General features: G+C 42.7%; 1 protein-coding gene and 1 pseudogene across 2 annotated transcripts; one reads left to right on the forward strand and one right to left on the reverse strand.

The window, feature by feature from the left end:
• Positions 1–23,280: 23,280 nt before the first annotated feature.
• LOC144229670 (large ribosomal subunit protein uL11-like) lies at positions 23,281–60,148 on the reverse strand (annotated as a pseudogene). The gene is made up of 6 exons (XR_013334551.1): positions 60,097–60,148; positions 59,308–59,388; positions 58,120–58,249; positions 43,518–43,590; positions 38,825–38,959; positions 23,281–23,887 (listed from the first exon to the last, which is right to left on the reverse strand). The product of XR_013334551.1 is annotated as a large ribosomal subunit protein uL11-like (transcript).
• BECN2 (beclin 2) lies at positions 28,227–29,552 on the forward strand. The gene has a single exon (XM_077761756.1). The coding sequence runs from the start codon at positions 28,227–28,229 to the stop codon at positions 29,550–29,552; it is 1,326 nt and encodes a 441-aa protein (XP_077617882.1).
• Positions 60,149–61,911: the final 1,763 nt, after the last annotated feature.

Consider the following 61,911-nt stretch of genomic DNA (forward strand, 5'->3'; position numbering starts at 1 on the left):
ACAACAGATGTTGACAAGAATGCAGAGAAAGAGGAACCCTTATGTACTGCTGGTGGGAATGCAAACTTGTGCAGCTACTCTGGAAAACAGTGTGGAGGTTCCTCAAAAAATTAAAAATAGAACTATCCTATGACCCAGGGATTGAACTACTAGCTATTTATCCAAAGAATACAAGAATGCTATTTCGAAGGGGCACATGCACCCCAATGTTTATAGCAGCACTATTGACAGTAGCCAAAGTATGGAAAAAGCCCAAATGTCCACTGACAGATGAATGGATAAAGAAGATGTGGAATATATACAATGGAATATTACTTGGTGATCAAAAAGAATGAAATCTTGCCATTTGCAACTATTTGAATGGAAATAGAATGTGTTATGTTAAGCAAAATAAGTCAGTCAGACAAAGACAAATATCATATGACTTCACTTATATGTGGAATTTAAGAACCAAAAAAAGATGAACATAAAGAAAGGGAAGCAAAAATCATATAAAAACAGAAAGGGAGACAAACCATAAGAGACTCTTTAATACAGAGAACAAATTAAGGTTTGTTAGCGGGATATTAGGTTGGGGGATGGGTAGATGGGCATTAAGGAGGACATTTGTTGGGATGAGCACTGGTTGTTATACGTAAGTGATGAATCATTAAATTCTATTCCTGAAATCATTATTACACTGTGTTAACTTGGATTTAAATTAAAAGAATATTAAAATTAAAATTAAAAAAATTAAAACTTCAAAACATTAGAGAATTGGGGGTGCCTAGGTGGCTCCGTCAGTTAAGCATCCAACTTTGGCTCAGGTCATGATCTTGCAGTCTGCGGGTTTGAGTCACGCGTTGGGCTTTGTGCTGAGAGCACAGAGCCTGGAGCCTGCTTGAGATTCTTTGTCTCCCTCTCTCTGCCTCACCCCCACTCACACTCTCTCTCTTTCTCTCTCTCTCTCTCCAGAAATAAATAAACATTTAAAAAATTAGAGAATTGGTTGAATAAATTATGTGTTAACCCTATGGTGGAATACATTACAGCTACTCCAAAATATGTTGGAGAAGACTATTGCATAACATGGTAAAATGATTTTGATACATTATACAACAAACCATAAATTACAAACGGTATGTAATTTTTAAAATTCAGGGAAGAATTTATGGATAAGTGGTATTATTGAACATTTTTAAATTCTTTCTTTTATTTTTTAGAGAGAGAAATTTGGGGAGAGAGAGAGAGAATCTCAAGCAGGCTCCTTACTCGGCACAGAGCCCAACATGGGGCTTGATCTCATGACCTGGAATCATAACCTGAGCCAAAATCAAGAATCAGACACTCAACCACTGAGCCACCCAGGTGCTCCTTCAACATTTTGTATTCAAAAAACAAAATAAAAACAAAAGCAGCATTGTTTTCCTAAGGTGCCATGGGCAAGTGGGGGAGGGGCAAATAGAGAGGGAGGCAGAGAATCCCAGGCAGATTTCAAGGCTGTCAGCACAGACCCCAACTCGGGGCTCAAACTCAGGAGCAGTCAGATCATGACCTGAGCTAAAGTCAGATGCTTAACAAACTGAGCCACCCAGGAACCCTTCATCATTGCCTTTTAAACAACACCTCACTTTTCTAAATTTCCATCTGAGATCATTGTCATCCTGGGAAATGACTTATCCAGCACAAGCAGAGGCACCATCTCTCACTGTTTTGCTATCAGTCCGTAGCCAACATCTGCTGTTTCCCTCCGTCTAATACAAGATAGATGGGCTGTGGACATAGCCTGCAGGTTTGAATGTAAGTATGATTAGTCACCTGGCTAAATCCTGGTTACTAAGTATTTGGATTCACTAAAGTTCTAAAGGCATGAAACTGGAATATAAAAGGAAGCCATAACAAGGTTCAGCTTTTCATAACCTTGGGTGGGGTCAGCTATGTAAGTGACATGGAGAAGAGTGTGATGAAAAGAGTAGATCACTTTTCTACTTGGAGAATAAAATAGTTTTACTAAGAAACTAAAGTAAAACTGTGTGCCAAAGGATCCCAAGATATTAAAAAGAAGAAGAAGAAGAAGACGACGACGACGACGAAGACGAAGAAGGATATGGAGGAGGAGGAGAAGGAGGAAGAAAGAAGGAGGAGGAGGAGGAGGAGAATGAGGTAAGAAGGAGGGGTAGGAGGAGGAGACGGGGACAGGGAGGGAGGAGGGGGAGAAGAAAAGACAAATCCTGGAAGAGAATGTATCAAAACGTCCCCTGCCATCAGAACTCATCCATTGCTGGCTGGAATGTTATTTGGTACAAACTCCATTGAAAACAATTTGGCAATACCTATCAAAATTACAAATTCACATATCTTTTGATGCAGCAATTCCACTCATAAAGATAATTTAGGATACGCTCACACATTCGCCAGACAATATATGTGCGCCCTTACCTAATGCAGCATAGTGTGGAAAAGCTTGAAAATAAAACCCCCGTCAGAGGGAACTTGTTAAATAATTATGATGTGTGACTGAAGTTTATGCAACTGTAAGGTAGAAAAATAGAAACACTTTATGAACTCGTATGGAATAATCTCCATTTTAAGTGAAAAAACTTGGATACATATGTAAGATGGTTTGGATGTTCTATGCTATTTGCTTTAAAGAAAAGAGGGCAGAAGTAATAGGCATACTTTTCTATGTGGTGTATATATAAAATTTGGTTGCCTTTGGGGAGAGAAAATGTGTGGAGACAGGGAATTTTTCTAAAGACTTAATTTTTCAGGGCAGGTTAAGGTTTACAAAATGATTGAGAGGAAGGTACCAAGATTACTTGTATAGTTCTTGCCCCCACATGCATGACCCCCTCCATTAACAACATCAATCACCCAAATGGTACATTTTTTCTAAGGAGGAACCAACATTGATACATCACAATCCCTAAACATTCACAGTTTACCTTAGGGTTCACTCTTGGTACTGTAACATTGTATGGATTTGGAAAAACGTATAATGACATATCCATCATCACCATATCATACAAAATATTTTCATTACACTAAAAAGGAATGTTTACTTTGTGAACTCTTTTGTAGCTCTTGAATTTGAGCCATGTAAATGAATTGCCTAATTAAAAAAATATTTAATCATTTAAAATAGATTTAAAAATAATTTAAAATATTATTACCAGCCTGCTGGAGTGTAAGCTTCATGGAAGGGGAAGGCTATGTCTACTTTGTATTTGGTATTATGTCAGCACAGTGCCCAGCATATAGAGTAGCTACTTAATAGTAGCCAATGAATAAATGAATGATTAATATTTAGTAATGGGATTGCTAAATATTTAGTAACATTAGTTTAGTAATGGGATTCTAAAAAGGTTTATTTTTGTAATTTGTAAATATTCTATAGCATAGAGGTATTGATTTCTTAATAATCAGAAATAGAATTTTTAAGTGGAAAGGAAAACTCAGGTACATTATAACTTTTAGACCCAGGCAAATGGGGCCCCTGCTCTGGGTCAACCTTGTGCCTCAGGTAGCCCTGTGCATTGGAGCATCTTCCTCAAAATTTTCTGAGACCTTGTAGGGGGTCTAGCTGGAGCCTGTAGTGCCATTGCAGCAGGATGCTACAGGTGCAAGGTGTTCCCCAATCCTTGCCCACTGTCCCCCTCCCAGGATGACCAGATGCCCCAAGCAACTTCAGGATTTGTGTATATGAGTTATCCCTCCCTGGCCCCGTGGCTGGGTCCTGGTTCCATGAGGGTGACCAGAGAACAGACAGCTTTCATTGGCTGGAGTGGAATTTCTTCTGTGGAATTACGTGGCATGGGCCACCAGTTTGTGCTTATACCGTAATTTTGAGCGACTGTCACTCAAGTCAGCCACAGTGTAGTGGGTAAGTTCAGGTCTTGACCACTGAGGATTTACCACTAAGTCTTGGGCTTGCATCCTCATAAATCCCAAGCACTGGTCAGTTCTCACCTACCATGTTCAGACATGTTGTCGCCAAACTGTTTACATAAGACAGGACACCAAAAAATATTTGCTGGGACTCACAGACCCCAAGGGTGACCCTGTTCTAATACAAGCATTTGTATTATTTGAAAGATTTCAGTGAGAGCAAATGAGAGCAAATTAACATTCTCACAAATCGAAGCAAACATTGTCTTCTAGAATAGAATATAAGAAGTAAAATGGTGAGGGAAGAGACCTAAGCCACTGGGGTCAGAGTCCCTAGCCACCAAATCCAGAATCAGAGGAGCCCGGTGAGTTAGACAGTGGACTCTTTCACAACTAAAGTCAATAGTTTTACGGTGATTTAAAAAATTATATGTATGAATACATAAACTCCGACCCCTTTGCCCATTCTTGGCAAGTTCAGAAGAGGTCAAGCCCTACCACTCCAGCACAGCAGCTCTGGACCCCCTGCCACACGAGGCTATGGTCCACCTCATCTTACATGAACATCTCCCTGCATAGTCAACACACTCTTGCAAAGAAACTGAGCTTTAGAGAGAGCCGAGGGTCAGAGAGAGACCAGCTGGAGAAGAAGCCACCTTAGGGAGACAAAGTCAACTTCTTTCTCCTAAAATTAGAGACTGAAACCCTCTTACTTTTCTGTTCCTCAGCTGTAACGTGCATCGCTGAGTTGAGTCAGGCAACTCTGCACAACCCAAAGAAAGTGCCGTGTCTCTGACTAAAAACCCCTCGGTCCTTCCCTGCTCTAGACAAGTCCTTTCTGCCCCTTCCAGAAAGTTCCAGACTTTCCAAGTCTGAAGCTGTGGAGAGACCCTCGCTGAGGCCCTCCAGCTCCTTCCCTGGTGTCCTGGGAGGGCCACAGAGGCAGCGAAGCTGTGACTCATGACTTCCGTCAGGCCGACACGCTGTTGCACTCAGAAATTCAGCAGGGTCTCTTTCATTTTCATGGATGTGCCTGCTTGTTGCATGTGAGGAGATGTGCATGCGGGTACAGGCAGAGAGGGAAGGGGTGACATGGCTGGAGCACTTGTCACTGAAGGCTGGATCCAGCTGGGTACCATGGACACAAACACCACTTCAGGGCTGTGCGCCATGGGCCTGAGGATGTCTGGCTCCTGTGTCTCCGGCATTGCTCACCATGCCATCAACATCTGGATCCTGCTTAATCCACAGAATCTGAGAACCTTGTTCAGTTCCTCGTCCCTCACCCTCTGCGCCAAACTGAGTGAGAGCCCACCCAACCAGACAGAGTGGCCTGTATTTACTTTGGAAAAGAGTCACAAGTACCCTGGGCCAGGATGTGAAAATCTAGTAGTTTTTGAGTGGAGGTGAGGGAAGTAGATATGTTCAAGCAGCCAGGTCTTGACTGTCTGCTGATACTTGGGACTGAACATCCAGGTGTCAGCAGTGGACAAAGCCACACGGAAGGCAGGCCAGTAAACGTGGAGGAAGTGCCCAAAAAGCACTGTTAGTGGATCACTTATTACTGATGCCCATTCATGCATTTATTTAAAAATACATTTTAAGCACCTACTATGGGTCATTGCAGCAGAGGACTCAGCTCAACTATCTGTGCCTGGTCTTGCATCTGGGTGAGGACAGCATACATAAACAGATAACTGCGATGGAGTATTGCTGATCTGATGATGGGGAGGTTCTGACATGGAGCTGTGGGGGCCCAAAGGGCAGAGCAGCCCCTTGCACTTGGGCCTTGCAGGTAGGGTGGAGGAGCAGATGTGTTTTCTTGCACAGCATGGAGCTTGAGCTGAATCTTCAAAGGTGAGGAGGTAATTGTATTATCCCTAGATAACCTTTTGCAAATATTCCCATTTATGGAAGCAAGTTCATTACTATAAATCAAAACAAGACAGTAGATGTAGCCATGGAGAAACCTCTGCCTTGGGCTTTTAAAAAGTCATAGCAGAGAACCTGGGTGGCTCAGGTGATTAAGCATCTGACTCTTGGTTTCAGCTCAGGTCATGATCTCATGGTTCGTGAGTTCCGTTCTTGGCTTTGACTCCGGTTATAATCTCACAGTTTGTGGGTTCGAGCCTCACATCAGATTACAACATGGAGCCTGCTTGGGATTCTCTCTCTCCCTCTCTCTGCCTTTCCCCTGCTGGCACTCTCTCTCTCTCTCTTTCTCTCTCTCTCTCAAAACAAATAAATAACCATTTAAAAAATAAAAGTAAAAATAAAACTAAAAATCACAGGAAAAGCAACCAAGGGGATGGGCTGCTGAGCACCAATGCTTGCAGAATAGGCCAAGTGGAAGGGCCTCCGGGAGGGAAGTGAGTGGTCTTGGTCAGCCAGTTGGCCAAAGGCCCTAGAGGAGCTGGAAGTGAGAACAGAAAACTGCACAGTTGGGGAGGAGAGTGTTAGGAAGGTAGAGGTCAAGGGAATGTGCTCAGAAGAATTTGGCAAATAGGAGATCATGGGCTATTTTGTCCAAGAATGTTCACTGGAGTGCTGGGGTGGGAGCCCAAAAACAGCAGCAGGCAGAAGAGGGAGGTTGAAGGAGGAAGGGGAGCCAGTGAGAGTGCAGGCTGATCTTCAGGATCCCGGCTCTCGCTGGATGGAAGGAGGTAGCTCCCCAGTAAGTGAAGCATGAGGGACCTGAGTGCTATTGAAGCTGAGAGAAGGGGTGAGTAGGGGAGGGAGAAGGTTAAGTAACCGTAGAGGTGGGGGAGGCCAAGCCAGGGGTTCTGACCTGGCAGCATCAGGGAGAGATCTCTCTCTGGAAAGGCAGGGATCATTCCAGAGCAGGAGGAAAGACATGTCTTCTTCCAGAACCGCTGGGAAGGTAGAGGAAGGCCCCTGTTTAGAGCACGAAGCAGGAGGCAAGGTGACTTAGTATCATTCTCACCATTGTCCTGCAAGTTTAAAATTATTTCCAAATAAAAAACTTGAAATTGTGAGGCATTTATAAGTTATATTTATATATTTTTTAATGTTTATTTTTGAGGGAGAGAGAGAGAGACAGAGCATGAGTAGGGGAGGGGCAGAGAGAGGAGGTGACACAGAATCCAAAGCAGGCTCCAGGCTCTGAGCTGTCAGCACAAGCCTGACGTGGGGCTCGAACCCACGAGCCGTGAGATCATGACCTGAGCCAAAGTCGGACGCTTAACCGACTGAGCCACCCAAGCACCCCAAATTTATAATTTATATTTTGAAACAAAAATAGAATCATAACAACTATTTTTAAAATCTTGCTTTTTTAAATGTATCTTGTTGATAATAAGACATAGCGTAGACCTCATTCTGCTCTGTGGGTGGACACTATTGCTTTGTCTGGATGCAGCATAATTTATCCCATCTACCTCTTGGTAATGAACTTGGACCTGTCTACAGTTTTTGCCTTTGCAAATGGCATGTGACCATATGTTTGAGCAAACACTGAACAAGATTTGCTTCTCACAAATACCATGAGCTTAAGCATATATCTCTGTTCTCAGCCACAGTTCTATCATTTGTGAAATGAACATTTAAATTTGTACATTGATTTAGTGGTTGCAAGAATTTAATAATAAAGTACTCTACATAGAACCTGAGACACAGAAGGCCAGACTTTTATAACAACAGCACCTATTATGAACGCCTTCTCTGGACATCTCTCTGCACGCGCGTGCACGCGTGCATGCATGCGTGTGTGCATGTGTATGTGTTGGCCTCCCTCCTGGCTCAAGTGTATGGATATTTCAAACTGTGGTAATTATCACTGACTTTCTCGCTACAAAATTGTCCCAGTTAAGGCTTCCATCAAAAGTGACTGCCCCCCACCTCATCATTACACTGGAAATAGAAATCTTTAAAAATATTTACCAGTCTATGAGGCGGAAAATTGCCCAGAGCTGTCCTGTTTTGTGCCTCTTTTTCAACACCTGTCAAGTGTTTATGGCAATTGGCACTTTCTCTTTATCAAATTCTGCCTATTTGGGGGTAGGAGTGAGCTCATCAATTTTCTACTGTTTTGTAAGCCTCTTTGCATATAATTCATCTGCCACGTGTGCTGCAAAAGGGTGCCTTCTCATTTTCTTTATGGTCGGCTTTTCTTAAAGAACTTCTAAATTCTTTATGAGATCCAGTCTTTCAGTCTTTTCCTTTGTAGCGCCTGGGCTTCTTGTCATGCTTAGGATAAGTGTTCCACTTGGCGATTATGAAACATGACACAAATGCTTTGTGTTTTTTCTAATACTGTTAAGATTGTGTTTAGTTTACACGTAAACCCTCATCCACCGGGGATTTATATTAGTGTAATAAATAAGGGAAGGAAGGATTCAACTTCCCTACTTCCCAGATGCTTAACCACTGTTCCAGCCCATCTATTGAAGAATTTGTCTTCTGGATCTGACACTGGGTTGGCTCTGCTGTGATTGCTGTGCAACCTTGCTGAGCTCTGCGAGGGCCAGGGCCACGGGGTTTTCTCCTCTCTGACCCCCCAGGACACCTAGCAGAGCGCTGAGCACAGAAGGGCACCTCCCATGCTGAGAAGACAACCTGGGGAGCCCATCTGGAGTCTCAGCGAGGGACCACAGCTGTGCTAGAATGAGGTGTGGCCCCTCTTTGCCCCTGGCGGTGCTCCCACAACCTACCCACAGATGGAGCCGGCTTTTCTTCATGTCCTCACCCAGCTCGGTGGCTCCTTCATAAGCCTCTCAGCGGGAAGGGCAGGTAACAAACAAGTAACTGTTACCTGAAACTGGGCTTGCCTCTTGGTGTGTGTTGAGCCCAGACACAACCAAGTCAAGGAATAGAAGAAGGAAGGGTTTTACTTGCAAGAAGTAAAGGAGAACATCATCGAGTGTCTTTTCGAAAGTGCTGTCTCCCTGGCCAATTTTGAAGCGAAGGGTATGTTCATCTTCATGGAGGGCTTGCACAATGAGGGATTCAGCATAAAACTGCGATAGAAGTGGGACGCCTGGGTGGCTCAGTTGGCTAAGCAGCTGAGATCATGATCTTGCAGTTTATGAGTTTGAGCCCCGCATCGGGCTCTCTGCTGTCAGCACAGAGCCTGCTTCAGATCCTCTATCTCCCTCTCTCTCTCTACCCCTCCTTGCTCATGCTCTCTCTCTCTCTCTCTCAAAAATAAACATTAAAAAAAATTTTTTTTTTTAAATTGGGGTAGGAGTGATCTTACGGGGGGCAAAGTCCAGGTCTTGGTAGATGGAAGTCACAGGGCCTGCAAGGATTGGCACCATGGGTATCTGGCTCCAGTCAGCCAGATACCGAGTGCTCGGAGGGGCTCAGATCCTATAAAGATAACTCGAATATGTTCCAGGTCAGTCTCTACTTTTGAATCAGCACTGGGAGTTTCACCACTGATTTATCATCCCTGAAATAATTAGGCTACCTCCTGGCCTGACAGCTCTTATTTTCTTTTGTTCCCTTAAAATTATTAAAAACTGAGGTCTGTTTTTCTGCAATTTCAACATATCCCAGGAAGTCCTACAAGAAATGTGTTTTGGGCAAGTAGTGCTGGTCAGACAGAGATCGTTAAGACGGCCAGGGGCCTACAATGACTTTTCTTATGTCGAGGTGCTAGGTCTCATCTTTCTTCTTCCAGGGAGCCCTAACTCTCTCTGCTTACACAACCATTAACAAAGGGGGAAGAGGTCCTCTGTTGTTGTTAGTTGTTCACCAGAATATTACAGAGCTGCAACAAAGTGATGGGCGTCACATGTACATGCTTACCTGGGACTGTGTTTATGATGTATTGCGTGGAAATAAAATTATATAAGGGAATATTGATAATCCTGCTTTTGTAATAAACAAATAGTGAGAGGTATGTGTGTCTTTTCATGTAAACATTGGAAAGATCTGGAGACACACAGCCAGGTGTTCTGCGTGGATGTAGCAAGGGGTCCGAGAGCTGAGTGGTGGTCCAGAAAAGGAAGAGATGCGACAGGCCCCTGGGCCTCCAACGGCCTTCTCCAGACTGGAACTGGGAGGTGCCAATCACATACTTTTCAAGAACCTTCTGGTTATGAAACGGTTTCCAATGCAAATAGGCCTTTAGGGAGAGAACATCAGGTTCACATTGATGACTTAATCACCCTTAATCAGTACATTGTATTGTGTTGTGGTTTTTCCCTTTACCCGTATGAGCTCGGAAAACACAAGTCTACCACCTAGTGCTGGATCTGGGTGCCCCTGTTGACTCTTAGTTCATAGGATGCCGGCCAAGGAGGGCCCAGGAGCAGCTCCACTTCCCACCCCTCCCAAGCTTCCTCCTGAGGCCCTTTCAAGGCAACACCCACCCCCTTAGGCTAAAGTCAAGTTTAGATAAACTGTCCCACGTGAGCCAGGGTCCTGGGAACACGGTGCTAATTCTGTCTATCCCTCCTCTCCTGTTCATCAAAGGTTTCTGCCCTTTTGGAGGTGATTTGTTTGCTGGTTGTCCTGTTTCCCCTCCCCTGGGATTAGCTGATCTTTTCGAATTCCATTTTAAATTTGCATAATCGGCTCTTAGCCATACCTCCTTGGTGTTATTATTATTATTTTGTGTCTCCTAAGTGATTGAAATATACATTGTTAGCTTTCCACAGAGAATAAACAATGTGCCACTTCACATAAAATAGAAGAGCCCTGCGCCCATGCAACGCCATTGCCCACTCCTCCTTTATTCTGTGATTGTCATGTGCGCCTGCGCGTGTCCTTCCCTGCACAATGCAAAGCTATAAATCTTTGCTTTCGAGGCTCATATGCATTTTAAAGGAATTAAGAGAACAAAGCAGTCTTTCATCCTTAGCCACATCCTTACCGTTTCCAGTGCTTCTGCAAGGCAGTTATGCACACTGAGGACGAAGACAGAGGTATGGTGTGAGCAAGAAGAGTTAGGGGTTCCCGTAGTTTTCAAGAAACTAGAGAAGTCATTTTAGGCCCTCAGCTATGTTCCATGATCTCTGCCCTGCTTGCCTAAGCCCACTACTTGCAGGACTTCCTAGGAGGTGTCAGAAATTCAAAGAAATGGGAAAACCTCAGCAGTTAAGGATTTTAAGGAACAAAGAAAATGCAAGACTAATAGCCTCTATCAGCAAGGAAACAGCCCAACCTTATCAGAGACAACGAATCACTGGTAAACCCCCTAAGTGCTGACCCAAAAGTAAGTAAAGCCCTGCATTCCTTACTCCAGACAAGGAGCCCCGGTCCCCATACAGTTTATAGGGACTCTCAGAGCAGAAGAGTCCCTTCTCCTTCCGCAAGTTACCTCTGCTTCATTATAATATTAATGTCATTAACATAAGATACACATACAAGCTTGTTTTCTAAGTACACCTGCACAGCCTTATGCCTACCTTTACGTGAGATGACAAAGCTCCCCTTTCTCCCTAAACCCTGAATAGAAAGAACCTTCTCATCCCTGCTTCAGGAGTCATGGCCTTGGAAATTATTCCCCATGATCTCCTTACTTGCTGCAAATAAAGTTTCCTTTGAGTGACAAGTCCCCATGGTGTAGTCTCCATTTGTGTCTCATCAAGGAGCAAACTCACATTAGTTTGGTTACAGTGGAAGCCAGAGAATAATCCAAGACAACATACAAGTATTGTAGAATTTATAGGTCACAGGGAGAGTCCCAAAGAGTTGATGGAATTGCCTAAGTGATTCAGGTACTGACTTTTGTCAGGGTGGAAGAATATTCTCTGCCTTTCAAAGTCCTTCTAGCTGGACTTAGAATCAGGTTGACACGAGAGATCAGCAGAAGAAAATCGAATTTAACAGCGTACGTATAGGGAATCCACACAATCATGGACATTGCAAAGACAGATAACATGATACGTATTATGAGCCAGAAGACGGACAGGCTCTGAGGACACAAAGGGCAGAAAGACCATTAGCAGGAAGGTCAAAGGACTCGATATTTGAAAAGCAAAGTCTGCCCTGTTATATAGAAGAGTTTCTTAGATAAAGAGGAATCTCTCTTAATAGCTGTCTTCCTGGTAAAACAGGCAGTTGAGGGGGAGGTAAAGAGCTTTTCCTGAATCTGCTGGGTTTTGAATGCTTTTAACTCAAAATAATGCTCATGCCAAAGTAGCCCATCTTGGGGTGACCTTTCTCTACTCCCTATACCTTCACTTTTCAGGGATTGGGTTTTATTTCTCTGATCAAATATCCCCAAAGACATGTGGTATTTTCTTTTTCCTTTGCTGCTTTGAGGGGCTCAGAGCTAATAAAATCACTTGTACTCTCTGTCCTCAAACATTTGACAGCTTGGCTCTGCTTTATGATTACATATTGGAGGAAGAGGAGGGTCTTTGTTCCATCAGTGGAAACATTGCAATCGCTTCTCTTAAGCCTTCCTGGAGAGTCTGTGTGGCTCAGATAAATGCATCCCTTTGCTCTTTTAGGGGGACCATTTGCAGGAGGGACCCAGCAGGCTGGCCCTCCTAGCCCCCAACCCCTTCGGCCTTCCCTGCTGATCCCTGCAGGCCCTGGAGCACATGGCCTTTGTTCTGAAGACCGTCAGGAATCAGGAGTTTGGATCAGGAGGAAGGAACAGTGTGGGGAGAAGTAGGTGGAGAGGCAGGCAGGGGAGAGGTTGGGCAGCACCTTTGTGATGTCAGGAATTTATTCTAAATGCAGTGAGAAAGTATTACAGTTACAAGCTTGGCAGTGAACATGGGATATATGAATAAAGACATTTCATTTCATGGGAACTGGCCCTAGTACAAAACAGTTGCAAACTCATTTGAACCCCCCAAATTAAATCTCCTGCTTTACCAAGTGTATCTCTAACCTCATAAATAAAAATGTAAGGTTAAAGGAAAATTACCTCTCAACAACCACATTGATTGTGTAAAATAAAAAAAAAAATTACAATTAAAACGGAGGGTTGTAATGAGGAAATGGTACAAATATGCTTTTAACCAAGGGGGAGGGACAGAGGCATGTCACTAGCAGGGATGAGCATGACATGTCTATTCCAGAGACAAAAATCACAGAGTTTCTTGGAAAACTTACAAATAACTGAAATTACCCTCCCTGGCAACTCCCCTTTGCTTCTTTACTCAGTTCTTAGCCTGAGACAGAGGAGCAGTCCCTGAACCCGGAGTCTGCCTGGCGCACATGACTAGCCCATGGGGTCTCCAGTGATAAACAGTTTCACAGAATGAAAACACCTCGTGATAGAGACGGATCGGACAAACCAAGGCCACTCCCTAATCATGTGTGAGCACAGACAAAAGCAGGAACTGTCATCCAAACCACAAACCAATCCAAACCGATCAGACATCTTATCCTGACTAATGAGTGATGGCTGATCCTTTATTTTTATTTTTTTCATTTTTTTTTTAAGTTCATTTATTTTGAAAGAGAGATAGCACGATCAGGGGAGGGGCAGGAGAAGGAGACAGAATCCTAAGCAGGCTCTGCACCATCAATGGAGAGTTGGACGCAAGGCTCAAACTCACAAACTGCAAGATCATGACCTGAGCCAAGATCAAAAATCACGCTTAACCAGCTGTGCCACCCAGGTGCCCCATGATGGCAGATTCTTGATCAGATATAGCTTTAGCCACCATCTGTTCTTTCCACCTTCTAGGTATGAATTATCTAGATAGTCAATCATAGAATTAGCTCTACTACTAACCTTGAACAAAGCCCTGTGTCCTAAACATTCCCCAAATCCCTCATATAGCCCCAAATTCTGTGAGTCCTTTCTACCCCTATTAATGGGACACACCACAGTTCCCCATGGTGTGAATTGTGAAGAGTTAATAAACTCAACTTTGTTCAACTACAGTTGTGTTTCTGGAAAGTACTGACAAGTCAATTAATTTATATAAGGAGGGTGGGGGTCAATATTCCATAGACTTCGAATTTGCTTTTATAAACTCTGCCTTGCTTTTGTTGATAGACTAGTCTAGTGATCTGAACATGTTACTGTAATGATACATCTCCCTTTATCTCTTATGATATTTTTTACTCTAAGGTCAATTTAGTCTGACATTAATACAGCTACATAGATTTGGGGGGGGGAATTGGTATTTGCATGGTATTTTTTGCTTTCAGTCAATATGTATGTTTAAATGTATTTCTTTTAACTGGATAATGAATTTTAATAAAATTTCCTTAAACTGTAGACAATTTACACTTAGTGTAAAAATGTGACACATTTGGGTTCTATTGTACCATGAAACCTATGCTTTTTATTTGTTTTCCTGGGGTTTTTTTTCCTGGTCTCTGCTCTTTATTTAGCATCTATTATATTTTATTACTCTACTTTTCCCCACTTTACTAATTTAGAAGTGCTAGAAAAAAAAAGAAAAGAAAAGAAAACCTCAGGCCCAAAATGATTTCACTTAGACCAGGTTCCCAAATCAGGGATTAATACCCAATCTAATTGTAGTTTCAATGTCCTCCAGAAATGTGGCCTTAACTGGTCAGTCAGGAATTTTCTTGTCAGCACCAATCAGTTAATTTGTCACTGGGCCCTCTCTATTCCCCAAAGGAAGATAAACCATCTGAATGATAAGATCTCCCTTCAGTTTCCCCTGAAAGAAAATGATCCTGCCTGGAACAATCTTTTCTTTTCTTTTGCTAATAACTTCCTTGCCCCACTTCTGTCCTGTAAAATCTTCCATTTTGTACAACTTGGAGTCCCTCTCTACTTGCCAGTTAAGGTGCTGCCTGATTCTTGAATCATTTAATAAAGCCAGTTTCCTCAAATTTACTTGGTTGAATTTTTTAAAATGTTTTTTTAAATTTATTTCTGAGATACAGAGACAGCAGGGGAGGGTCAGAGAGAGAGGGAGATACAGAATCTGAAACAGGCTCCAGGCTCTGAGCTGTCAGCACAGAGCCCGACTCGGGGCTCGAACCCACAAACCATGAGATCATGACCTGAGCCAAAGTCGGATGCTTAACCGACTGAGTCACCCAGGCGCCCCTTGGTTGAATTTTTTAAACAGATTTTATGCATTTCTGTAATTGTGGTGGTCAAAAAATTACAGCGTGCTTTATTAATTTATTAATGTCTAAATTCAAACTTATTTATGTCATCCTTGATAATAAAAGAAATTTAAAACACTTTACCTCCAGTAACCACTCCAACTTATTTCTCTGTTTTATGTCTTTCAATTTTATTCTCTTTTTAAAAAATTTTTAATTAATTTTTTGAATGTTTATTTTTGAAAGAGGAGAGAGACAGAGACAGAGCACAAGCAGGGGAGGGGCAGAGAGAGAGAGACAGAATCTGAAGAGCAGGCTCCAGGCTCTGAGCTGTCAGCACAGAGCCCAATGTGGGGCTTGAACCCACAGACTGTGAGATCATGACCTGAGCCAAAGTTGGCCTCTCAACCAACTGAGCCACCCAGGTGCCCCATCTTGTTTTTTAAAAAAACTCTATAGGATAATATTTTTCTGCTTGATGAAATCAACATCTGTCTAGATATTCCCACATATTTACCACTTCCTTTAGAATTTTCTCCAGATGAGAGCCTATAGGTAAAGAACACTCTTAACGTTTACTTGTTCTGAAAATACCTTTATTCTGCTCATGTGCTTGATAGATATTTTATTCAACATAGGTTCTAGGTTGACAGTTTTCCCCCAGCCAATGGATGGCTTTATTTCACTGTATCTTAATGCAGTTGAGAGGTCAGCTTCCAGTCTCACCTCTGCTCCTTTGAAGATAATCTATTTTTTTTTCATTGACTGCTTTTAAGACATTCCCATTACCTTCAACTTTCTTCAGTTTTACTATGATATACTAGGTATGCATTTTTCAATATTTATTCCACTGGGGCACCTAGGTGGCTCAATTAAGGGTCCAATTCTTGATTTAAGCTCAGATCATGATCTCATGGTTTGTGGGATCGAACCCTGTTTGGGATTCTCTGTCTCCCTTTCCCTCTGCCCCTCCCCTGCTCATTCTCTTTCTCTCTCTCTCAAATACATAAATATTTTAAAAATATATCCTCAGGCCCTAACTGACGAGTGGGCTACTTACAACCAAGCATAGCTACCAAAAAAGGGAAATTTCTATACATGCCCATACCTCCTCACCTTCCTGCTTTAATTTTTAAATGTTTATTTATTTTTTTGAGAGAGGGAGACAGGGTGTGAGCTGTCAGCAAGCACAGAGCCTGATGCAGGGCTTGAACCCAATCCTGAGATCATGACCTAAACCAAGGTCACTTAGCTGACTGAGTCACCCAGACACCCCCTCATCTTCCTGCTCCCACCCACTACCTGGTTGCAGTCTTTCCTCTGCCATCCTGCCCACACTTCCCTTGCAGTGTATTCAATAAATTTCTATCTCTTTTGTTGTGCTTTGGATGAATTCTTATACCCCCTGAGTCACTGGCTTCCATCAATTGTTGCCCCACATTTTGGGACTCCCATCTGATGGAGACAGACACCGCAGTGGATATACTCTAGTCATTGTTAAAGAAAAATAAGACTCATTTACATGAAAGGATACCTCTATGTACACAGATATGAAAATTATAGAAAGGAAAAAGTTACTGAAGTTTCTGCACCTAATTCCAATGTTTGTGTCAGAGGGGGAGGGAAATATTCCCACATCAACGAGCAATTCTCCAACACCAACTGTGTGTCCTACATTCAGCCAAATTCTGAGACTGTCTACCCGGAGATAGCCTCAGATCCTACATGTTAAAAGCTCAGTCCTCGAAGTCTTCCCTTCCCCCCAGTTCAGACACCAATCGTAATCTAAGTTCTCACCTGGGGTTCTGACTGGTTGGCTGTAGATTGGAGGTTCTTACAGCCCCATTTGGGTTTGATTAATTTGCTAGAGTGGCTCACAGAATTTACAGCAACATTTTACTTCTTGGTCACTGAGTTATTATAAAAGGGTCATATAAGTCAGGAATAGCCAGATGAAAAAGTTGCATGGAGCAAGGTATGGGGAAGGGGTACAGAGTTTCCATGCTCTCTCTGAGCCCACCACTTCCCCCAAATGTCATGTGCTCACCAACCTGGAAGCTTTTCCAATCCTGTCCTTTTGGAATTTTATGGAGGCCTCATTACATGTGCATGATTGATGAAATCATTGGCTACTGAGGACTGATCAACTTCCAACCGCTCTTCCCAGCCTAGAGGTCTGGGGGGCAGGACTGAAAGTTCCAATGCTCTAATCGCATGGATGGCTCAGCTGGCACCCTGCTCTCATCCTGTGGCAAGGTCCAAAGGTTGCCTTATTAACATAGTAAAAGACACCTTGATCACTCTCTCACTTAGGGAATTCCAAGGGTTTTAGGAAGTCTGTTCCAGGAAGGGGGTCAAAGAACAAATATATATTTATAATAAATCCCAGTATCAGTTAGACAAAAGGGAATAAAAACTTGCAAAAGTTACTTGGGGGAGAGGGAGGGTTTAGAGGTAGAGAAGAGAGAAAGGGGGACTTCCTCTGCCTGCCATTGCCTTAGAAGTGCAGTAAAACACTGGTTTGCGAGTACAATTCATTCCAGAAGCATGCTTGTAATCCGAAGCACTTGTATATCAAAGCGAATTTCCCCATAAGACATAATGGAAACTCAGACGATTCGCTCCACAACCGAAAAATATTCATATAAACATGATTACAATTCTGTAATATAATACAAAATAATAAAGAAAATACAAAATGTGAAGAAAAAGAAACAAACTATTCTGCACTTACCTTGAAAAACCTTCGTTGCTGGTGTGAGAGAGACAAGAGAGAAGAGGATTATTGTGGAGGATGACCTTCACTATCACTAACGGAATCACTATCTATTGATTGGCTCAGTGGAATCTTTTTCTTTTCATGCAACTTTAACAAGGAACCTATCCAATGACCCAGAATGAAGCAAAGCTTACTCTTGTATGGCAAAACAAAGGACTGCCCATACATGCTTTGAAGTGCCAAAAAATACACTAGTGCAAAAAACACCCTGAGAAATCACAGATTTCTGTCCAACACCGTGGCCCGAGACCAAACATCCAAGCATAGGAGAAGATCACCCACAATCCCTCAGAGAGAGAAAGAGAGGGAAGAACCATGGCTCGGTTGTGATCATGTGACATCCAGTGTTATGTACTACTCGTGTTACAAGACATTGCTTGTTTATCAAGTTAAAATTTATTAGAAATGTTTGCCAGTCTCGTGGAACACTCACAGAACAAATTATTCTGTGATTCTTGGATTCTGAAAATCCAAGGTTTTACTGTACTTGAAATCTCTATATCAGTAAGTCTTCATATATTGCTTACGTGATACAATTTAGCAACATTTTCAAAGAAAAATCAGGACAGGGGCCCCTGGGTGGCTCAGTTGGTTAAGTGGCCGACTTTGGCTCAGGTCATGATCTCTCCGTTCATGGGTTTGAGCCCCACATCAGGCTCTGTGCTGACAGCTCAGAGCCTGCAGCCTGTTTTGGATTCTCTGTCTCCTTCTATCTCTGCCCCTCCCCTGCTCTTGCTCTGTCTCTCTCTTTCAAAAATAAAAAAACATGAAAAAAAAAAGAAAAATTGCTGCAGAATTCAGCGGTTAATAGCAAAATGATAGTTGCCTTTCAGAGTTGATACAAAGGTGCAATCTGTCACTCATGCATTCAGTCACGTCACTGAGTGAGTTCCTGAGGTGCCGCGGGCACCAGCAAGCCAGGCATCTCCTAACATGACAGAGCTCTCATCGTGATGGGAAAGACATGATAAACAACTAAACCACAAGTCACTGTGGATGGAATTAAGTTTGGTAAAGGTGCTCTAAGGGAAGGTGCTGGGGAAACCCACTGCACAGAATGGCCTCCTTGGGGAGGTGAAGCCTAAGCTGAGGCCCCAAGAGTGATGAGCCACCCCCTTCCTGGGAAGAAGGAGGAGCAGACTCAGGGGGAGAGCCAGGCATGTTCCAGAGAGAAAAGAAACTTTCCAGTTCTGCATAACTGAGAACAAACAGTCTCCCAGAGCTGGTGACGTGTCAGGCTGGGTAAGTTCCCAGACATCAGAGGAACAGGACGGGTGGGGTCGACCGCTGTCAGAGGAGTTTCTTCATAGGCTACGCCGCCATGTTCAGCTGCCTGCAAGGCCAGTCTGACCCTAAATGCAGTAAATTTGGAAAACATTTCTGGCTGACTCCGTGAAGGCCTGCTGTCCTTCCCTGGCTGATTTCCAAACAGCCTTTCCATCCCACGTTCCGTGTCTTCCTTTTCCTACTTTCCAGTGGTAAGGGATTAGTAAGCCCTATGATGCTTCTTTATGCCAGAGCATCATTTTTCATCCCAAGGGTTGCAAACACCTGCAAGGATGACTCAGAGAGGAGAGGAGACAGGGCTTCCTGACAGAGGAATGTGGGAGCTGAGAAACAGGGTCATATTGTTTCCACTCCCCCTGCAGTTACTGGAGCAGCCTGATTGTATTACCTCTGGATGCTGCTCTGTGTCTCTTCCTGACTGCACTGTGTACTCACACAGGTGGGAAGGAGGGAGAGAAGGGGCTCTCAGAGGCCTGCCATTTGCACCTTTAAGGCATCTGAGGCTGCTTTGCTGATGCAGAACCCCCATCAGGACCCCCATTCCTGAGAGGGTCTAGGGCTCTTGTGCCCAAGGCTCTGAAGGAATATTCAGTTGGCATTTTCTCTAAGGCCACTTTTCTATTCTAAGTCAATTACTGCTCTACTCGTTAAAGACCAGCGTCATCACGTTTTAATGGGAAGCATGGCTTTTGATCGGATGTCAAACACGCCTGGTCCCAAAGCCCCTCACCTGAAATCCTGTTGCTTGTTTCAGAAACATTAACATGAGAAAATAGATGTAAGGTAATTAACACTGTCTTAATTACTCAGCTTGTGCCGTGATAATAACCCCAAGTTTCAGTGGTTTACAACCCAAGCATTCGTTTCTCATTTGGAGTTTTGTAAGGTGGCTGGGCTTGGCTCCAGATGCCTTCGCGCTTGGGGACACAAGGGGAAGGACCGGCTCCTCCATGGGATCTGCTGTTCTCACCGTGGAAGACAGGGACACAAGAGCAGTAGGAGAAACTTGGGCTTGGAACTAGCACACTGTCACTTCAGCGCACAGTCCATGGTCCAAAATAATTCCCATGTGGAGGGAGAGAAAGATGAATATTTGCTTAACAATAATACAATTGCCACACTAAGCCAGGAAGATGTCAGGTCCTCCAAAGGTGTTAGCCTCCTCTCCCCCTCCCAGGCCAACAGCAGGATTCAATGAATGCATGGCCAGAATGATAAGCCAGCCCTGTTGCCAGCCTAACTTTGAATGTCAACCCTTGGCCAGTGTCCATTCTGGCCCCACAACCTTGACCTTCATTCCCAGTCTTAGCGCCCTGAGCATCATACCTACCTCAGCTTCCTCATCCTTTCCAGACCCTCACTGCACTATTCGGTGTGATGTACCACCTAACCCTGTGTCCTGACAGCTGATTGCCCCCCACTTTCCACCTTCTCCATGATCCCAACAGGCCATGCATGGTCCATGTAGCTTCCTGCCATCCCAGTCCATTGTGAGCACTGATTGCTAGGCTCATTGAAAGGGTGTAGACAAAAATATGACATCAACCACCAACTCCTTTGTCATTAAAACGAAGACCACTGAGCCTAAGCTGGCAAAAGAGGTGAAAACATAGTCTGTGGTCATATGGTTATATCACATGGCTATCTTTAGGTATAAGCCTATGCATTTTAACAAGTTCTGGTCCTCAAATTAATTCTCAGTGATATTATTGTGGAGATTAGGAGAGAGTGTGGGGTGAGCACAAGAACTAATTGACATCCTGACCTAATAAGAGGCGGAAAATTTATAATAAGTGAAGTTGTGAAGACTTTGAATATCACCTGCTCTAAATCCCTTATTCTACAAATAAGAAAATGGAAAGGTACAGAGAAGAATTTTCTATAGTAAATTATGAGCAGAAACCAAGCCTCTTGAGTCTTTGGCCAGAGCTCTTCCCACTCTATCAGAGCAAAGTGGAAGAAATCTTTAGGTTACCAAATGTCCTGAACCCCAGAACAGGCTGTGAGAGGGTGGCTATGTTAATTTAGCCTTTGATTGAGGAAAAAGATGTTAAATTGGGGCCCAGTGGCACAGACAAAGGCATTGGAAGCAGTGGGCATCATCCAAGGGCGGGCAGCCTTCAGGCTTCAGCCAGTTTGGCCTTAGGTATGAAATACAGTCCTGCCTGGGGGCATTCACGGTCTTAAAGGGACTGTTTCTTTTCTTTTTTTTAAATGTTTTTTTTATTTATTTCTGAGAGAGAGAGACAGCATGAGCAGAGGAGGGTCAGAGAGAGAGGGAGACACAGAATCCGAAACAGGCTCCAGGCTCTGAGCTGTCAGCACAGAGCCTGATGAGGGGCCTGAACCCACGAACCGTGAGATCATGACCTGAGCCGAAGTCAGACGCTTAACCGACTGAGCCACCCAGGCGCCCCTTAAAGGGACTGTTTCAAGACATCAAGACTTTGGCTGCTTTCTTAGGACTTTCCTTGTTAATGATTATGAGGATGGTGAGAATAAAGGCCCAAGTCCAGATGTGAATGGTGGTGCTTTCCTTATTCATATAGCCAAGGTCTTGGGGAATGAGTGATCCTCACGGTCATCTTGTGATGGAATGATATATCATCATCAGGAATTTCTAAAGGCATTCCTTGTAACAATGAAGAACAATTCAGTACATGCAATAAATTTCTCCTCCTAGATTTTCAGTCTAATTAATCGTTATGATTAGCAGGAAATTCTCTGGAAAAAAAAAAATGCTACCTGTATATTTTAGTAGAATGAGCTGTCCCCTGTACAGAATTACATGGTGTCTAGAAGCTCTTCTATAGGAATAAAAACAAAAAGAAAGAAGAAAATAAAGAGCAAAATGGATGAATGGATGTTAAGGATACAAGATGGATTTCAACAATATTGTCAAAAGACGTTTAGTCCAGTGCAGGGGCAGATATGCCACGTGCCATCCACGGAGACCAGTGGATGCATGTGCCAGTGCATAGGTGGGAAGTTTCAGTACCCACAGGTGGATTGACTTGGAACGTTCTGCCTTTCAACTGGCATTGACTCCCAACACTTTAATATTGATTATAAACACGTAGTGTTCTGTAATGCCCAGTAGCCAGCAATCTATTTGTAGAAATCTTGTGAATCTTTTTGCAAAGAATATTTGTTTTATGCAAACAAGTTAGCTCTGCATAAATCTATATTTTGTTTTTCTGGCATGGCATTCAATGGAGATTAGTGGGGAGTGGCAGGAGGTGGGAGCTCCAGTCTCTCGGGCTGAGCACTTCCATGCATTGGTAATGCATCCAGAATCTAGCAACAGTTTACTGAACACTTACTTGACACCATGCAGTGTGCAGAGCATGGAGGGAGCTTGGTGTAGACATCTGCCCACAGCAGCGATTGTGAGCCATGTTTCATTGCTAGCATTGCACCCGTTTCACAGAGTTTAACTAAGCAGACTGTGCGGTTAAGTGGCTTCCTGAATCAGCATCTGACCTGGGACAGAAAGCCAGAACCTTGGTTCTTTTGATGGTTTGAGTCTTAAAAACTATTCCCATCGCAGCTTGTTGTGATTAACTTCTGTGGAGTCTTGCTAGCAAGAAGGACGTTGACTAGTCTGACACAAAGCAAGATGAATTAAAGCTTAAAATCCCTTTTAGAAGTTTCTTATGTGAGCCAGAAATCTGGGCTCCCTTGTAACTATGAGCGTTGCCTTCCCACCCTGTGTGAGTCACTTCTGGGCCCGCAGGTGTTTGGCCTCTGCAGCCAGAAAAGTCCTTCCTCAGACACTCACATCCCCACACTGGCCTTTGTGAGGCTACAGTCAAAGTATGTGGAGGTTTACAAAGGAAACAGGGGACATCTGAGGCCCATACGCCTCAGTGCAACCTTGAGGTTTTTAAGCTGTGGTAAGAAACACATAACACAAAATTTTTTCACTTTAATCATAGCAAACAGTTTAGGCATATTTGCTCTGCACATTTTTGAGCTGTGACTATTTTTTTTCTAGTTAATGTTGGGCCTTGCCCTTTGAGCCCATCTGAGAGTCCTGGAGCATTTTAAATCTCCAGGAAGTTTTCTAAAAGCTATCTTAGCATCCCAGGGACACTGCAGGGAGAGAGCCGCCTTAGAGAGGTCCTTTAACTTCTTTTATTACTTTTTAATGGTGATAAAATACCATCGTTACCATTTTTAAGTGTACACTGAGTGGCATTAAGTACACTCACCTTGTTGGATGGGGGATCCAACGTGAATCACTCTGGAAATGCCACTTTGGCATGGGGATTACCTTGAGCTGAAAACAATCAAAGACCAAAAGACTCAGGAAAAACTTTGACTTTCCCCCTAAATGTCTAAGAGAATTTTATTTGTTTGTTTGTTTATTGGTTGTCAAATGATCCTTTATTAAAATATTCTCCTTTGTAGTTCTTAATGAGCTGGGCATTCCACTGCACCACTGTCAATGTCATCTATGATGTCATGAGGGTGGTGGCCATCAACATTGCAGCCCACCGACTGGGCGGTTCCCAGAATCTCTTTAATGGTTCCAGAGAGTTCCCTGGCTAAAGATCAGTGCTGCATCCATCAGGCAATGTTGACAATTTTGTCAAAAGTCGTATTTCCACTGTGCTTAATGTTTTTCTGCTTCCTTCTGTCTATCGTTGGTTCCTTGAGGGCTTTCATCATCAGGGCAGAGGCAGAAGGTACCACTTTAATCCGGGCCAGTCTCTTCTGAATGGTCAATTTCACGGTAATCCTCAAACACTTCCAATCACCCATTGCTTTGGCGATTTCATCAACAACCTTTTTTTGGAGACAGAGCCAGTGGGCCCACCTTCGGGGCCAAGGCAGACGTGTCACCGACTTCGCCACCAGTGCATCTCAGGTATATGGCTTTGGTCTCATTAGGGTTGAACTTAGGCAGCATGGTGGAGGCAGCTGGTGTTGGATGAACCCAGATAAGAGACAACCAAAGACTGTTGCACCATAGCCTCCTCTGAGCTGAAAGTCAAAAGCTGTTTTTATTTAAGTTTATTTATTAATTTTGAGAGAGAGAGCATGAGCAGGGGAGGGGCAGAGAGAGGGAGAGAGAGAATCCCAAGCAGAGCTCTTAACTGGCTGAGCCACCCAGGCACCCCAATAAGAGAATTTAGATAGAGGACCCGCTCCAGGAAGGAAGCTATCACCCTAGATAACTATAGTGTTAAATATGAATGAGGGGTAGCAGATGGGGGAAATTTTTTACGTTTTTTAAAAATGCTAATTTATTTTTTGAGAGAGAAAGAACATGAGTGGGGTGGGGGAGTGGAAATAGAAAGAGGGAAACACAGACTCTGAACAGTCACAGGCTCTGAACTGTCAGCACAGATCCTGATACAGGCTTGAAATCACAAACTGACAGATCATGCCCTGAGCCAAAGTTGGTCACTTAACAGACCGAGCCACCCAGGTGCCCCCGACAGGGAAGAATTTTTAGCAGTCCTTTGTTGAAATTCCTCTATGTGTCCCATTATTTCTGAATAGCCTAGCAAACATTTGTTTACCAAATATTTACCCCTTTTCATCTTCCCGCGCATTGTTTTCCTTCCCCTAAAAATCCCAGACTCCAATCCCCTTCTCTTTATTTCAGGTTGACTTATACACCTCACTTTTGCCTGTCTTAGGAATATCAGTTCTCTGTGGATTCCCCATACGAAATTAAATGCTAACTTATCCAGTTAATCTGTCTTATGTCTATTTAATTCTGAGGGCTACTAGAAAAACCTTGAAGGGCAGGTAAAGTTTTTCTTCCCCACATGTACAACTGTCACCACCATCCATCTCCAGAAGTTGCCAAATTACAATCTGTTCCCATTAAACCCTAACACTCGAATATTCTGACACTAACGAGCATTCTGCTCCCAATTCCAGTGTGTGGGTATTTTCCTGACACCAAGCAATTCTGACATCAAATGAGTCCCTTGACCCCTCCTCGGATTTTATTAATTTCCTAGAACAGCTCACAGAACTCGGGAAAACATTTACCTACGAGATTACCAATTTATTATAAAAGAATATAGCTGGGGCGCCTGGGTGGCTTAGTCGGTTGAGCGTCCGACTTTCGCTTAGGTCATGATCTCGCGGTTCGTGGGTTCGAGCCCCGCGTCGGGCTCTGTGCTGACTGCCAGCTCAGAGCCTGGAGCCTGTTTCAGTCTGTGACTCCCTCTCTCTCTGACCCTCCCCTGCTCACGCTGTCTCTCTCTCTCTCTCCTAGAAATAAATAAAACATTTTTAAAAAAATAAATAAATAAAAGAATATAGCTTAGGAATAGCCGTATGAAAGCATATCCATATATGCATATGAAAGAGATGCATATAGCAAGGCATGTGGGAAGGATGCGGACTTTTCATGCCCCTCCAGGCTCACCACTCTCCCCAAATTGTCACGTGTTCAACCCAGAACTTCTCTGAACCCACTCCTTTTTGGATTTTCATGGATGCTTTATTAGATAGCACAGCTGATTAAATCATTGGCCATTGGTGATTGATTTAACCTCCCGCCTCACACCCCTCCTGGTGGTCAGGGGGTGGAACTGAATGTTCCAACCCTCCAAACACATTGGTTCTCCTGGCAACAGGCCCCATCCTTAGATGCTTTCTGATAGTCACTTCATTAACATAACAAATGACACCTTGATTGTTTTCATTGTTTAGGAAATTGCAAGGGTTTAGGAGCTCTGTCTGTGGCATGAACAGAGAAGATCATATATATATTTCTTATATAAAGTGCAATATCACAGTGATTTATAGAGGGAACCCTCTTCCCCCAGTCCCCGGCAACCACCAGTCTACTTTCTGTCTCTATGAATTGTATTTGACTACTCTAGGTACTTCATTTGAGTGGAATCATATTTGTCTTTTCGTGATTGACTTATTTCATTTAGCATAATGTCTTACAGTTTGACCCAGGTTGCTGTATAAGTCAGAATTTCCTTCCTTTTTAAGGCCGAATAATACTTCACTGTATGTATACATAAGTAAACAAAAAAAAAAATTCAGAATCTCTCGGTGGGATAAGAGTCAGCAGGGTGGAAGACCTGAGATCCAGGAGAATCAGAGACAACGATCCTCTGGAATCCAAATAAAGACTTTGTCTTCCTCTTTTCCTGAGGAAAGGATAACAATCACTTTACATGTTAAAGAATGAGCGCCAACTTGGAAGAGAAGAGAAAAGATGCTTTGAGATGTGCTATTTAAGAATCCATTGCTAATCTTAGTAAGAACCATTTTATTCTGTTAATTATGGAGACAGAAGCCAGATTGCAAAGGTTGAAAGAGGTCTGATGAGCATTTGGAAACAGTGAGAAGTAGTTAACTTCTCTTTTGAGAAGTTCAAGGTGCACAAGGAGCAGAAGAAAGCCAGGCTATGGCCACATCGGAGCTGGTGATGAGAGGAACCTAATGTCAGTTTGAGGTTCTAAACATCATCTTGTTTAATCATCAAAGCAATTCTCTTTATCTTAAGAGAATTCTGTTCAATCCATTTTCAAATGAAGAATCTGAGCATCAAGACATTTAAGGAACTTAGCAAGCAAGCAAAATTAGAACCCAAGACCCTCTGACTCCAGAATATTGTGTCACATGCCTGGAGGTTGTTTGTCTCAGGATGGGCAGTGGAAAGATGCTTATAGATCATGGGGAGCAAATCCTCTGTTGTGTCTATTTCATACACACCCTTTGACTACCTCTTGTATTTACTCATCTGGTCTCCTGATGTGCTGACTCCAACACTCCTTCAACTTCCCAGAACAGAAGTACATCAGCTCTACCATCTTTTCATTGTGTCTCCCTCCCAGCCCCATCCTTCCTTCCCAGTATGCATTGCAGTCAACCTTCCTAACCACTTCCCTGCTGGCACCTTCTCTCCTGCCCCTCTGGTTTAGTCTTGCTTGCTTGACAATGTCCACGCAGGTGAGTGTCCGGACAAAAATGTACACCTACTCATGACAGCAAGTCCCATGTGGATCTTTACAAATGAAGAGCAATCATGCCACTTCTCTCCTCTATTCAATTTCCTACTCACTGAGGTGACTCTCACACACAACTCTTCCTCATCCTCAATTTTTGCTGAAAAACTTTCTTTCTATTCAGCTGAGATTAAATTTAGCAACACAGATAACATTTGTGACCTTGTTATGAAGACTTTGTGTAGAGTGCTGAAATTAAAAGTTGAATTATGATGGGCTTAAGAGAGAACAGAAGAAGAATTAGAGACAGTAAGTACAGACAAGTCTTTCCCGGAGATTTGTGGCAAAGCCAAGGAAAAGGAGCAAAGGTTGCAAAGGGAAGAGGGGACAAAGTTATTTATTTAAGTGCTGATGATACAGTAGTGCATAAACCCCCGTTGCCAGTCCATAGAATCCTCACTCTTGGGCTTCTCAAGCCCTCCCAAAGGATACCCAGGAATGCGGAGGTGAGAATTGGAGGGAAGATCTCCAGAAATCAGGGATTTCCTTCCCAACTAAAAACAACACTACAGTTCCAATCATTCCTTCACTAAAGAAATGCTTCACAGATGGATTCTGTATTATACAGGGAGCACCATTCAGTTGCTAGATACTCCCTGTCACCTATGTCTTTCCTTAGCTTGTTTGTCTCTCTGGGCTGGATCAAACTCAAAGCCAGGTATGGCTTGAATTTGTTTGGTTTTGGTGGGTGGGTAATTAAAATGAGTTTCAGCCATTAGCAATGAATATACTTTGCCATTCTACTCCCAAGGATGAATCAGGACTCTGAACTGACCATTGAAAGCAATTCCAAATTTATTCTGTCATTCCCCAACCCTTTGGGGAGAAGTATCAGAGCGAGGAAAGGCATACCCTGTGTCATAGATCCTTTCTAATCATTACTTCAGAAATCACGGGGAAGCCATGGATGAGGGTAACAAGAAATCATGAGAGAAGAAGCTGGGAAATTGGGCAAAGGCCCTGGTGTAGGTTAAGATGATAGGATTTTATTTTAAGGTAAGATAAGGGCATCAGATCATTTTAAGGAGGGAAGTGTCATGATCAGGACTTAGGTTAGAAGGATTACTCTCAAGATATGCCTTGGAAATGTTAAAGGACAAAGTGAGATGATCAGATTTTCCTTTTAGAAAGAATCACTTGTCTAAAAGGATCTAAAGGAGGCCTGGAGGTATCAAGGAGGGCACCCTGTGAGGGTGTCAAGTAAAAGACTGACAAGATGAGATATACATTTTGAAGGAATTACTCCTCTAAAGACATTTAAAAAGGCATAAATGAACAAGTAAGTGGGGAGCCAGAGGAAGCTTAGAATCAAAGTAAGAGCTAAGGCCTCCACCATGTCCTCCATCCGCTTCATTTGCCAGTGCTGTGGGCAGCCGCTGAAGCTGAATCAGTCCATGGAGACCTCGGGTCTTGGGGCCACCCAAGAACCTACAGCTGGCACACTCTCAGCTCAGCAGGAGCCAGGAGGTACCCCGGAGCCAGGAGGTACCCCGGAGCGAGGCCCTACCTCCGAGGCAGAGACAGATAGTGAAAAGCTGCAGGATGGTGCCTCGCGCTCCACCCTCCCTGGTGACAACGACGGCAAGATGTCCAGGGACGATTCTGGTAACTTCATCTTACTTGGAGAATTTACCACTAGAAGCATGTTCAGCAATGTCCAGAAGACCTCTGGGGACATTTTCGACATCCTGACTGGTGAAAGAGATGTGGACCACCCCCTGTGTGAAGACTGTACTGACCAACTTTTAGAGGAACTGGATACCCAGCTCATCCTCACAGAGGCGGACAACCAGAACTACACACATTGGAGGACGAGGAGGCTGCGCGAGGAGGAACTGGCAACACTGCAGGGGGAGCTGGAGGGCCTGGAGCTGCAGGAGGCAAGGCTGGTCCGGGAGCTGGAGGAGGTGGACAGGAACCGAGAAAGGGTAGCAGAGGATCTTGAGGCAGCCCGAGCAGAGACGCGGATGCTGGCCCAGCAGGACGAACGGTGCTGGAGGGACTACAGTCACTTGGAATGGCAGCAATCAGAGCTTCAGGATGAGCTGGCCAGCAAGAGGAACCAGCTGGCACACGCCCAGAGGCAGTGGGACCGGCTGCAGAAGACCAACGTCTTCAGTGCCACCTTCGAGATCACACATGATGGCCCTGTGGGCATCATCAACAGCTTCAGATTGGGCTGCCTCCCCACTGTTCCCGTGAGCTGGAATGAGATCAACATGGCCTGGGGACAGACAGCTTTGCTGCTCCATGCCCTGTCCAACAAGGTTGGGCTGAGGTTTCAGAGGTATCGACTCTTCCCCCGCGGGAACCGCTCCTATCTGAAGTCTTTAACAGATGACACCATTGAGCTGCCGTTGTTCTGCATCTCAGGGCAGAGTACTTACTCGGATGTCAAATTTGACCTCGCAATGATGGCTTTTTTGGACTGCATGCAGCAGTTCAAGGAAAAGGCCGAGGAAGAGGAGTGGGGTCTCTGCCTGCCCTGCAAGATTCATGTGCAAGATGGCCTGATGGAAGCCTCCGGAAGCACTGGTGAGCTCTATTCCATCCGAACCCGCTTGAACAGAGAGGAGCAGTGGACAAAGGCACTCAAGCTCATGCTTACAAATTTTAAGTGTACTCTTGCTTGGATCTCTTTAAAATATTGTCAAAAGTAACTTTCTCCTGAGGGAGAGGGAGATTGTTTTGCTTTAAACTATTTGTGAACATATCAAAAATTGTAAAATTGAAAGAGGTAACATGCTTATTTTAAAAATTAGTGGCAACACAAGCATTAATTGTTCAGAGCAAACCAAAAGCCATTACTATCTTCTCTTGCACGTCGTTGTTCTTTCCTCTCCTCCTGTTCCCTCCTTGCCCACCTGGACAAACATCAAATGGTAGCAAAGATTAAGTCACAAGATTACCAGATTACTAGTACAAAAAAGGGCTCAAGAGGGGTGCCTGGGTGGCTCAGTCAGTTAAGCACCTGACTGGCTTGGGTCATGATCTCCAGGTTCATGGGTTCAAGCCCCACATCGGGCTGTATGTTGACAGCTTGGAGTCTGAAGCCTGCTTCAAATTCTGTGTCTTCCTCTCTCTGCCCTTACCCCACTCTCACTCTTGTCTCTCAAAAATAGCATTAAAAAAAAGGGCTCAAGATACAGCCCCCCTAGGGAGGGGCTGGACGAAGGGGGTGGAAAGGAGAAATCTGGAGTCTTCATAAAAGTCTGCATCACTAATATAGTGGGACTTTTGCAGGGATGGTGAATAGTCAAAAGTTTTTGCTGCAATATATAGTGTAAACCTCTCCTTCATCCCTGAGAAACTTTGAATAAACTTCTATACATTCTACAATGATTTAAAGTGAGAAGTGTGTCATTAGGCTGTGCCATTATATTGAAACTGACCTGGTGGGGCTGTGTGGCCAAAGAGGATGGTGACATCTTGGCTAATAGGTCAATCCGATAATCTGTTAAGAGTCATCAGGTGAATTGTTACAGAGACTTGAATGTTGGGAGCCGTTTTCTGAACTCATAAGTTGAGTAAGAATTCCTTATGAGGTTTAAGGTAAGTTGCACAGTCTCTTACCATTAGATCCACCCCCACCCATTATTTCAGTTTGAGTACCAACCCCCAAGTCACCTTGTTAATGGGTTTAGGAGTGACTCATTCTGGCCTTGATACAGTGATTGCACTTTGTGAGGTAACTTACTGTAGGAACTTCTTTTATGGTTATGGGGGCAACATTGCGTTCCTGAAAAATCTTGATACCTCCCATTAAGCGATGAGTGGGCTATTGACCCCTGTTCAGAGAACTAACTTTTGCCTTTACTATGCAAATGCCACTTCTGGGCTCTTCCCCACATTTTTGCATATCAGTGTTCTGGAAAGTTTTTACTGATGAAAGGATTTATCCTCAGAATGCCACACCTGTGCCGACTCCCAAGCACTAAATCATAAAGTTTTGAGTCTCAGACAGAGCAGAGAGGTCTGGCTGGTGACCAGAAAGAATCTCGTGCCTCTCTCACCGACACCGTCCATCCTTCAGGGACCCCTGGACCCGGCCAGAGTGGGACTCTGGCACTTAAAGTCCTCAGCTAGAGGACTTTTTAAAAATGCAAGTTGCCCGGCGCCTGGGTGCTCAGCTGGTTAAGCATCCGACTGTTGCTTTCGGTTCAGGTCATGATCTCAAGGTTCGTGAGTTTGAGCCCACGTCAGGATCTGTGCTGACAGCTCAGAGTTTGCTTGAGATTCTATCCTCCCTGTCCCTCCACGTGCCTCCCTCTCTCTCTCTCTCTCAAAATAAACATTAAAAAAATGCAAATTGTAACATCATTTGCCTGTTGCTCCGTTGCGCCCTCAAAACAAAATTCAACTCTGGGTCTCCCTGTGTGTCTCCAGGCTCACCTCACACTTCTTCTAACACCTTCTTATCCCAATACAAGCTAAGTCCAGACTTCCTCTGCCTTCTGCCCAAACTCTTCCTTATGTGTAAGATCTTCTAACCAAACTAAACTTCCTGAGAGCTATGTTTATTTTTGAGAGAGCATGTGGGAGTGGGGGAGGGGCAGAGAGAATATCTGAAGCTGGCTCTGTGCTGATAGCAGAGATCCCTATACGGGGCTCAAACTCAGGAACCATGGGTTCATAGCCTGAGCCAAAATCCAACACTTAACTGACTGAGCCATCCAGGCACCCTGGAAGGTAAATAATTTGTCACACACTAAGAGTAGGAGATTAGTTAAATAAAGTTTAAGCCTATGATGGAATACTATGTATGTATGTTCAGAGAGGAATATTTAATTCACATAACATTTAATGACAATGCTGGTATAAATATATTAAGTAAAAAGATTAAGTTATAAAACATATAAAAACTCAGAAAGGTAGAAAAAATCCAAGAAAATATATTCCTTGTATATAAAGTTACTTCATAAGTTTTGGGTTTAAAACAAGTCTCCATTTGAGATAAGAAAAGAAACAGGATATTGGTTACTGGTTATCATTCTATTTAATATGAGTTGGTGATCCTAGCCAGTGCAATAAATAAAAAATTAACAGATAGTGATTAGAAAAGAAAAAATAAAATTGCTATTTTCATATGAAATAACTATAATAATATCAAAATAAAACAACAGATAAAACATTAGAATTAATAAGTGAATTAAGAATTCAGTGACTACAGTGGTGCCTATAGTCACTGTTAAATAAATGGCTCAGTCACTTGAGTGTCCAACTTTAGCTCAGGTCATGATCTCTGCGTTTGTGGGTTCGGGCCCCATGTCGGGCTCTGTGCTGACAGCTCAGAGCCTGGAGCCTGGAGCCTGGAGCTGAGTCAGTTCTGTGTCTCCCTCTCTCTATGCCCCTCCCCTGCTCCTGCTCTGTCTCTCTCTTTCAAAAATAAACTTTGAAAATTAAAAAAAAGAACTCCGTGACTACAAAGTCAATACAAAAATAAAATATATTTATATAAAGGCAACAATTAGAAAAAGAATTTAAAAATAGTTCAAATTGTCTAATACCTAAGAATAATTTGACAAAAGGCATAGAAAATGTTATCAATTGCCCATAGAGCAAGAGTTGGCTTGCTCTTGGAGTCATGAATTATGTCCATCTCGTTTACACTGTGTCCCTAACTGTCTGCACAATGCCTGCCACTAGTCAACGCTCAATGCATACTTGAATGAATAAATCATTGAATTATACTGGGTGATGGGATTATTGGAAATTTTACTTTCTTCTTCATGGCTTATATTCTCTGGTATCTATGTGTTTGTCTTATAATAAAAGAAATTAAGGGATGTGACTAGACATCACGTTAATCTGTTACATCATTCTCATTTTGTGACCATCCATCTCTATCCCGGCCCACCCCTCCTCCATCAAATTTCTCATTCAGGCACATATTTTCCAGTAAAATCATTTGAAAGGCAGAAACTACTAGACCAAGATATTTTAAGAATCTGAAATAAAAGGTAAATCAGTTTTTAGGCTTTCTTTCCTTTTTATGTGCGTGTGGTAAGAACTCTTAACATGAGGTTTACCTTTTATTAGATTTTTAAGTGTGCGGTATAACATTGTTAACTGGTTTATTTATTTTGAGAGAGAGAGTGCATGAGCACAGGAGGGGCAGAGAGAAGGAGAGCAAAAGAATCCTAAGCAGGCTCCTCACTGTCAGCATAGAATGTAATGTGGGGCCTGAAATCAGGAGTCATGAGGTCATGACTGGAGCTAAAATCAAGAGTCAATACTCAACCAACTGAGCCACCCAGGTGTCCCAATAGATCACTTTTAGAAAAGAGACATTCTGGGGTAACTGGGTGGCTTAGTTGGTTAAGCGTCTGGCTCTCAATTTCTGCTCAGGTCATGATCTCATGGTTCATGAGATTGAACTCCACACTGGGCTCCATGCTGACAGTGCAGAGCCTGTTTGGGATTCTCTCTCTCCCTCTCTCTGCTCCTCCTCTGCTCATGTCTCTCTCTCAAAATAAATACAACTTAAAGAAAAGAGATGTTCTGGTTTCCTCAAAGTGAGGTCTGGAACAGCTGTACCAGCATCACTTAAAAACTTGTAAGAAACGCAAACTTTCAGGCCCACTCAAGATTTACTTAATCATGATCTTTATTTTAATAGTGGGGGATGAAGACAGAAAGTCATGGTCATGGAACAGCCAGGAGCTCAGTATCAACAGAGCTGGAACTCAATGTGTATGGGTGTTAGGGGACAGGGGTTGCTGCTGAGAGAAGGTAGAAATATAGGAAAGAGCACTGTCTTGGAGGGCAACCAATGTCATGCCAAGGAGTTTAAATTCCTAGTCAATGCAGAGCTACCCATCCCCACCCACCTTGGCCATGGCAGACAAGTACCCAGAAGTCATAGATTCACTTTTGGAAGCAGTGTAGACAATAGAGGATTGAACACTGGCCAAGTTTGCAAGCAGGAGTGGGGTATCCTCAAAATCACTAGCTCTACCCATGAAATGGCAGGTGACAGAGGATGAAGCAAATAACAGAAGTGAGAAAGAGAAAAAGGGAGGCGGTTTTGAGACAGGCAAGGGAAGAAAGACAATTAGGCAATTAGGAGTTTTTTTGTTGGTTTTGATGAGAGAATTCTCAGAGCAGTGAGCCCGTGATCCAGCTGGCAATAAATGGAAGAGTGAAAGGAAAAGAATTAGAGAGAGTGAATGCACCCGATTATTTGAGACCTTTAACCATTGGGACAAGGACATAGATGAAGCAAAAGCTTTGAAATTGGGACAAATCTGGGAATTTTTATAGTATAAGAGGACAGTTGTAGTAGGAGAAGAATACAAATACTGTGTGTGCATGACATAAATTGATAATGTGAGACAAGAAAGTAGAAATCTAACCATGAAAGAGGTTGGGAAGACTGCTCTTGGACAGGAGGAAATATGTCCCTGAGATGAGGTGGGAGGGGGTGCAGATACCAGATCATTTGTGGTGGGAGTGTGGGTTGTTAACAGGAGGCAGCTCAGGCAGCTTTGAGGAGGTTGGTGGAGGAATGGTGTACATGGTGGGTGAACCTGGATTGTGAAGGAGACTGTAAACCAAGTTCCAAAGCCTGCAGCAAATGAAGGGGAGTGAGGGCCATGGATGAAAGGTGGAAGAAGGTGGGAAGTTTATCATAAAGCAGGAACATGAAGACGACTGCACTGAGATTCAAGACCAGAAGGAAGAATCTGAAGGGCAGTGGAGGGGGGGCGCCTGAGTGGCTCAGTTGGTTGAGCGGCCGACTTTGGCTCAGGTCATGACTCATGGTTGGTGAGTTCGAGCCCCGCGTCGGGCTCTGTGCTGACAGCTCAGAGCCTGGAGCCTGCTTCAGATTCTGTGTCTCCTTCTTTGTCTGCCTTTCTCCTGCTCACTCTCTGTTTCTCGAAAATAAATAAACATTAGGGGAAAAAAAGACACAAATTATTTAAAAAAAAAAAAAAGAAAGACAGTCGAGGGAAGTGTGTGGTTACGGTATGTGACAGAGAGAGCTCTCAGATGTGCTGGTGTCAGACCTGTGACCAGTGGTGACAGAGACAGGAGGCCTGCCTGGATTGCCTGCCCTCACAGTTGTGACCAGCAGAGACTGAAGTTCCCACTTGTGTTTGGGGTGTTGGAGTTGTGATCACACCTTCTTTGCTCCATTGCTCTAATAGGAAGTTGCTAAGAAAGCGGTCTGGGACCTCTAACTTGAGCTCACTAGAGAGTGAGGAGGGTCATTTGGGTCCTGGACACTTATCACCCACAGGACTGTTGATCTCTAGAGCTCGGGGGCTTTGTAGAGAAGAGTCAAAGAGGTCTGATGCCACTTGAGAGATAAAATCACCCTTAACTAGAGTTTTCTTCAAGCATTTGGGAGGAGGCTGGTTGAATCCCAAATGATTGCCTGATGGAATCCCAGTGGCTCCCAGTGATTAGTAAGTAGTTCTATCCAAAGATAGAAGCTCTCCTATGTAGGAGACAATGATCTAGCTTCTAGACAATGTCTCAGGGCAGCACTTGCTACAGGGAGCTTGACTGAGTTGAAGTCCATTGACATGGCTAGAAAGCCATGGAGAGTCTGCGGATTTGAACAGTAGAGGGGGAACAAGCCTTGAGGAGAGTTCTTCTCAGTCTGGGACATCTCAGGGGAGACATTTGAACTCAGAACTGCACACTCAAATGTCCTTAGCTACAGTCAAGATGGTAACAAAGTCTGGCTTGGGACATGTCCTACCTAAAGGGGTCACAGGCTTTACGGCTCCACCCAGTTTCAACCTGCAATCCTAGATCCCTGCATCAAATCTTCCAACTTTTCTGGAGAACCTAGATATCTGGACTGAAATAAGAAATCCCTTTGTTTCTAAATCACAGCACCTAATGAAAATAGTCAAAAACATTTTGAATCAAATAAAACAGTTATGGGCCACGTGTGACCTTAAGGCAATTAATTTGCAACCTATGGCTTATTTCATGTGATTCGCCTGAGAACTAATGATAGAAAGTTTCTGAGAGACTTTTGTCAGTGAAAAAATCCTGTAAGAACAAGTTAATTTTTCTCGACAAGGTTAACCGGAATGAGGAGGGGAGATCTTTGCTTCTTAAAGGTGGAGAATTGGGGCATTGGATCTTTTATATAATGTTTGGGTTTCAATCAGCAACTTTCAGGAAGTAAGATACAATACAACTTCCAGATCTTTGAAGATTTCTTTTAGAGAAGAGGTTAGTATCAGACAATGGGACAGGGAGACAAGTTTATCGTATTTCTTTCTTTCTTTTTTTATTTTTTTAAATATTTTCTTTATTTCTGAGAGAGAGAGAGAGACAACGTGAGCAGGGGAGGGTCAGAGAGAGAAAGAGAGAAGGAGACACAGAATCAGAAGCAGGCTCCAGGCTCTGAGCTGTCAGCACAGAGCCCAACGTGGGTGGGGCTCGAACCCACAAGCTGTGAGATCATGACCTGAGCCAAGTCGGACGCTCAACCGACTGAGCCACCCAGGCGCCCCCGTATTTTTTTTTTTTTAATGTTTATTTATTTTTGAGAGAAGGAAAGAGACAGAGTGTGAGCAGGGGAGAGGCAGAGAGAGAGGGAGACACAGAATCTGAAACAGGCTCCAGGCTCTGAGCTAGCTGTCAGCACAGAGCCCGACGTGGGGCTCGAACTCACAACCCGTGAGATCATGACCTGAGCCAAAGTTGGACTCTCAATTGACTGAGCCACCCAGGTGCCCTAAGTTTATCATATTTTTGATGATCATTCTATATGTACTGATTTGTAAAATCTTTATCTCTTTTTAAATGTCATTTTATTCTTACCTAACCCCAATATCATACCCATATTAATACAATTATCATCTGTACCTTGGTTTCACCTAAAACTCAGGGAAAGAACCTAATTTACCTATTGTCTCAAAAAATATGAGTTTTGGCCATGAAGTGTAAGGGACAGAGATGGATGTAGGACTTTCCTGAGCATATTTTTCATAGATTTTTAACTTTCAAATAATGTAAATGTTTCATATATTCAAAAATTGTGAAAATACATCAAAGAGAAATAAAAACAAAGTGTAAAACTAAAAAGTATGGGAACAAATAAACCTAACATATCAAGTTTTTAACATAATCACAGGGAAAATACTCAAAAAGGATTGAGTATTTTTGAAAACAGTAATCTGACAGCATATTTTTAGTAATCATACTCTAAAGTTTAAAAATACACTACACTTAAACAATATAACAGTTAAATATAAATAATACAGTTCTATTGGTGGTAGTAATACTGATTTATAATTTTTTTAAAAATTTAGGTTTATTACTTTTTAATTTTTTTAATGTTTTGCTTATTTTTGAGAGAAAGCGAGACAGATATAGTGTGAGCAGGGGAGGGTCAGAGAGAGAGATACAGAATCCAAAGACAGTCTCCAGGCTCTGAGCTAGCTGTCAGCACAGAGCCCGATGTGGGGCTTGAACCCACTAACCATGAGATCATGACCTGAACCCAAGTTGGATACCTGACCTATTGAGCCACCCAGGTGCACCTAAAGTTTATTTTTAAGAGAGAGACCGATAGAGACAAAGTGTGAGTGGGAGAGAGGCAGAGAGAGAGGAAAACACTGAATCTGAACCAGGCTCCAGGCTCTGATCTGTCAACACAGAGCCCGATGCGGGGCTTGAACTCACGGAGTACAAGATCATGACCTGAGCCGAAGTTGGATACTTAACTGACTGAGCCACCCAGGTGCCCCTATAATTTTAAATAAAATAATTTAAATAATAATGTGTGTTGGAAGATAAATTTATCAATATTTGAACTGGAAACAGTATGAATTCTTGTGTGTGCTATGTGTTTCTGGAGGCAGTGATAAGCTGGCTGCTGTCAGTTCCCCTGATTTCCCATTCTCCACAGAAAGGACACTTCTCAGAGAAAAAGTGCTTCATCATTTCCCACCCTCCCCCCAACTCCATGTTGAATTTTAGCCATATCAGTATCCTCCGATCATGACCAATGAGTGTTTTTCTCCTTCCGTTCTGGAATCATTCTCCTTCCATATCTGGTATCACTAAGAATTCACAAATCCTTTTTTTGGGAGGAGCTGCAGCTCATCCCCAGATGATAAGGGAACATTCTTTAGAGAAAAATGCCACTTCATAAATGTGGAAGGAACAGCTGAATAGAAAATAACCACTTTGCAATCCCTGAGGAAATAATTGAGTCAGTAAGGATAATCAGAAAGCCTGAAGGAGGGCCCTGGGGAGGAGGATGTTTGCGGAGTACCAATATTATCCCGCAGGCTCACTAATGTATGTTTGTAATCGAGAAGTTTACTGCCACACTTTACTCAGGTTGTCAAGCAACGTCACTAATCAGGAGGTGATCTAATATTATGTGTCTCCTCACAGCATGTATTAGCCTCATGGCATCACCTGTAAAGGCTTTTACTCAAAAAGTTTAAGTCTTACCGAGCCCTTAGACCTATTTCCCAATTTACAGGAACAAACGAAATGCCGTCACAAAGAAGTAATCAGACTGATCCAGAATGTAAGACTTTCTACAAGATGACTGGACTAGGTTTCAAAAAGTTACAATTTTTTAAAAAGTGGGAGGGATGTATTAGGTTAACAGAACAAAGAAGGTGTAACAACCCAATATGGTGTGAACTCAGAGAAAGAACCCACTAACAACGAGGCCCTGGAGTTCTCAAACTGAACATAAACAACCTCACACAACACCACAAATCAGGTGACTCTGTGACCAGGCTGGAGCAAGACAAAAACCAGACCACTCTGTAATCGTAAGGACAGACAAAAACAAGAACATTGTCCAAACCACAAAAATGGCGGAACGTTTCCCGTCCCTGCTTTGTATCCCCGTTTCCAGAAAAACACTAAGGAAGTCACAGAATTGCCTTTCCTTTTTGACAGCGCGCAATCCAGAACAAAGCCACACCCTGACTCTTACCAAGAAGCATTTTCCGCCTTCCACCAGGCTCTTCCCTGCCCCACACCCATTGCAAAGTGTCAGTCAATCCAGCTTTGTTCAAGATATGTTTCCTCGGAATCTGGCAGGCGGGGCATCAGTAACTCATGCTAGATCCTGGTTTAGAAAAAAAAATAGAAGACAACTGTAAGACATTTGGGGGAAGAGTTATGGAAATCTGAATATAGTTTTGTATTAGGTGATATATAGTAAATCGTGAATTTTCTTAGGTGTGATGATGGTATTGTTGTGTCGGACAATATAATTTTGTTGTATATATGTAGGTTTATGTGTCTTCAGTGGACTCTGAAATGATTGAGCAAATTAGAAAAATGTGTTCATAAAGTCATTGTGGTAAAATGTTGAAACTTGGTGGTGAATAGTTATGTGTTTATTGTGCAATGTCTTCAATTTATTTTTTCATTGTGTACTTCTCTGAGATAATTTATGTACAATGTTGTATTAGTTTAAGGTGTACGACATAATGATTTGATAGATGTATCTATTGCAAAATGATCACCACAATAAATGTAGTTACACCCGTTCCCACACAATTAAACAATTGTTTCTTGGGATAAGAACTTTTAAGGTTGATTCCCTTAGCAACTTTCAATATATAATACAGTGCCATTAACTGTAGTCACGTTGCTACATTATATCCCTGAAACTTATTTATCCTACTACTGGAAGTTTGTATCATTGACCCGCTTCACCACCCCCACACCCTTCCCTACTAATCTGTACTCTGTACCCGAGTTTGGGTTTTTTTAGATTCTACATGTAAGTGAGATCATACGGTATTCGTTTTATCCTGTCTCACTAACTTTTTAAAAGAAATAGTGCAAAAGACACATTTTTATAATGTTTTTAAATTTGAAAGACACCATAATTAGAAGTTGAAAGAAAAATCTTGACTCCTCAGCTCTGCCACTTATAAGTTAACTGAATGCTAACTGGGTTATCTATCTATCTACCTATCTGTCTGTCTGTCTGTCTGTCTATCTATCTATTTATTTATTTCAGAAGAAAAGATATTTTATTTTAAAAATTTAAAATTTTTAAATTTTTAAATTTTAAATTTTAATTAAAAATTTTTTTTCCTTAAATAGTTTATTGTCAAGTTGGTTTCCATATAACACCCAGTGCTCATCCCCACAAGTGCCCTCCTCCATGTCCATCACCCATTTTCCCTTCTCCCCCACCCCCCATCAAGCCTCAGTTTGTTTTCACTATTTAAGAGTTTCTTGTGGTTTGCCTCCCTCCATCTCCTTAACTATATTTCCCCTTCCCCTCCCCTATGGTCCCCTGTTAAGTTTCTCCTGTTCCACATATGAGTGAAAACATATGGTATCAGTCCTTCTCTGCCTTATTTCACTTAGCATAACACCCTCAAGTTCCATCCACGTTGCTACACATGGCCAGATTTCATTCTTTCTCATTGCCATGTAGTATTCCATCATATAGATAAACCACATCTTCTTGATCCATTCGTCCGTTGATGGACACTTAGGCTCTTTCCATGTTTTGGCTATTGTTGAGAGTGCTGCTATGAACATTGGGGTCCATGTGCCCCTATGCATCAGCACTCCTGTATCCCTTGGGTAAATTCCTAGCACTGCTATTGCTGGGTCATAGGGGAGTTCTATTGTTCATTTTTTGAGGAACCTCCACACTGTTTTCCAGAGGGGCTGCCCCAGTTTACATTCCCACCAACAGTGTAGGAGGGTGCCCGTTTCTCCACATCCTCACCAGCATCTAGAGTCTCCTAATTTGTTCATTTTAGCCACTCTGACCAGCATGAGGTGATATCTCAGTGTGGTTTTGATTTGTATTTCCCTGATGATGAGTGATGTTGAGCATCGTCTGGGTACTCTATTTAATTTTCTTTTCTATGAAACAGAGATAATAGTATTAATCTCATCTAGTTGTGGGGATTCAGTGGTAATATTTAAAGTGCTCAGCAGAGTGCTTGGCACATTTTGTTACTATTATTATTATTATAATTATGAAGATGTTAACATCTTTGTACTTAAAATTTGTGAGTACTTATATGACTTGTATTTCTACATTGGAAGTTTCTGGACAGGGAATTTCTGGGTGAACAAATATGAACATTTGTAAAGTTTAAACGTTTTTACCAAGTATTGTTTTCCACATGATTATATCCAGACCTACCCTAACACTTGTGGAGCCCAGAACAGAAAGGAAGATGTGCATATAACATGTGTAAGTACTTAAATCAAGCGACACATGTTCTATCCTCCTATCTTGGCAAATACACCTTCATTATTAACTAGAAGTCCAGTTGCAAATGTAGAATTTTCAGACACCTGAAGTTCTAGCCTGGATCTTCTGAGCAAGTCCACAGCCCATGGACCATCTTCTCCTCCCACCCCTGGTTTGACTCTACAAGGCAGAGTTTCTTGTGCCTCGTGTGAACACATCAGCTTCAAGCTTCATATCCAAGCTTTATTCGTAGCCTTGAAATCAGCCATCTATTGGCTACCTCTCCAGGCCAAAGAGGCACACACCAGAAGCACCATCTTCCTTTGAGAAAATGGTCTAAGGAAAGAAGAGTCCTGTGTGGTCCTGACGTGGACATCGAGCCACTTTCACAGAGAAGTGCAGGGCCCTAGATGTCTGGAGAAAGATCTAGAAGGGGTGGGGGAGTGAGTGTCTTAATGCTATAGTCTTCCCCTCAATGGGGAGGTCTGCAGCAGATCAAGGTCTGAATGGGGTCTTCTAAATTACAAAGAGGCCTCTCTTGCTCATGTGTAAAGGGGTGCTGGCTTTACCAGTTTATATTCCCACTGAAGGTACCCATTCCATCACAGCATAATCAACACTGGATAATATCAAGCTTTAAAAATGTTTACTCATCTATTACATGAAAAGAAATCTGCATTGTTTCAAATTAATTTCTACAATCATTGTTAAACATTTTGGTGTCCACGGGTCTTATAGGTTTCCCCTCTTGCCAACTAAGACGATCTTAATTTTTAAATTTTTTCTATTAAGATACAAGATCTTTTTGTTTATCAGGGAAATCAGCAGGTGGCCATAGGAGTTACAAGTATTTTTTCTCCTCAGTTCTCCCTTTGATTATAATTATAGGTTGATTACCTAGAAATTTGTATTTTCATTTTTTATGTGGTCAAGATGAGTACTCTTTTCCTTTATGACCTCTGGGATTTGTGTCGTGATGAGAAACATGGTCTCCAGGCCAAGGCTGTCAAATTATACACCCACACTTTGTTTTCTTCTAGTATATTACATTTAATATATCACAGTTAGTATATCACAGTTAGTATATAACAGTATATCACAGTATTTCACAGTTAGTATATCACAGTATATCACAGTTAGTATATCACAGTTACTATATCACAGTTAGTATATTGCAGTTAGTATATCGCAGTTAGTATATCACAGTTACTATATCACAATTAGCATATCTCAGTTAGCATATCACAGTATATCACAGTTACTATACCACAGTTAGTATATTGCAGTTACTATATCACAGTTACTATATCACAGTTAGTATATCACAGTTAGTATATCGCAGTTAGTATATCACAGTTACTATACCGCAGTGAGTATATTGCAGTTACTATATCACAGTTACTATATCGCAGTTAGTATATCGCAGTTAGTATATCACAGNTAGTATGTCACAGTTACTATATCACAATTAGCATATCAGTTAGCATATCACAGTATATCACAGTTACTATACCACAGTTAGTATATTGCAGTTACTATATCACAGTTACTATATCACAGTTAGTATATCACAGTTACTATATCACAGTTAGTATATTACAGTTAGTATATCATAGTATATTACAGTTAGTATATTATAGTTTCATTGTTTTTACATTAAAATATTTGATCCATCTGGAATTTATTTTAATGTAAGATTTGGCTTAGGGCTCATTGTTCCCTTTTATTCCAAATGGCAAGCTCCATGTCTCAGATGCATTTATTAAATAATCCATCCTTCAGCACAGATAGTCTGACTTGCACGGAGCATGATCATACTTTAACTCCTTAACAACACTCTATGGTCTTCAAGGACAAAGATTGCCTTTCTTTTCCTGAGACCTCATGTCAATGGGCAGATCCTGGGGTGCTCAACAAATATTTGGGAAAACAGCAGATCTTGATGCCATCTAGAAAGTGGTTATTGCAAAGATGAAATGAAATAATACTTATTAAGTTCTTAGAATAATAGCATTGCCACATTTTAAGGTACTATTGCTATTCTTTTGTTTAGGTTTTTCAAAAGAATTACATCTAATCTTATATTTAGATATTGGTATTAATAATATATTAAAAAGAAGAATGATTGTTCCCCTGTGAGTCAAGACTTTTATTCCTTGTTGGCTTTAGTGCATGAGTCAATCTTCCCCTCCCCTGATCCCCCATCCCCCTCCCCCCAATCACACAGTGGCTAATAAGTCAAATAGCTCTATACCTATTCCCAGTTGACCTCAGGTTTTTTGTTTTGTTTTGTTTTGTTTTTTAATTCACATGGCTTACCATCAAGATCAAGATATTATGGGGGAAGAGGAAGTAAAACACAATAGTAAAGGCGTTTTGCTTGTTTTTTACTTTTGTTATAATAATGAAGAAAAAGTCTTTTTCAAAACTTATGTGATTTCATACTTACAAATATGTAATCCTAGCTGTGTCATTCCCCCAGGTCTGTCCCCTGCTCCATCTCTGCATGCTGGTCCCAAAGCCTGCAATGAGATTCTAAGTGGGTAGTTGTTACTTCACTGGGAAACTGCTTACTGTCTGTTACCCACCAAGCTTCCTCAAGGTCAGAGCTTCTCAAGGCAGATGGATCAAGTCACATGAGCCAAGGTCTAGTGTCTGGACAGTCCTGGGCAGTATGATCACTCTGTTTCTCTTCTACTGATTGGAGAAGTGCCCTGATTACAGTGGATCTGTGCCCATTCTGTTTCAGCTCTGGTAAAACCAACTCAACAGCATGTTTTGAGCAAAGACCTTGGCCAACCACGGTCCTGGTGGCTGAAATGCCCTGGAAAGAGCCTGTGCTTTATAATTAGACAGATGGAGTTTCAAAAGATGTTCCTGGCACTGTGGCCCTGGGAGAGTTACCTAATCTCTTTTTCGGGGTTTTCTCATCTGTAAAACCTGATCATGAGATTTGGAAAGATCCACATGCAAATAGGCAAGATCAGTTATCTGTAGGGAAGTTATCTGGAAGAGAGAAGTTCCAGAGAGAACCCCCAGGAATAAAGACCACATAGTGATGTCACTGGCAAGACTGCCCCTCTCCAGTATGCTCTAGTCACTTGAAGTCTACCTCTTCCCTCACCTGTGACATGGGCCAACAGTGCACTTGCATCAAAGGCCTTACTGAGAGGATTAAATGAGGTAATACAGGTAAAGCACTTAGAATCACTCTGGCCATAGTAAGGAACAAGCTGTGCCACCACTATCTCCTCTGTTTTTGTTTTTTTTTTTTAATTTCTATTTTTACATCTTTAGATAATGGAATTAACATGTCTAAAATTGATAAATGACAAATAGTTGTTAATTAACCCTTTGATTCAGAGACTCCTTGCAGAATGCAAGAGAGTGGAACAGGCAAGTCACAAATGACAAAAGATTGATAATCATCACCACATTGTGCCCATGAAACTAATATAACACTGCATATTAAATGGAATAAAAGTAAAAACCTAAAAAGATTAATAATCAATATACTTTAAAGTTATTTACCTTCCTCTTAACTATAGAGAACAAATTGCTGGTTACTGGAGGGGAGGTGGAGGGGGTAATGGGTGAAACAGGTGATGGGTAAGGGGTACACTTGTCATGATGAGCACTGGGTGTTGGATATAAGTGTTGGATCACTAAATTGTACACCTTGAAACTAGTATTACACTGTTAACTAACTGGAATTTAAATAAGAACTTAAAAGAAAGTTATTTACTCAAGCCTAATCATTTTCCTCTTACTAGAGGAATATTTTCCTCTTACTAGAAGGGAAATGTAATATGATATCAAATACATGTGATATTGGCGGGGGGGGAAGGTTGAGATATTTACTGTTAGGATGGATACATGGGAAATAATCTCATACATTTTAAAGCAGTGTAAATTCGTGTAACAGTTTAGGAGGATAATTTGGTAGCACCTGTCCAAATTTTGAAGGAACTTTCTTATACACAAATCATCCCAGTTATAGGAGCCCTGGAATATTTGTATGAAAGTGTGCAAATCAGACAGGAATGTATTCAACAGATACTTTGTGAGCATCAGCCCTGGACTAGGCTCACTTCTAGGCACAAAGGGAGGGGAAAATTGTTTTCAAACCAAGACGGAGAAGAAACATAGATAACTACCATAATTTCAGGTTGCTTTAAGAAGTGATGGAAAAAACGACCCTATGAATAGAAAGCAAGTCAGGGGGAAGCAGGTGAGGAATGGGCTACTGAGGCCAGGAAGGGTTTCTTTGAAGCAACCGAGGGCATGAGGGCACTGCCCAGGGGAAGGTGTGCGGCAAGGGTGTTTGGCTCTTTGGAGAAACAGCATGAAGAATGATAACAATGTAATTCACCATAAACAGAGACATGGGTAAATAAAAACAACGATACACCATTTTTTTGGTATATTGTGCAGTTGCTAGGAAGAATGGTAAAAACATGTCTGAGGAATATATACATTTTGGGAAAAAGTACTGAACAATATATTGTATATAGCCTTGAAAATGTAAATATACATATGAATGAATCTTTTTATTGGTATAAATATTCTTTGAAAAACTAGAATCAGTTACAGTGGATTTAGATTATATTACTAATTTTTATAAATTATATATGTATATATAATATTTAAACTTCAATGAATTGTATGAACTCATGGATATAGGAAACATGGACCAGTTTTGCATGCGCTTTTTGGCAGCTCCTCTATCAGATTAAGAATTCCCGATGCAGGGGCACCTGAGTGGCTCAATCGGTTGAGCATCCAGCTCTTGATTTCAGCTCAGGTTATGATCACAGAGTAGTGGGCTCGAGTTTAGAGCCTGCTTAAGATTCTGTCTGTCTCTCCCTCCACCCCTTTGCCCTTTGCCCCCTCCCAACTCACATTCTCTCTCTCTCTCTCTCTCTCTCTCCCTCCCTCAAATAAGTAAGTAGAATTCCTGATGTAGAGTTTAGGAAAAGGAGAAAAAAGAATGTGTCATGTGACATCAGCATTATTTGGAGGGCAAATCACACTGTATGTTTGGGAATTAAACTCTTTGAATGAATTCTTGAGGCTGTTAGCTCTGGAGCTTAATAATCACATAATTTGTCTTGTTTTGTCTTCAAGTTCATCAAGCAACTGTCTGATTATAACTTGGCCTCTCATGTGAATTAGTTTCTAGGGAGGAAATGTGCTGATCACATTGGTCAGTTGATGGTGCTTCTTTTTATTTTTTTTTTAAGTTTTTTAATTTATTTGTGAGAGAGAGAGAGAGAGAGAGAGAGCATGAACAGGGGAGGATCAGAGAGAGAAGGAGACACAGAATCTGAAACAGATTCCAGGCTCTGAACTAGCTGTCAGCACAGAGCCTGACGTGGGGCTTGAAGCCACGAACCATGAGATCATGACCTGAGCCAAAGTCAGAACGCTTAACCGACTACGCCATCCAGGTGCCCCTATGGTGCTTCTTTTTTAAAGGTGTTCATGATCATTGGTGTTTCTCATTGGTCATGTGTGAATGAAATTGTCAATGAGAGGTAGCCATCCACTGGGTCACAGATAGGTAAAGGCCAGGATCATGAAGCTGAGGAGGCTTGCTGTGAGGACACAGCAAGAATGTGGATGTTTATGAGCCAAGAAGTACACTCTCATCAGAAACCAAGTGCCCGAGTGCCCATAGTATTCCTCCAACAGCACCCAGCCTCTCAGGTGGATGTGAAGATTAAATAAAATCCTAGATGCCAAGTACATGGCAAGGTACCTGGACAGACAGGGTGCCCAATAGTGTTAATTTTGTCTATGCTTCCTTGATTATACAGCAAAGATCCCTGCTCTCAGAGTTTATAATATTTTTTAAGAGAATGGATTGTTTAAAGGAAACTGGAGGAAAATATGCTATAGTGTAAGGCTAGAAAAATATAAAAATTGGCAGAATTTGTAAATAGGTAAGGAAGTTACAAAGGCCTGATGGAATTATCTGGATAAATTTCATTCCAAGCTTGACTTTCCCTGGATTTGATTGCATTTCCTTGGTTAAAAAATCTTATAAACTATATGGATTTATTTTCCTTTGCTTATTAAAGGAAGGCCTGACCTAACAAAATGAGGTCACTTGCCTGCCTTGAAAAGATTTATAACAATTTGGTTGTGCTGAGTAATACCTTTCCAGGGCAAGAAGGATGAGAGACTTCTGTCTCTGTCTCATTTACCGTGACACAGACACTTTGACCTGGAGACTCCTTTATGGTTTTGAAAAGGGAACTCGTTTAGTCTTCCAAACAGAGAGCAGTTCACAGAAAAGGACCAGCAAGATTTTAGTACTTGCAGCCAGATGGATACCCGGGTCTGTATCCTGACTCACACAATTTCCTGTGTGACCTTGGGCAAGACATTTAAATTTCTTTGCTTCCATTTCTTTTCATCGGTGAAAGGGGATAATAGTACTTTCTTCACAGAGTAATTGTGGGAAGAAGTAGGTAGAGGTTCTTAGGAAATGACAGGGCCCATTGTAAACTCCCATGAAATGTTATTATTGACAGAGAGAGAGGAGTTTGAGAGAAAGACAGAGGCAGAGAGGCTTAGTGATGCCCTAATTCAAGAGTTCTCAAACTCTAGAATCATCTGGAATACATGTTAGATTTCCAGATTGTCTAGGGTGAGAGTGAGCTTCCTGTTTCTGCAGTTTTCTCAGACTCCTTGAGCTTAAAATATTTAATAAGCCGAATTACCATATTTATGGGTAGCATGTCCTGAACCCCATTGAGCCTATGGCATGATTAGGTTTAGTTGAGGTCATGAGGGTGGGGTCCATGATGGAATTAGCACTTTTACAAGACACCAGAGGGACTGCTCTGCCTGCCGCCAGCCCCCCATGTAAGGACACAGCAAGAACATGGATGTCTATAAGCCAAGAAGAAAACCCACACCAGAAACCAAGTTGACTAGTACTCACATCATGGGATTTCCCAGGCTTCAGAACTGTGAGAAATACCTATTTGTTACTTAAGCCCCCCAATCTGTGGTATTTTGTTAAAGTAGTCCGAACAGACTAAGATACCTGTTGTTGCTACCATCCCTGGCTCGTTTAGATTTGTAGGTCTAGTTTGGGGCCTGGAATCTGCCATTTGAACCAGTTGATCCTGATGCAGGTAGTTTTCAGCAGCCTTGAAGGACACAGGATAGTCTCTTCACTCTCTGGGAACTTGGCGCCCGGTTTTATATCTGTCTTGTCCCTTTCTAACATATGCTCCCCTGCCTCCTGCCAACTCTGCTGTTCTGTAGTCTCTCGGAACTTTCTTTTCTTTTCTTTTTTAAGTTTATTTATTTATTTTGAGAGAGTGAGCATGCATAAGCAGGGAAAGGGCAGAGAGAGAGAGAGAAAATCCCAAGCAGGCTCCATACTGTCAGCACAGAGTCTGATGTGGAGCTCAAACTCACAAACTCATTAGATCATGACCTGAGCTGAAACCAAAAGTTGGATGCTTAACCGACTAAGCCACTCAGGTGCCGCTTGGGGGCTTCTTAAATAAAACCATCACCAACTCCTTTAAAAGGTCAAGGAAAGAGTTATTTTCAGGTCATAATATTTGTAACTCTTCAGAAAGGCAAAAGATGTAATCATTATAAAGGTTTAAAATACATTACAGAAAATTAAGAGGAAAATAATACGGTTGAGATAAACATGATAGAATTATTTCTGAGGTCTTGTTTACATTGTAAAAAAAATTTTTAATGTTTTATTTTTTTTTTAATGTTTTTTTTTTTAAATTTATTTCTAGGAGAGAGAGAGAGACAGCGTGAGCAGGGGAGGGTCAGAGAGAGAGGGAGATACAGAATCTGAAGACAGGCTCCAGGCTCTGAGCTGTCAGCACAGAGTCCGAAGTGGCGCTCGAACCCACTAACCATGAGATCATGACCTGAGCCGAAGTCGGACACTTAACTGACTGAGCCACCCAGGTGCCCCATTGATTACATTTTAAAACTGAATTAAAAATATATAGACACTCAGCCAAATGGCATCTGGATCCATCCTGTAAAATGGAATGAAACTCTGGTCACAGCTTGCTATTTCTGGGTTGCATTTCCAGCACCAACTTATACCAAAACTTTTCTCCTTGGTAGATGTCTTGCTAGCTTACTTTTCAGTTTGCCAAGATCAGCTTTTCTTACTGCCACCTCACATTTTCTCTTATTTATCCATTCTTTCAAAGAATATGAGAAAGCACAGGTAAACAACCCATAAATTGTGTGTGTCTTCAAGATCTTCCATTTCGTTGGGAAGATACATGAAGATCAAGATAATCTAAAATTGTGATGACTTCAGGGGCACCTGGGTGGCTCAGTTGGCTGAGCGACTGTCTTTGGTTCAGGTCATGATCTCACGGTTTGTGAGTTTGAGCCCCACATTGGGCTAGCTGCTATGCAAGCCACTGTCAGTGCAGAGTTCGCTTCAGATCCTCTGTCCGCCACTCTTTCTGCCCCTCCCTTGCTCACATGCTCTCTCTCTCAAAAATATTAAAATTGTGACAAGGTCAATAAAGAAAATAAATATAACGAACTTGGGATGAAGTGGGATGAGGAGAATAATATCTATTTTGTGGCTTGGTATTATGGATATTTCCAACACACAAAGATGTAGATGTGCGATGAATACCCATCAAACAGCTTCAATAGTCTTCTAGACCCAGTTAATCCTGTTTGATCTGTACCCCCACTCATTTACTCCATTCCCAGTTGCTTGGAAGCAAATCTGAGACATTATGTCACTTCATTCATAAATATTCTTGTATGTATCTTCCAAAACATAGCCATGAAACCATTACCACACCTGAAGAAAAATGAGCTCTTCTTTTTCTGTCTAGTCAGTGATGGACTACTACTATGATGACGATGACGATGACTACTACTACTACTTTGGAGAAAGTGGTCCAAGAAGGCCTCTTTAAGATTAGATTGGAGACCTAGAGCAGTATTTCCTAAATTATCTAGTATTATGGTCAAGAAATAGTTTTCTTGTTTTTTGTATTTTTGGTTTCATTTCCAATGATGTGGATGGGCATTCTTGTGAACTACGATGAAAATAAGTTGCCTCCTAAGCAAAGTTTAAAAGGATTACATAGAATAGGTGCTGGGAGACTCTGCGCTTTCTGGCAAAATCAGGCCCACACCCTGTTTGTCTATGGCTCATAAGTTAAGAGTGTTTCTTTACATCTTTAAATCGTTGGAGAAAGTAAAAAGAAGAATATTTCATGATATGTAAAAAGTATGTGAAATGCAGATTTCAGTGCCCAAAAGAAAGGTCTATGGAAGACAGCCCCTTTCACCCATTCATGTACATTCTCACATGCTTTTGAATACACTTTCAAATGGCTTTATGCTACAGTAGAAGAGTTGAGTAGTTATGACAGAGTCCATGCAACCTGCGCATCTAAAGTATTTGCTATCTGTTCTTTCACAGAAAATGTCTTCTGACTCTGACACTAAATTCAAGCTCCAACTTATTATGCTCAAGAGAAATAAAGTTACTCTGTCAAATTGCTATAAATGTTAGTCTCAATTTTTGTACTTTTCTTCCTGGAAACCTATGACAAACAGTTTGCAAACTACATGTTAGTTCTCCCCACTTTAGAGCAAAGCTGTTCCAAATCCATGGGCCACATCCCAAGTAGCTTTGAGGTGGGAAGCAGAGGAAGGAGCCTTGCAGGAGGAGCATTCCAGACCATGACTGGTGCAAACTCAGTCACAGGAAAGAGCATGGCGTGGCCTAGGCTGATGAGTCGATGGTCACGGGCAGCATTCCCATACACAAGTATCTTTTGGTCCACACAGGGTTTTAAAAGAAATTACCATTCTGTGCCAGTGTTTTTGAATGGAATGATTTATTTTCTCTCTTTATTTTTTAAATATTTACTTGTTTATTTTGAGAAAGAGAGACAGAGAAAGAAAGCGAGTGAGCAGGGGACCAGCAGAGAAAGAAGGAGAGAGAGAATCCCAGGTGGGCCTCTGTGCTGACAGCATGGGGCTCAATCTCACCCACCATGAGTTCATGACCTGAGCTGAGATCAACAGTCAGATGCTCAACCAACTGAGTCACCCAGGAGCCCCTAGACTGATTTCTTTTAAAATCTGGATTTCTGAGTTCTTTTGAGAAAATTTGAAAATGTGGCAATCGTGGACCTACATAGGGATTTAATACTTCTAGGGCAGAGAAGCATCTTCTTGCTGGAAGGGGATGTGTGGGTGCAGTGCAGGCATCAGATTGACCCCTGTTTTACTAGGTGACACAGGCCAAGGGTCTGGGGCAAAGTGAACAAGGGGAAGGTGGGTGGGAACTACTTGGAAAGGCAGGTGGGGACCAGACCCATCAGGACTGATGGGTGCTGGAGAAAAGATTAGAATGGAAGAATTCCGAGTAAGGGAGTGAGTTCGGATATTAAGGTCAATCTTCAGGTATGTTGCTAATAGCCTGAGGTAAGAATGACAGGAGAATGGCTGAGAAGCTGTAGCTGAACCCAGGGGAGAGGTGGCAGGCTCGACTGGGAATTGGACAGAGGAACTGGGGAATTCAAGACATATTTTGTGGGAAAAATCAGTAGGCTGTTGACACATTTGAGGTGGGGATGGGAAAAGAGAGAAATCAAAGGTGGAGGATGACATCCAGGTTTCTAACTGGATCCACTGGAGGGACAATGTAGCCATTTATGATAGCGGAGGGCTGGCAGGGGAAGGAAGCAGGGAGACAGAGTTCAGGAAGAACACCCAGAGCGCCATCTTGGACCTTGTGTGAACTGTCTGTGAATTTCAGAAACGAAGCTGCAGGTGGCAGTTGGCGAGAAGAATGTGAAGGCTGGCGTACAGGCAGTCTTAGGAATAAACCCAGTCCCTTCTGAAGATCACCACCCTCTGCTCCCACCTTCACCCTCATCCCTAATATCTAGGCACCAAGTGCAAGAATCACTCATTGAGGGCCCTCTTTCTATAAGGCAGTCTCTGATGAAGCACACAAGTTGGAAAAATCCCTACCCTTATAAAGATTACAGCCTGAGGGGAAAATAGTTTTACTCTGAGCTTTGCAGCTCAGCTAACTCTGTCACACTTACGTGGAAGCTGCGGTCTGGAAGGGTGGGAACTTGTGTTGGGGGGTGAAGAGGTGGGTGTGTAGGGAGGTGGAGGATATAGGGGGAGGTAGGCTCAATGCCAGCAGATGGAGTCCAAGGATGAGATAAGGGGACCAGGCATGGGAGGGGAGTCCACCAATGGCAGGGGAAGATGGTGATGGAAGGGCGGCCCTAGCATAGTCCTTAAATGGATGAACCTTGTAACTCCAGGCACGTCAACCTCCCTCTCTGGCTTTAGTGTCTTCTCATCAATGAAGGGCTTTAGACTAAACAGATGGTAGGGAAATGGTTGCTTTGGGATCCATCATGGGCATTGCCTCAATATTTCCTAATTTTATGAAGTACTAAATGATGCAAATCATTTCTGCTGTATGCTGAAATGAACTGAGTTTATTCTTCAGTGGGAGAACAGGGTGGAATTACATTAAGCGTGGATCCTATGTATGCCCAACATTAGCATAAATATCTTGATGAAGGAGAAGTTTGCAAAACCTCCTGACTAGACCATTTTAAACCTTCTTCCAGCTGTAACCTGTGGTTTTGAAGTGCCTATATATGAAAAGCTGGAAGAGACTCAGTATCTTTCAGAATCACGGTGAATTATTTCTGAAGTAAACGAGGGTATAAATAAAAAGTAACATATGAGGTTACAATTTTTTAAGTTCCAGTTGTTATTTTTTAAGTTCTGGAATTCCTGTGTGAGAAGGAGAAAAGCCTATCCTCTCACGTTGGGGAGCTGGCCTGGGGCTCAGTCACACACAGTGTCCTCCTGATTAACATAACCAATTTCATAGACCATTAACCTCAGTCAAGGCCATTCTGAGACTTTGTCCATAACAGATCAAGAGAAAAGCAAGACCTCTCCATAATCATGTCTAAACTCAGACAAAAATATGAGCATTGTCCAAGCCCCAAAAATGACCAAAGAATCCCCTTCTGGCTGATATGAATGACTGCTGCTTCCTTACCAACTAGAGCTGCAGCCTTGTTGCATTCTTCTTCCCGCAGAGATTAGGTAGATTAAGGTACCTAATCACAGAATTTCCCCTGCTTCCTGACAGCATCCACTCCAGAGCAAAGTCTTCTTCCTTATTTTTTTTTACTTATTTATTTATTTTTAGAGGTTTTCTTTTTTCTTTTTTTTCCTTAAATAGTTTATTGTCAAGTTGGTTTCCCTATAACACCCAAGTGTTCATCCCAACAAGTTCCCTCCTCCATGCCCATCACAGTCCTTCCCCTCTCCCCCAAGGTCTTCTTCCTTAAGCCTGCTCCAAATCACCTAACACAAGTCAAAACCACCACCACCTTTAGGCCATCTCTCGGTGAGACACCGTGTGGGTGCTCACAGTGTACATTCTCCATCACTACAATGGGGAGTGAACCCAACTTGTTCAATGGTAGGTGTGTTTCTGGTAGCTTTTGCTGGAAAGCATTGACACATTCGAAGCTAATCTATTCCCAAGAAAATGAACCAAGATGAACAATTGTAAATGTTGTCTCTCACCAGGAAGCCCAGAGCCTTCTCAGCAGGAGGATATAGCTGATATTTTCTGGATCTGTAGAGCATGTTACTCAGCTTCTTAGGGTTTAGAAATACCCAAGCAGTATTTGGCCATACATATCAAAAGGCCTAAGAGATTTTAATAACCCTAAATAAGTGAACGTGAATTGTCTGAAGCTACCTCCATCAGTTGAGGGGTGAGGGTAATGTTGGATAGGACAGCAGCATGTGGCCTGCAGGAAAGTGAACCATGCAACTCTGGGGGCCTCCACTTCCACTGACCACAGTGAGAAAAGAAGCTCCCGACACCGTGTGGCCTGCCAGTCCTGGGTGAGATACTGTGTTAGGTGAAAGGTAGCTAGGGACGTGAAAAGAGTTTCATTTGACTCGAATATTAACCAAAGGGCATCTGAATTGTCAATCAGCTGAGAATGCCTCACTGCTGACATGAGGAATGAACAAAAAAATCCTCATAAAGGAAAACACAACCTCCAAAGCTCTCACGCTACCATGACAACAGGAGCTCACAAATGATGCAATTGTACAGGCAGCTGAGGGTGTGCATGTGACCGTTGGCAGCAGTGGGGGGACACAGGAGATGAGGGCAAGATCCCACTGCGAGGGAAATGGAAACCAGGCAAAGGAAAATGTAAGCTAATCCTTGTAACAAAAATAAAATCAGTCACAGCTGTTAGCTGCAAGAGGGGGGAAGGGGAATAAGTGTATTTTACTTTTGCACAGTGTCTTTCATCGAAGTCATTAAAACACACTTCACTATCATTAACTCATTCCTTGGGCACCACGCTGAGTGTGTAGTCACCCATTTTATGGGCAACACGGTGAGCTCAGTAAATCATGTTTTGGGACAAAAATGAAGAAAACATTGCACAGCAAGTACTGAAACTTGTTTGAACTCCCAAATTCTCCTTTACCAAAATGTATTTAACTTTATTTAATAAAGTTTAACATTAAAAAAAGAACTTTTCTCAAAATGGGTAAAATGAAATCAATTGGCTAATCCTGTTAAAGATTATTGTGTAATCTTTGTAATTTAGGTATACATTTGAAATCTATCAAAATACAAAGTTATAACAAAATAATTAGAGCCTCTGTGCCTGGTGCTTTATGAGGGTAGAGCCTTCTGACTGTTGTGTCCATTGCTATGCCTAGCGCTCAATCAATGCTCATTGACTGGACAGTAGGCATTCAGTGAACGGTAACAATTGTTAGTAAATGTAGCTTGCCAATGCCTTCTCACCAACCAAGCAGCTCCCACAAGTTCTGTATTGTGGGACATTTTCTGATGACTTCCTTGGCCACTGCTATTCTTTTATTTATTCCACACATATTTCCCAAGTGTCTACAGGATGCTAGGAACCGTGTCAGATGTTGGATATTTGGAGGTGATGAATATCCAGCATGTGCTCTGGTTAAATTTAGTCTGGTGAAGGAGACAGACGTTGAAACACACAACTCACAAATGGGAATTAACTCCCAGTGGTGACAGAGGCTAGAAAGAGAAGGTACAGGATGCCCAGAGTGGCTGGGGCAGGGAAAGAGGAGAGAATAGGAAGAATGAGCCACATGTAATAAGTAAAGAAGGGAACGATTACACCACCAGCCTGGAAAAGTGGATGGAGACAGGTGTGGGGGAGTGAATGAATTTCCCTCCACTATTCTGAGTTCTTGACTGAGAGCCCTGTAATAAAAGACAGATTATTAAGAAAAGAACAAGAAGTTTAGTAACATTGTAGGGACTCAATATGTCGTCCCAAATATACCATCCTGGATTCGCACCATCTAAAGATACTTCAAGCTATTGTCAGAGTCAGAAGTCCTTCCCACTGAGTCTTAGTGCCAAGCTTTTTGAAGGGAGAAGGTGCAATTTCTAAAATCTAACAGACAATAGAGCCTCCATCCTCCATATTGATTATTTTGAATTAAAGGCACTTGAGAACCAGCCGGTGGAGAAAAAAAAGATACTCTGACCCTTCCTTGTTCCCCTGGTAGCAGAGACAAATCTCCCATGGGAAAGGTAGCCTCCCTGCACCAGAAGAGTAGAAAGCATACTTATCACCAGAGATGGGGAATTTAGAGCCAAGGCCATATAATAAAATGTGTTAATATTTCACCAATTTTTCTACTCCAGGCCCAAACCCTTCTGCCTTGCCAATTCTTCACAAATTAATTGTTTCTTTTTCTTTTTTCTTTTTTAAAAGATTTTTTAATGTTTATTTTTGAGAGACAGACAGAGTGTGAGTGGGAGAGAGGCAGAGAGAGAAGGAGTCACAGAATCCAAAGCAGGCTCCAGGCTCCAAGCTGTCAGCACAGAGCCCAATGTGGGGCTTGAACTCAAGAACTGTGAGATCATGGCCTGGGCCGAAGGCAGGCGGTTAGCTGACTGAGCTTCCCAGATGCCCCAATTGTTTCTTTTTCTAAAAGATTTGAAAGCTTTCTGCCCTGGTCACTTCTTTGAGTCTCCTATGTTTATGGGGCTGCTGTATGTATATATTAAAATTTAATTTGTTTTTCTACTATTAATCTGTCTTACATCAAATTTAATAGACCAGTGGAAGATCCTAGAAGGGAAGAAGGAAAACTTGCCCCTACAACGTATGTACCCCATGTGCGCATGGGAGCTACCTAGCGGAAAATGGGTAATTTCCTGAGGTAGCTTAGAATTCAGGCTTAAATGCCATCTTAATAGAGAAAGGGAAGAAGGGTGGAGGCCTCTTAGGGAAGAGTGAATAATTTCTAGGGATGTTGACTGCTTCCATGATAGATGGGAGGTGGGACAGTCTGTGACTATACTTATCTTGACGTGGTGAGAACTTCTAGTGTCCTCTGCTGTGATTAGAGGACTCAGTCTTCCCAAGATGATAAAACTCTCAGGGAGTTGATCCTTTTTGGGAAATCTGTCCGTAGGCCGATGAGGGCAGTTCAGAGAAAGCCTTTCCATGCATTTGCTATTTCTCAAGTGCCTGCACTTCAAAACATCAATATGCCTAAGTGGCGTATTCTGTGGTGGCACATTCTGCTGTTTCCCACGGGCCACGTCAGGCCCTGTAGTCAGTCGGGGGCTGAGCTTTTATGTGGTAGCAGCGGGAACCCTGGAGAATGTCAGCTGGAGAAGGAGCCTGACTGGACTTGCACCTTTTAAAGATCCTTCAAGCTATTGTCAGAGTCAGAAGTCTTTTCGGCTGAGCCTTACTGCCAGCCTCTTTGAAGAGAGAAGGTGCAATTTCTAAAATCTAATAGAAGATAAAGCCTCCATTGGTAACAGCTTCGTGAGGCAGTCAAGTGCACGGACGCTCAGCAAGCCAACTTCCTGAGAGTAGTAGCTAATGCTTAGCTCGTGCTTAATCTTTGTCTGGCATTATTTTGAGCTTATTCTACACACTAACTCATTAAATCTCCATTAAGTCTGTGAGGCAGCTGCGATTTTTATCTGCATTTTTACACATGAGTTCTCTGAGGCTCAGGGAATTTTAAGTAACTTTAGTAAAGTCACAGAGCAGCTAGGGGGAACTATCCTCATTCCAGCAGGCTGGATGGTAGTTACGGGGATCTGGATGTGCCACCCCAAATATGCCACTTTGGTAGAAGGATTATTTGGAGCTGAAGGCAACTGAGAATCAAAAGATGCAGGAACAATTCTCTGCCTCCCCCTTATCTGCCTAAAGGCAGGGCATAGCTTTTCCCTTTGTGAAGTTGTTCTCTGTATCAGGGAGAGGACAGCAACTCTTACCACCAGAAATGAAAGAGGATTTTCATGAATAAGCCTTACTAAAATAACCCCTGTCTTCCACCAGTTTCCCCATATATTTCCTAGTCACTGCAAATTTATCATTCCCCGAGGCCCAAACCCTTTCCTTTGGTTCATAAAACCTCAAATCTAACCACACCTTCTTTTTTGTGAACTCTCTTGCATATAAGTAGGAATGATCCATCTTTTGTTAATCCATCTTTTGTTAGCTGAATTTGCAGGCCCTCAGGAACTGAACAAAAAAGAGTAGAGGAAAAGATTTTCTCCCCTTACAGTAGTAATGGGAGTCTAGATCACAAGAGGGATGGGACAGGTCACACAACCATGTGGCCGCTCTGAGATTCAGACACCCAGCATCCTGGATCCCAAACCACCGCGAAAGCCCTTTGGTGACAGAAAACAACCACAAAGTAAAACATACAGCACACATAACTGGAAAAAAAAAAACAAACAAACTCCCTCGGATTCTGTTTCACAGCCCTGGTTTCTCTTGTCACTGGTCATCAAAGGGAGTTCAGCCCCAGCACTACACCCTCCGAAATCCCTTCCTTCCTGTTGGGGCTGGGGCTCCTAGAACCCAATCCAAGACCCAAGCCCACACCACGTTTAGGGGGTCCCTTCTCTGTCCCTCTTAGGGCCTCAGGCTGTCCCGGAATCGGCATCTTACTGTGTTCTTTGCCTGGCCTGGATGTGAATTCTTTTTGTCTTGCCTCCCTCTTTCCCCAAGGCATCTCTGACAGATGTCTGACTGATGTTCTGGACCACAGTCACGGGTGATTCAGGATGCAAAAGGACACCTGTAAGTCATTACACAACAGTCACTGGCTGCTGGCAGAGCCGAACCCTTCAAGCTCTTAAATAAAGGAGACAGTGGCGGTTCTAGAGTTCTGGGCCAGGGGTTTCAAAGTGTGTGGTTGTCAGTCATATAGCCACAGATCACCTGGGAACCTGTTAGAAATGTTCAGGCTCCTCTCTAGATTTTCTGAATCAGAGACATAGATGAGGCCTTCAAGTCTTGCCTCTAAAGCCCTTTAAGGGAGGTTGATTAATGCTGCAGCAGAGCCACTAACCCAGGTCAGGCTCAGCAAACTGGGGCCCGTGTGCCCAATCCAGCCCACCACCTGTTTTTGTATAGCTTGCCGGCCAAAAATGGCTTTTACATCTTCAAACGGTTGGGGGCGTGCAATCTAAGGAAGAATGACATTTTCAAGATATGTGAAAAATTATTTTATATTTTGTAAAATTATTTTACATTCATATTTTGGTGACCATAAATAAAGTTTTATTGGAACACAGCCGCGCCCATTCGTTGACATTTACATATTGACTCTGGCTGCTTTTGAGCTATCATGGCAGAACAGTGGCAGAGACCATAAAGCCGAACATATTTACTATGTGGCCCTTTGGAGAAAAGTGGGTTGACCCCGCTCTAGGCAAGACTGTTTTGAAATCAGCAATGCTTGGTGAAGTGGACAGCTGTCAGCTGCACCCACACAGGCTAGTTACAGAGGGGAAGCCGTCATCCCAGACTTTGCTGCGTAGACTCCATTTCTGTGCCACACAGTTAAATTAGTTTGTCTCTAAAAGATGCTAAAAATGGCACTGGGATTTAGAGAAGTTCCCAAAGGCCCAACCAGTCCCATATCCAAATAAATAAATCTGTTTTTCACAGCCCCAAACTTCTGCTTCCAGTGTTTGAAGTTTTGCCAGATATGCCCAGCTGGTGTTTATCTAGGCCTCTGTAGGGCAAATCTAGGCAAGGAGTTTGATTGTCTTGGGCTAATTCAAAGCGTCCTTGGAAGAAGACTAATGAGGATCGGAATTCTGACGTCAGAAGTCTGAAGGTTAAGCTTACCTTGTGCTAGGGCTCAGCCACACCCGGCTTCAGTGAGAGCCACTTGCAGAAGCTGCATCACTGGTCTCACATGAGGAAGGTCTACAAAACATCAATCAAATCTGTCTGTAGCTTTTGGTATAAGAAGTAGAGTCCTGTCCTGGGGCGCCTGGGGGCTCAGTCAGTTAAGCATCTCACTTCAGCTCAGGTCTTGAGCTCGTGGTTTGTGAGCTCAAGCCCTGCAATGGGCTGTCTGCTGTCAGCACAGAGCCTGCTTTGGATCTTCTCTCCCTCTCTTTGTCTGTCCCTTCCCTGTTCATGATCTCTCTCCAAAATAAACATTGCAGAAGAAGAAGGAGGAGGAGGAGAATCCTAAGAAATGAGGCTAGACAGGTGGTTAGATCTTTGAGGATCCTGTAGAACATTCCATGGACACTGGGATTCGTCCAGTATATATAACTAAGAATCATGGCAGTGTTTTAAAAATGGGGGAGTCACATCTCCTTAATGCCAGGTTGTATTAGGTTCAAGGGATATAAAATAATGCTCTTCCCCATAAAGAAAGCATGGTCTAGTGGGAGAAACAAAGCTAAAGAAAAAATTTTAACCGATTAAATTTTGGATTAATGTTAGGATTTTGGAAGTTTGTGAATCCAAGAGCTGGGCACCTCACCCTGCAACCTCCCACAGAGGCGTGGACTCAGGAGGACCGAGGGGGTCCGCCATCCGGGATGGCTGAGGTTGTGGTTGGTGGGGGAGGGGGCATCCTGATCAGGTGGGGCTGTTGGTGCAGGTAGTGAAAGAACTCACCCAAGGCAGAGCAAAAGAGATGTGAAGATGTATGGGAAGGTATGGAGTTTCCCTTGTTTGGTAATCTCAGGAACAGTGCGTCATGGGCAGGCTGTGAAGACACACAAGTTGTGTCTTTCCACACAGTCAGCTTCATTCCGTCTTAAAGCAAAGTGCACCGCAATTATAAAGCAGGTTCAGAATTCCAAACGCAATGACATTTCACCATGTGATTAAACCTGGCTTCTTACAGGCACACAGAGCAGAACATATGACAAGCCACACAGCCAACAGGATAGGAGAGGATGTAGGGAGTTAATGAACCAAACTCGAAGTCGGTGGGTGGGCGTGCAGGGGAGGGGAGGCGCGTCCCGCCCAGCTCACCTCCCAGCACTCACTGTTATGATGTTCAAGCAGGGAAGGACCTCGGTCCTGTTCAGAGATCAGTGGGGCAGAGCCCTCAGCGGCAGCTGCCCTTAAGTGGTCAGACGTACAGGGGTCATGTCTGAAGAGTCTGACAGTTTGCTGCAAAAATCTTCCCCTTTTTAAAGGGATTTAACTCATCTTGGGCCCCTGCAGACCTCCTCTGCTTCTGGGGTGTAAGCTGATGCTGGTCCCACCATATCTTGTAGCTGCAGTGAACCAGTGAATTTAAATGCTTGAATCATTGCTTGACGCAAGCTTCTGCTTGACCTGAGAGGCTGTTTTGCTCTGTAGTTGTGTCTGCTTGTAGTTGGTCAGTTAGGGCCTATGGCTATTTTAAGGTGGGTCACTTAGTAAGTCTGTTTGTATCAGCTGGGTGGCCGCTGGGGGGTCTTGTGCCCTGCTCAAGTTTGCACTGTTCAAGCCTGTTGCCTAAAAGTGGCCTCTACATGAGGCAGGGAGTCCTGACCACCACAGGGACAACTCAGGGTCAGCCAGGAACAAGGCAGTGGGCAGGAGCGGCTGTGTCTGTTTGGGGAAGGTCAAGGTGTTCGGTGTGCCTGGGATTGATGAGCAGCAGGCTGCTTGTAATGAAAACCAGGCCCTGGCATGCGCAGGCAGTGTTCAGCCTCCATCTTTTCTCTTACCCACCAGGTGGACTTTCTTTATCCACTGCCTCTCAGTGTCCTCATTGCTAAAACGGGTTGTGCGTTGTAAGAATATTGAGCTTAAACAAAGCCTTTCATCAAAAATAATTTAGCACAATGCCTGGCTCATTGGTGTCAGTAAATGTTCCATATTTGTCTTAAAGAACAGAAATGTAGCTGAGTAAACTTGAAGATCTAAGTGGCTTTACTGATTCACGAATTAGGCAAGAACCCATCAAGCAAATAGAAGGGGAGCTCTGAGGAGTGGTACAAAAATGAAAGGTTTTTATAGGAAGGAAGCTGGGGCAAGGAAGTTATTAGCAAAAGAAAAGGATTATTTCAGGCAAGGTCACTTTCCCTTAAGGGGAAGAACACGAGTTCTTAAGCAGATGACTTCACTAGTGTTGACTGGGGAGGCTAAAACTACAATTAGGGACAAAAACTGAGGACTGATGGATGTGGGGGGAGGGGGGGATGGGCATGGAGGAGGACACTTGTGGGGATGAGCACTGAGTGNTAAAAATTTAAAAAAAGATTTTACATGATTGGGGCAGGTGGTGGCTCAGTCATTTAAGCATCCAACTCTTGATTTCTGCTCAGGTCATGATCTCACGGTTCCCCGTGTTCGTCTCTGTGCTGACAGCTCTTTCTCTCAAAAGAAATAAAAAAGCATTTTATTTATTTAAAAAAAATTTTTTTAATGTTTTTATTTATTTTTGAGAGAGAGAGAGAGACAGCACGAGCAGGGGAGGGTCAGAGAGAGAGA

The sequence above is a fragment of the Crocuta crocuta genome, unplaced genomic scaffold (assembly GCF_008692635.1).
Source record: "Crocuta crocuta isolate KB4526 unplaced genomic scaffold, BGI_CrCroc_1.0 scaffold243, whole genome shotgun sequence".
Taxonomy (NCBI): Eukaryota; Metazoa; Chordata; class Mammalia; order Carnivora; family Hyaenidae; genus Crocuta; species Crocuta crocuta.

Excerpts from the sequence above, each read along its gene's own strand:
- BECN2 (XM_077761756.1), top strand. The coding sequence starts at position 28,227 with ATGTCCTCCATCCGCTTCATTTGCCAGTGCTGTGGGCAGCCGCTGAAG.